This window comes from Pezoporus flaviventris, unplaced genomic scaffold (genome assembly GCF_033815535.1).
Source record: "Pezoporus flaviventris isolate CSIRO_AGI_PZ_B2104156 unplaced genomic scaffold, CSIRO_AGI_Pfla_v1 ptg000101l, whole genome shotgun sequence".
Taxonomy (NCBI): Eukaryota; Metazoa; Chordata; class Aves; order Psittaciformes; family Psittacidae; genus Pezoporus; species Pezoporus flaviventris.
The window spans coordinates 350709-422111 of record NW_026892649.1 but is presented as its reverse complement, the minus strand read 5'-3'; the positions used below and the strand labels follow the sequence as shown (position 1 = coordinate 422111).

General features: G+C 49.8%; 1 long non-coding RNA gene across 1 annotated transcript; it reads left to right on the top strand.

Moving 5' to 3' along the window:
* The first annotated feature begins 44985 nt into the window (after positions 1-44985).
* Positions 44986-45581, top strand: LOC133281578 (uncharacterized). Its single transcript, XR_009747548.1, has 3 exons — positions 44986-45051; positions 45166-45198; positions 45542-45581. It is a non-coding gene; the product is annotated as an uncharacterized LOC133281578 (long non-coding RNA).
* The last annotated feature ends 25822 nt before the right edge of the window (positions 45582-71403 follow it).

Below are 71403 nucleotides of genomic sequence, written 5' to 3'. Positions count from 1 at the left end.
AGGGCAAGTGCCCTGTGCCTCCATCGCCTCCCAACAGAAAAGCCTTGTCTGTATGGACCACTCCTCTTTGTATCCCCTAGCCATAACCTCTGCCTTCCTCAGAATCCTGTGCTGGTCAGAATGTCCAGGATGTCTGCATCCATGGCACCAGCTGGGCTCTGCAGAGCCAGGACTGCTGTGACTCTGTGCAAATCCACGTCATCCCCTGCATCCCAGTGGGATGTGTGGCGTGGCTGGTGCTTCCCTGACACCTTCAGTGGCTGCGTTTATGCTCTGAGAAGCCAAACCCCGGTGGTAACCACGCTCCTTACACCACCTCATGGTGCACAGGGCAGCGTGTACAGGAGACACAGCCGAGGGCGCATCATTGCAGCAAGGGTGGAAACCCTGGAGCTCCGTCCCTGACTGTTGCAGAGCTGAAGATTGATGTTTCAGTGCTTTTTGGATCCAGCCCTTGGGGAGCAGGATTGGCCTGCAGCTGCTGGGAGTCCTGGCCTAGGGGATTAACAATAAACCCCTAAGCCTGGCTCTGAAAGGTCGCCCGGCGTGTAACATTTAGAAGAACCTCAAAATGGTATTTCAAGGAGTATTTTTTATTTTTTTCTGCACGGGAAAAGCAAATATCTAAGCTGCCATAACAGAAAAGCCGCCTTCCTGACTCTCCCCTGTGCATGGGGATTCATGAACGGTGGGGATGCGGTGGGAGGAAGCACGGGAGCAGAATGGCAATGGCCATGGCACTGTCGCCTTTCATTCATTAATGTCCCAGAGCCAGGGAGGATGCCGGAGCCATCCAGCATCCTTCATCCAGCATGAAGGATGGAGGAAAATGCGCAGGGCTTGCAGTCGACTGTTCCATCGTCACTCAGATCAAGCACCTCTTATCTCAGAAGGGAGTTATGAGGGGTGACGGATGCAGGAGCCAGCCCTTGGCATGTGCATTTAACACTATTTTGGGAATCTTATTGCGACCCCTTGAGCTCACCTGCAGCCGCACACTCTGTGCCCCTTGGGTTGCTCCCAAGAGAGGAACTGTGAATCTAAGGAGACAGAATTCAGGGTTAACCGTCCTAAATGGAGAGGGTAATGCCACAGAAGGAGGTGTGAATCTCTTCTGTCAACAGCTCTCACCTTCATAAAGCATCCCAAGGTTATGTGCAGCTGCCCCACGTGTGGCTCCAGCATCCTCCCTGGCTCTGGGACATTAATGAATGAAAGGCGACAGTGCCATGGCCATTGCCATTCTGCTCCCGTGCTTCCTCCCACCGCATCCCCACCGTTCATGAATCCCCATGCACAGGGGAGAGTCAGGAAGGGGGCATTTCTGTCATAGTAGCTTAGATATTTGCTTTTCCCGTGGAGAAAAAAATAAAAATACTCCGTGAAATAACATTTTGAGGTTCTTCTAAATGTTACACGCCGCGTGACCTTTCAGAGCCAGGCCTAGGGGTTTATTGTTAATCCCCTAGGCCAGGACTCCCAGCAGCTGCAGGCCAATCCTGCTCCCCAAGGGCTGGATCCAAAAAGCACTGAAACATCAATCTTCAGCTCTGCAACAGTCAGGGACGGAGCTCCAGGTTTTCCACCCTTGCTGCAACGATGCAGGATTCTGAGGAAGGCAGAGGTTATGGCTAGGGGATACAAAGAGGAGTGGTCCATACAGACAAGGCTTTTCTGTTGGGAGGCGATGGAGGCACAGGGCATTTGCCCTGTTTCCCAGCTCTGCTCCCACTACAGATGGCTATGAGGAATAGGATTCCCAGTGTCAGGCAGTAGTTACAGTGGCAGCTATAAAGCCTGTGTGACGAGATTGCCTTTCCTTCCATGGCTCTGTCTATAATTAAGCTGGGAATGGGGTTTTCTAAATGCGGTGCCTCAACTAGGGAATTTCTGGAGTGATTGCCGGCTGGATTTGAGCAAGAATTCCATGACATTTCCACACTCCCTGGCATCCTTCCCCCAGCCAGCAGCAGCACACTTAGGAGCCTCTGTTTATGAATCCAGACCTATACTGGGCAATTACTAATTTTGTTAAAGCTATATTCCAATCCCTTTCAAAGGCAGGACAAGACGTTAATATCCATTGAAGGGGGAACACCGTGACACCCGCTCGGACACTCCAATGGTTTTTTTCCCTGATACAAAATACCTCCTGGAAAACATCCTGCCTTTGTGGCATGTCACTCCTGGGGTTTTTGCTGGAGTTCGGGAGACAGCGAAAGCAAATAACACAAGCAGAGGCTCCAAGGCAGTGCTGAGCAAGCTGGGAGGCCTGCACATACCTGGGGCTGGGCTGATGTTCGAGGTGGTTACTTCAGCCCTCTCACTACGGGCAAAATTTCACTCCACACTTCCCTCCACAAACCAACAATGGAAAAATGTCTGGTTCCAACTAGGCAGAATGTGCCATTCCAGCTCTCCATAGAGATGCACTGGTCACCACGGGAAGGGCAGGGGCTGAACCAGCAGCACTGGGGTTTTGCCTCTTTCCTTCACACCTGCTTCGCCTTTTCTTTCTCTTCCCAAGCAGGAATCACACAAAATCACAGGGCCAGGAACTGCTCCCCTCCAACCAATTCACCAAAGCTGGGTTTTTACAGTGCGATTTCTTTTTAAGGCTGATTCCCAGGTCTGGGGGGAGGGTGGGAAATGGGGAAAACTGGGGGGTTGTAATTGCACCGAGTCCTTCCCATGGGTTCCTAGGAGATTGGCTGCCTGTGCTGAGTGATGACAAACGCAGGACTGGCTCCGGTCCCCGGCCCTGCACCATCTCCCCCTGCAGGCCACCAAGGCCATGCTGCTGAGCCCTTGCCCTTGTCTCAGACAGCAGCTGAGCTTCGTAAGGAAAAATAAATGAATAAATAAACGATATGAGAATTTAAAATAAACAATGAAAATGAAAAGCTTTGTGGGCGCCAGGTGCCGTGCACCAGGTGAGAGACACCCTCCTCCCAGTGAAGGAAGGAAATGGGACATGGCATCTTCAGCTCTTCAGCTGTACCAATCCCACCATGGCCATCACACCCCGAGGAGAGGACTGTGGACATGGTTCACTAGGATGGGAAATTAAACCCCTTGCGCAGCCTGCAGCTGCGCTTTACAGGGCAGTGAGCATCCCGCCTTCCTCCGGACTCTGCTGCCCCCAAACCATCAGAAATGGTTCCAAGGGAAGGCCCTGTGTTGAAGCACCCTCAGGAAGGATGAAGTATGTGTGTGGGGGGGGGGGGTGTAGGGTAGGAGGATGCTTCATCCTCGGCTGGAAACTTGGACAGCAACGCCAGACGCTTTCTGGGATGTTCAAGTGTTTAATAAGAGCTAGAGGAAGGTTTGCGGGTGAAAAATGGAGCCCCCTGGTCGCGCAGGGTCAGTGAGTGGCCCTGCTGCTGGCCCGGCTCCTTCGGCCACTGCTGGTGTCGCCTTTGAGCATCACTGGCGGGCCAGCTTCTTGGCAGGTGCAGCGGAGTCTTGAGAGCTGCGGGTCTTCCTCTTGCAAGCGCGGTGGGGCCTGCGCTTGGAGCGGGCCCTGCCCCGGAAGGGAGCAGAGGCCCCGGGCACAGCCTGCCCCGGCTCCTGCTGCGCATCTTCCTGCTGCGCTGGGGTGGGAGCGGGGACGCAGGCAGGACCCCCCTGTACGGCAGCGGTCGAGGTGCTCGGGAGTGCATCTGCGTCCGCGCTGCTGGAGGGGGCTGCTCCGGGCACAGGGGTCCCCAGCGTGCAGGCAGCGGGGCTGGGCTCGGGCTCGGGGCTCTGCTCCCAGCCCACGGGGCGGTCAGAGCGGGTCACTCTGGTTGTCCTGATCCACTCGCCTCTGTGCTGGCTGCCAGAGGAGCTGGTTCTCACCACGAGCTGCCCTTGCATCGCTCCTGGCAGGCTGTCCAGCTGGTGCTGGCCACAGGGCCGCCCTCCTGCCACCAGCTGAACTCAGACCAGCAGTCGCTGGCCCCGTGCCCCTTCTCCCCGCGGATCATGCGTTTCATCGCTTCATCCACGCACTCCTGCTCTGTGGCCTCAAAGAGCCTTTGCACGAACCTGGACGTGTGGCTCCGCAGCTCGGGGCGCAGCACCGCAACCAGGATGCCTTCGTCCAGGCCGTAGACGGGCAGCACCTCCAGGATCATGCGTGTCAGCATGAACGCCTTAAAGCTCTGCACACCAAAGAACTGCTGCATCTCCCGAGACACCCAGGCCTTCAGCAAGAACAGCAGCTGAGGGTGCTTCTGGAAAATGGACGCCCAGGCAGAGGCCGGGAAGCCCCCCACATACTGTGGATCCATAGCACAGGGCTGGTGCACCCCGGGTGCTGCTGGCACTGGCAGTCCAGAAAGACCTTCCTCTCGGGGCTGAGTGATGCTGCTGCACGGGCTCCTCTGAGACCTCCTCGGAGTCGTCTCCCACAGCAAGTGCCCTGTGGAAGTCACTGGGTGGAATAGAAGCAGTGCCAGCAGCAACGTCACAGGGCGTGGCTGGGGGACGTCACAGGGCGTGGCTGGGGGACGTCACAGGGCGTGGCTGGGGACTGTCACCATGGGCTGTGCACCCTATTTGCCGCTGCTTCGTCCTCACCTGGAACTTGGACAACAACGCCAGAAGCTTCCTGGGATGTTCAAGTGTTTAATAAGATCTAGAGGAAGGTTTCTGGGTGATAAGTGGAGCCTTCTGATCCAGCAGGGTCAGCGAGTGGCCCTGCTGCTGGCCTGCCTCCTTTGGCCCACTGCTGGTGTCACCTTCGAGCATCACAGCCAGTGACGTTTTGCCGCTGATGGCCCAAAAAGCCACTTGGCGTCGGCGTGGTCCTCCTCCTTGGGGAAGAACAAAAACCAAACAGGACAGGTTTAGTCACATTTACATGCATCACAATTTAGGAGCAGGGAGCTGCTGTAAGAGCTCAGATAGAAAACCAAAGTGGTATTCCATTAAAGAGCATATTAATGTTTGTGGGGTTTCTGTAATTTAGACTCCACCAGACACACACACTCACACAGCTCAGTGAGTAAAGGAGCCAGCAGCAAAGCCCTCCTGCGGGTGGTGGGGACACTGCAGGCGGGGAGGGGCAGATCCCTGATGACCCCTGGCTCTGGCAGCCTCTGCCCCTCTCCCACTGAACGGCCCCAGGGGACACAGCAGCGCAGCTCCTGGGAGTTAGTAAACCCCAAATGGGTGGGGATGGACCAAAGATGGAAAACAATCTGGATTTGGGGAGGATCCCCATCCTCTCTGGACTCCCCAGCCGGCTCCAGAGCACCCAAACATGGGGAGGGGCACCAGCAGAGAGGGGAAGAGAAGGGAGCGGAGGGAGTGCCAGGGCTGGAACAAAGGTTTGAACCTTAGGAAAAACAGCAAAATAAAGCCAGGAAGGTGAGGCTGCAGAGATGCAGAGACGTCCATCCAGCCTTGGGGGTGGAACTCTTCCAGTAGGAAGAGTTTGGTTCACCCCATGCTACCCTGGGCGCTGCCACCCAGCACGGTTTCTTGCTGCCAGCAGAGAAGGGGCCTGACCCCATCACTCTGGTCCTGCCTCGGGCCTGCTCTGGACCAGAGCCCCGCAGGTGGGGGGCCAGCAGCACTGGCCGTTACTTATCATGGGAAAGATGGATGCGTGCCTTTAGCCGCTTGTGCGTTCCTTGGGTCCTGGATCTTGCCTGCGTTGAAGAGGCAGGGGTGGATGAACCTGGAAGCACAAAGTTTTGCTCAGGTATCTGCAGCCGCACTCTCAGCTGGCACCGGGGCTACCACAATCCCTATCCCAGGGGGAATGGAAGGTTTTATATCCCCAGAGCCAGGCAGCCACCACCCGAGCCGGCTGCTACAGCACAGCCTGGCCCTTCCGCCATCCCCCAGCCCAAGGGGACAACACGACAGCTCTTCGAGGCTGAAGCACCAACTCCCTCACTACCAACGCCTTCTCCAAGGCCTGAGGGGCGCTGGCCAAAGAAGGGTGCGGGAGTTCCTGGAAAGCAACACGCCACTGTAAGCCGGGCTCAGCAAAGGAGGAAGAGCCTGGCTTTAGGGAGCTGGAGGCACTCGCAGGAGCCGATGCATCCACTGCATCCAGAGGGGGCAAGGAGCAACATTTCAGATTCCCCTCCAACCCCAGGGGCTGGGGACTGGGGCAGCGAGTGAGGGAAGCAACTTGCCTTCGCATGGCAAGGCTCTGCACAGTCCCAGCACCAGCCCCTCAGGGCTGCCGAGCCCAGGCAGCACAGCCAGGTCTGGCAGGAAAGCAGCTGCCTAAATCTAACCCTGCCCTTCACCCCCGCAGAAGCCCCGTCCGCCCCGACTCACCTCCCAGCACGGGCGCGCTGCCACTTCTGGGCTGGCTGGTGTCAGTGAGACAGCTGGTGCTGGAATTGGCAGGCCCAGAAACCACCGATGTTGTGGTCGCAGACGCTGCCCATGTGCGGCTGGTGCCCGAGGAGCCCTGGGCGTTGGCTGTGCCCAGGGACATACCTTCCCCACTGGTGCTGGGGACCTCATCTGCTGGGAGGGAGCAGGAAATCAGGACCCACAACTTGCTGTATGGGACTACCCCTTAGCAGAGCCTCCCAACAGGAACAGCTCACAGATCTGGCCCTGGGGATCCTTGCCCATCACCCTGGCGACTGTGGGGCACGAGCTCTCCCACCAGAGTCTTCACCAGGCTCTAGGAGTTTCAGACCGGAGGACCAGGCAGCACTGGCCCAGGAAGTTCCTTAGCCTGCCCTGCACGGACACCCCACTGCCCTGCCAGCCCGCGCCATGGCCGTCTCCTCCTTGCCGTGCCTTCACATTCCCACTCTGCCCTTACCCGCCTTATGCAACCGCTGCTGCGCTGCCTTCCTCTTCGCCTCTTATGATCTCTGCCATGATGGGGTAGCCGGAATCAGGCCCAGGAGGCTGCCAAGAGAGCAGTAGCTTAGTTCCTTCTCAGGGAAGCCGGCAGAGCCACTCTGAAGGAGGTGTGAAAGCAGGCTGGTGCCAGAGCCGGGAAGCCGTACCTGCTCTGGCAGCGGGCAGCACAGTCACGCACAGCCCACCACACACTGGGGCAGGGGAGAGCATCACTTCCCACTCAGCCGAGGATGAGACCTCCTGCCCCAAGGCAGGCAGGTCAGCCTGCCCCCAGCCCTGCACAAATTGCACTGGGCACATTCCGTCCCCAGACGACGGCAAAAGAGGCTGCGAGACAGCGACGTACCAGCACCAGTGGTTCATTACCCCAGGGCACCAGCAGGCAGATGCTCCTCCTGTGTGGCCTTCCGTTTCCCTGCGATGGTGGTGGGCTCGGGGTCTGGTGCCGCTTCTCCTCAGCCCTCTCGACAGCTACAGGAGGAGACAAGTCAGGAGCAGCTCCCAGCAGGGGCGTTTGGCCTATACCAAGGGGGTTGTCCCTTCTCACTACTCTCTGGATCCCCTTCTTGGAGGGCAGAACCAGGGACACGGATTTCAGCCGCGGACAAGGCTGCGATGCCCTGGGGCAGCAGCTGGCCACCAGAGATCCACGGAGAAGCTGTCACAAGAGCCTGCTGGGGCTCCACGGGCCAGCGGCCCCATCCCACCTCCACAGACACTCCTTGCCCGCTGCCCACCCGAACCACAGACCACACAAACTGCCAGACGTGGCCACATCTTGCACTGTGCCACAGGACCCTAGCCACAATGGGCACACGGGAGAAAACGCCACTGCCTCAGCACCAGCACGTTCCTAGTTTCCAGGGACACCTCAAGCTCATCCCACCTGCAGACCTGAGCTACCTCGTGTCCCACAGCTGGCCGGCACCAGTGGCCCACCCAACCCTGGCACAGAGCTGGGCCCCACCTGCACTCATCTTCCTCCATCTGCACGGCCCTGGTCGCTGTCACTGGCTCACGGCTCCATCGTCGCACCTCCCGTTCCCTGTGCAAGCAGGAGAGAGCCAGTTAGGGTCGCTGCTCCTCACAGGGACCCACCCTGTCCTGCTGTTCCACAGCACCGCAGGGGAACAAGGCTGCACCCTGCGCTCTGGCCCAGGAACCAAACACGGGGAAGGCAGATGTGAACACAGACCGTTTATTTGACGCGGGGGACATAAAAAGTGGGAAGGTGAGCGAGGGAAGATTGCACCTTCGCAGCAAAGCGATACTAAAATGGTAGTAAAATCCCAAGATGACAACTGCAGTAGAAGAGAGCAGCGACAAGACAGCAACAACAGCCTAACAAGAAGAGAACAGCAGAACAACACTACCAAAACCAGAGCGTACCGAGGGCAGAGATGCACAACCATTCATCCAGCCTTGCCTGTGCAACTGTTCCAGGAGGAAGAATTGGATTCCCCCCGTTCCATCTCGGGCGCTGCCTCCCAGCAGGGTTTCTTGCCCCCATCAGTCCGGGCCCGCCTCCCACCGTCTCCCCGCACCTCGGGCCTTGCCTCGGCTCCACAACCGCTCCCACACGGCGCTGCCCCCGGCACAGCCACGTCTTCACACCGGATCCCCCACGGGCCTCCCAGCACAGACCGGAGCCGCACCCGGCCCTGACAGCGCCGGCTGTCACTCACTCAGTCACTCAGTCACTCAGTCACTCAGTCACTCAGTCACTCAGTCACTCAGTCACTCACTCACTCCCTCACTCCCTCACTCCCGCTGCGCCTCCCCAGGACTTGGCTGCGCCTTGGGAGCGGCGATCTCGAAGCGCTTCCCGCCGCGCCGCGCTCGCACCACAGCCCCCTCAGGGAGGGGGATCCCGGCCGTGCGGGCTAAAATGGCCGCGGTCGCGGCTGCCACACAAGTGGGCGGGTGGGCGGGCAGCTGCGCTCCGAGCCGCCCCGCGCTGTTTGTCCATTGGCCCGGAGCGCCGAGCGCTGTGCTGTCATTGGCTGACTCCTCCGTGTCCGTCCCTGCGCATTGCCCGCCTCCCGTTCGCTTGGCAAAGTCCCTCCGGAGGGAAAGAGCGCGCTGTGGCCGGGGCCGGCGTCCCCTGGGCCGAGCGAGGCGGGAGCTCTCCGGCGGTGCGGGCCGCGGGAGCGGGTGTTGCGCTGTGGCCGGAGCGGAGGGGGGCGGGTGTCGGGTGTCGGGTGTCGGGTGTCGGGTGTCGGGTGTCGGGTGTCGGGTGTCCGGTGTCCGGTGTCCGGTGTCCGTGCGAGGGAGCGGGGCCGTGTCCGTGCGGGACCGGCGGAGCCGGGGTTGGCCGTGCAGGAGCTCGGGCGTGTATGGAAGGTAAGTGCAGCGGGGAGGATGTCGTGGGGGGTGCTGGCCGGGTGCGGGGTCAGAGGCGTGAGGTGTTTTCGGGGCAAGGGGACGAGAGGTTTGTGTGAGGATGTGCCGTGGTTCCGTGGGTCGGGCGATCTCGGAGCAGGAGTCAATGGTGCGTGCGGAGGGGCAGGGGTAGGGCAGGCCCAGGGGTGAGGGGCGGGGGGGCGGCTGCATGGGCGGTGAGGCCCGGGGGAGGTGGGGGTGTTCCATGGGGAATTGCAGGGGTTGCCCGGGGAGGGGGGGCGGAGCGGGGTTCCCGGGGTGCTGCAGGTTCCCGGAGCGCCCCTGGAGGGGTTCGCTGGGGCTGCCGCAGAGCCGCAGCGCTCCCAGCTCTGCTCTTTGGGAGGTTCAGTGTTGCTGGTGAGGGGCTTCCCGTCAAGGTTGTGACCTGAATCGAGGTTTCGGTGTGGCCTTGAAACTGGATCAGAGCTCTCGTAAGCAGAGTGGCAGCTCATGCGTACGAGCAAGGGTTGTGCTCAGCAGCAAGCCCTTGGAGGTGATTTGGCCCTTGCCACGGAGCTTTGTAGCTCGAGAGATTTGCGCGTGTTGGATCTGTGCAAAAGTAAGGAACTTCTTCCTTCTGTCCAATCTCAACTTCCCCTGTTTAAGTTTTAAGCCGTTACCCCTTGTCCTATCACTCCAGTCACAGTATCACACAGTATCACAGTATGTTAGAGATTGGAAGGGACCTCGAAAGATCATCTAGTCCAATCCCCCTGCCGGATCAGGAACACCTAGATAATGTTACACAGGAATGCGTCCAGGCGGGTTTTGAATGTCTCCAGGGAAGGAGACTCCACAACCTCCCTGGGCAGCCTGTTCCAGTGTTCCGTCACCCTCATTGAGAAGAAGTTTCTTCTCAAGTTTAAGTGGAACCTCTTGTGTTCCAGTTTGTACCCATTACCCCTTGTCTTATAATTGTTTGCCACTGAGTAGAGCCTGGCTCCGTCCTCGTGACACTCCCCCTTTATATATTTATAGACACTGATAAGGTCACCCCTCAGTCTCCTCCAAACTATAGAGACCCAGCTCCCTCAGTCTTTCCTCATAAGGGAGATGTTCCACTCCCTTAATCATCTTTGTTGCCCTGCGCTGGACTCTCTCCAGCAGCTCCCTGTCCTTCTTGAACTGAGGGGCCCAGAACTGGACACAATACTCCAGATGCGGTCTCACCAGGGCAGAGTAGAGGGGAAGGAGGACCTCTCTCGACCTACTAACCACCGCCCTTCTAATACACCCCAGGATGCCATTGGCCTTCTTAGCCACAAGGGCACAGTGTTGGCTCATGGTCATCCTGTTGTCCACTAGGACCCCCAGGTCCCTCTCCCCTACACTGCTCTCTAACAGGTCGTTCCCCAACCTATACTGGAACCTGGGGTTGTTCCTGCCCAGATGCAGGACTCTACACTTTCCCTTGTTATATTTCATCAAGTTACTCCCTGCCCAACTCTCCAGCCTATCCAGGTCTCGCTGGATGGCAGCACAGCCTTCTGGCGTATCAGCCACTCCTCCCAGCTTAGTGTCATCAGCAAACTTGCTGATAGTACACTCAATTCCCTCATCTAAATCATTGATGAATATATTAAATAATACTGGTCCCAGTACTGACCCTTGAGGCACTCCACTAGTTACAGGCCTCCAACTAGACTCAGCCCCATAGACTACAACTCTCTGGCTTCTCTCCTTCAGCCAGTTCGCAGTCCACCTCACTACCTGATCATCCAGTCCACACTTCCTCATTTTAGCCGTGAGGATGCTGTGGGAGACTGTGTCAAATGCTTTGCTGAGGTCAAGGTAGACCACATCCACCGCTCTGCCATCATCCATCCACCGTGTTATTTCCTCATAAAAGGCTAAGAGATTGGTCAAACATGATTTCCCCCTGGTGAAGCCATGTTGACTGCCCCTCATAACCTTCTTATCCTTGATATGCCTTAAGATGGTACCAAGGATAAGGTGTTCCATCACTTTCCCAGGGATGGAGGTGAGGCTGACCGGTCTGTAGTTACCCGGGTCCTCCTTCTTGCCCTTTTTGAAGACTGGAGTGACATTTGCTTTCCTCCAGTCCTCAGGCACCTCTCCCGTTTCCCAAGACTTGGTAAAGATGATGGAGAGTGGTCTAGCAATGACTTCCGCCAGTTCCCTCAGCACCCGCGGGTGCATCCCATCTGGACCCATGGATTTATGGATGTCCAGATTGCTCAACTGGTCTCTAACCCATTCCTCATCGACTAAGGCAAACCGCTCCGTCGACCTGACTTCATCTAAGGTCTCAGGGGTACAGGGCTCTTCAGGACTGCCCGCAGCAGAGTCCCCCTCCAGCATCCTTGTAGGCCCCCTGGAGACTGGAGGCTCCCTTGTAGCCTGGAAAGACAGCTCAATCTAGACTTGTTTCCAGGGAATGAAATGGCTTTATTAACCTTTGTATTTCTAAACTGCAGGCATGAGTACTAGTGATGGTAATACCCTAGTTTTCTGTTGCTGGGCTGGGAAGCAACCAAATGGTCGTATTCTCTGGACATAGTTTTGAGATTAATGTTCTTGGTTTCCCAAAGGAAAATGTAATGATGCTGAGAGTCACATTTGCAATGTAAAGAAAAAGGGGGGGGTGTGTGTGAGAGAGACAGAGAGCAAGACTGAGATGGGGTTTACAGGAAACAATACATGGTCAAGAAGTTTGTTTCCTTCTGTGTGCTGTCATGGTTTAAACCCAGTCAGGTAACTTGTTCACTCACTCCCAGTGAGTGGTGCCGAGCTGACAACAATCAAGGTCCGTGTCCGTCTCCCCCCCCCCCCTGCACCGGGGCTCTCCCCTTCCCCGCTCCCGGAGGAACGGGGAGGAGGATCGAGAGAGTGCAACTCCTACGGGTTGAGACAAGAACAGTCCAGCAACAAATCACCACCGCTACTATCAGCTAAAACAATGATAAGGGAAAATAACAAGGGAAGAGAATGCGATACCACCGGCCAAGAAAACGAGTTCCACCCGGAAGCTCCTGTCCTTCCGGGTAACTCCCAGTTACCCCCCACCCCGGGCATGACGTGCTGTGGTATGGAATACCTCCCCGGCTAGCCCGGGTCAGGCGCCCCGTCTCTGCTTCCTCACAGCTTCCCCTCCTCCCTGGCAGAGCATGAGCCTCACAGAGTCCTTGGTCAGGGTAAACATCACTTAGCAACAACCGACAACATCGGCTTCACCAACGCTGTTCTCAAACTAGAAGTCAAAACACAGCACTGCACCAGTTAACACAAAGGAAAAAACATGACTGCTACTGCTGAACCCAGGACAGTGCATTTGCCAGGGGGGGATGTTTCCTCATCCCCTTTGGCACTCTCCCCTGAAAAGGCATTCAATGGCCCTGGGAGTGTCCATCACCTCCTTTGTGAGCCTGTGAGGGCTGTGGAAGACCAAACAATGCTGACACTGGGTGAAGAAACTTCTGGTGAAGTCCTATTTGAAATGAGGCAGTGAGTGTTAAGATACAAGGTGCTTAAGGTATAAGGCTTACAGAAAAAGGGTTGTCTGCAATTTTGAGTTGCAGGCAGAAACTTGTTGGAGTGCCCAAGAATTGTTAGCTGTATTTTAAGCTACCTGCATGAGGCTGGGGTACTTAACGGTCAGATTTAAAATCAACTAAAATTGATACAGGGGTTTAGAGCTCTCCAAAAACTTCCTGGAACTTTTTAAGGTGTGGAAGATTCCTATAGGAGCACTGTGCTTTCATCTGCAGCAGCTCATTTGGCTGGGCTGGGCTGGGCTTTGACCTCTGCTGCTGTGGTTCAGAAAAAAAACTTCCTTAAATGTGGATTTGTCAGAGGGACACTTGTCCCTTTCCTTCAAATCTTTCTTCTCTAAATCTTGTCCATTGAAAAGGATTATAATTCATAAATAACATTACAAGAGCTCTTGAGGCTTGCCTTTTCTGGGTAGGACTTGGGAGTCCCTGCTAAATAAGGGCGGAAGAAAGCAAAGTTCCTTTAAAGTTAAGCTCAGGCTGGACCTTGTGTTTGGCTGCAGTGGTGTTCTGTGAGACAAGCCCCGCAGGCTGGGCCTGCAGCTGCAGCAGCTCTCCAGGTTCTTGCTTGCAGTGGTCAGTGCAGTTTGGACTCACCTTGTCCAGTGTCCCCCTGCTCTGTGTGAAGAGCAGCTTTGGAGAGTGGGAGCTGCTTTTTCTTTCCTGTTACAAGGTGAGCCAGAGTTTTGCTTCCTTTGCTGATACTTGTGTTGCCAAAGCAGGCCCAGTCTTCACCTGTCCTTGTTTGTGTGTCAGAGGTGCTCTTCTGACATCCCTCTCTTGCTGTTGGGTTGCAGAGGCTTGGCATGAGATGGGGACTGCATTTTGGTAGGTGCTGTGGATGTGCAGGTGAGATGCAATCTTTCCAAAAAGCTCTCTCAACAGAAGAGAGTGGCACTAAGAGAACAGAAGTAGCATTCTCTCAGCTCTACAGAAAGAGCTGGATCCTATAAAATGTCATGAAACTGTTTCTGTTTTGCATGGAGTGCTAACATGTGTTCCAAACCATCTGGATTTTTTTTCAATGTAATTGTGAAAACCATTTTCTTGTAACAATGCAGTGAAGCTTTTGCACAAGGAAATGATGTTCCTCTTTGCCACTGGCAGAGCCTTTGCCAGTGTCTGGTGGCAGCCTGGGGCTGGATCTGTGCTCCCTGTGTAGGGCTCAGTTGGGCTGGTCCCTGTGAGCCATCAGCAGTGGCCAAACAAGGATGGGTTGGTAGGTTTTAAAGGAAGAGAACTGTTATGTCTCATCTGCTGTGAACAAACATGCAGGAGAAGCCTAGGTGTGAAGCACAAGGCTTTGCTGGCAAAGCAGTTGGTGTGGTTGTGTGCATGGAACTGGGCTGTGTCTCCCTTCAGAGGGTGAAGTGCCGAATTCCTCCATACTTTCTGGCCTGTGCTTTTGGCAAGTGGGTCTTTGGGTCGCTGCTTAAATCACATTTACCTGGATTTTAGTTGTGATTACCATAGCAGGGAAGAAAGCAGTAAAAGTGTGACTGTATGGCCCAATGTTCAACTGTAAGGGAGTGCCTTTTGGGCGGAGACAGGCGCATCCTTAGTTCTCTTTTCTTGCTGTTGGGGTGTTTGCTGGTTCACAGATGACTCAATCCAAGGTTCCAGTGTTTGTCTTTGTGCTCACTTGCAAATGCTCCAAGCCATTCTTCGTGTGACTGAGAGCAGTGAGAGTATCCTGTGCTGTGTAAGACTGGCAGGGCCTTTCATCTGCAGGCTGAGCAAACTGCAGCGCTGTCAGCATCTCTTCAGCTGGGTTGTGGCAGGCAGACTTTGTAGCTGGAGCAGGAAGATGCCCACGTGCACTAGCAGGCTTCTCCTCTTGCGTTGTGTTCAGGAGTAGCTGCGTGGAAGTCTGCTCCCTGTCCCGGTTTCTCCTGTATGTTTTAGTGCTGTAGAAAGCTGTTTTGCAAGGAGCCAAGTGCTGTTCCTGTGGGCAGCCTGATGTCTAATCCAGTTTTCTGAACAAGCCAGGTGGTTCTTGCCTGTGGTGCCAGTGACAGATGAGCCTGAAGTAAGGGCCAGGTTGTCAGCTTTTCTAGGTGTCCTCTTGCCCCTGCAGTACTGCTTCCAGAGCTCCGTGGGTGTGAACTTGAGCTCTTCATTCCTGTAATCCATGAACTTTAAGAGCTCCCCTGGGAATGTTGTAGCAGTGTTCCTTGCTGCCAGGCAGGCTTTCTGTCTGACAGCCTTGCCAAGGTTTTCCCTCAGCGCTGGTTCTGTTAGTCCTGGCTCCAGCCCTTGATTATTGTTTTCTTAAAGTGTGTGCCTTTCATTGCCTACAAGGCCCTGGAACTTTTTGCTGGATGGGGCCACGAGAAGGCGAGGATTTCCCTCCTGTTTGGTGTTCCTGCAGGCCGTTACCCAAGGCCCCTCTCCAGGTTTCCTGTAGCCCCTTTAGGCACTGGAGCTGCTCTAAGGTCTCCCCTTGAGTAGCCTTCTCTTGTGCAGGTGGAACCAGCCCAGCTCTCTCAGGCTGGCTCCAGAACAGAGCTGCTCCAGCCCTCGCATCATCTCCATTTCCTCCTCTGGACTCGCTCCAGCAGCTCCACGTCCCTCTTGTGCTGTTGCCCCAGAGCTGGATCAGGACTGCAGGGGGGTCTCCCCAGAACACAGCAGAGGGGGAGAATCCCCTCCCTGAGCTGCTGCTCATGCTCTGAGGTTGCAGCCCAGCACAGGGAGGGGATCTGGGCTCAAGCGCCCACTGAAGCAAGGTCATGGGGAGCTTCTCATAGACAACACCCCCAAGTGCTTCTTCTCAGGGCTACTTTCAATCTGTTCTCCCCCAGTCCAGAGGAGTCCATGGAGATGTTCTGGGGGTTGAAGCACCTGGTGGGAGCTGCCTCTGCCTGTGGGAGGGGCTTGGAGCTGCATGGGTTTTGAGGTCCCTTCAACCCAAACCACTCTGTGATTCCACGGTTAATATTTTACTGCTGAAGCATCTTGCTGATAAATCACGTCTCAAGAAACGAGCTTTTAAACCCAACAAATGACAGGTACTTTATAGCGCTGGTTTGTGCTCTGTGGAGAGATGAGGTTATTGTGCAGCCATGAAACTCTTGGACTTCAACCTTTGGGGTCCCACTCAACCTCACATGAGATTCAAACAGCTTGTTTCTTAACGTGCCCTGGAGAATGTTACTAAATCACAGAATCACGCAGTGCTTTGGGTTAGAAGGGACTTTAAAGCTCACCTAGTTCCACCCCACGTACCTTCCACTAGCCCAGGCTGCTTGAAGCCGGTTGCTGTGTTAGTAAAACAAATCCACCTGGTTCCTGGTGTGGTGTTTTATTTATTTATTTAAGTATATTTTCTGTCTTAAATCTAAAACTGAAAGGTCAGAGTCCGATGGGAAGAGGGGTAAAAAGCAGAATTACAGGAATGCAAGAATTAACGTGTGGACACTTGTGTGAGTTTTAAGCTCAGCAGGTAGGTGGCTGAACTGTGCCAATGGTTGTAATTCCTTGTCCTGAAACAGAGAGAATGTGAGGTCGAGGAAGGAGGTGTTGGAATGAGCTTGACTCAAGAGAGTGCTGGGAGGAAGGAGGAGGGTGGGAAGTGAGAGATGATAACCCCAGCTCTGAGAGAAGCACTCACAAATCAAGGTGAGGTTCTGCGAAGAGCAGATGGTGGCCCAGGCTTTGAAGTCTTAGTGGTGGCCTTTTAGCAAGCCAAGTGACAGACGGTGTTCTTTGTTAGAGGTACTGCTGCGGACCCTCAGTCATGGCAGGCTCTGAGCAGGGGCAGGACAGGGCTTAGGCCGGGGCTGTTGGTACCTGCTCATTTCAGGGAGGAACCTGCAGCTGGGTAATACACCTGAGTGTGATGCACTCTGAGTGTGGTGAGTGTATCAGAGTTCAAAGGGTTTAATGTAGCTGCTAAGCAGCTTGGGAGAGAAGATGATAGTCCCACATGCCTTTAGCTCCTTTAGGGTGTGTGTTCCTCTAAGACTACTTAAAGATCAGCTTTGCCCCTGCTTTTACTTCTGTTTCAGACTCTGATTTTGTTACTGAAACTTTATTTGCAGAGAAGAAGGTAGTTCAAATGAACTTTACGAATCCACTGCTGATCAGATGAGTGGCCTTCCAACAAGCTGTAGAGAACTCAATGGCCTTTTCAAACCAAAGGAGGGCAAGCTTGAGAAGAGCTGGACTGAGGGCCCTGCAGTTCAGAAGCCTCAGTTCTGAGTGGCAGAGCCAGGAGAAGGGTGATGGGAGTTTCTGTTCAGTTGGAGACAGAAGGCAGTTTAGTTTAATTTCTTTTATTTCTTAGGATGAGAATGTGTTGAATTTTTCTTGCTTGCTAAATCAATAGAATCTCTCCTGATACTGCTGAGACCACAGTTCTGCTATTGCGCTGGAGGCAGCTTGCTTCAGAGCTGGGCTCTGATTTTCTAACTATGTCCTGTGTGAGTCTAGCAGCTGTGGGATCCCAACACCTTTGCTCCTCAAGATTGGTCTGAGCTTTTGTCAGTGACTGGTGATGTGTTTGCCCACAGTCATTGGGTTTTTTTGCACTGGCATTAGTACAGCTATAAAATAAAGAGCCATTCATTACATTCGTAGTGCGAAGGAGCAAAGTGAAGGCTTGGCAAGGAGTGGCAGTGACTTTCGTCTCCTCTTTGTGTGCATCATGGTGCTCTTGGGACCAGTGGAGAGGTTATAGGGGGCTTGTTCAAAACATCTTTTCAGTTTCAACTCTGAAGGCTGCAATGTGGCAGGGACCCTGCAGCGTGCTGCAGAGCAGCCGCAGCACTGTTACAACCTTAGATTTCTTGTTTATTCATTTATTTAGTTACTAGTGTCTGTGTTTGATCCAGAAGTCTCATTGTTTTGCCTGCCTGCAGGCAGTTGAGGGGACTGGTGGTTCTGGCAGGCGTGGAGTAGGCTGCTGGAGACAGGGCTGTCTAGAAGTGGGCAGTGGGGAGGGAAGCGTTCTTGTCTGCAGCAAGTCCCCTGCTGCTTAGGTTGGAGGGGCTGCTGCCCCTATGGAAGGGTGCACCAAGTCCCCCCAGGCAGCTCAGGTGTTGCTTTGCCACAGAGGGGCCTGAGGTGGGCTGGTGAGGCTGCCCTGGCTGTTCTGTGGTGCAGGGTCTGTGCTGGCTCTGCGTTGTGCCATGGCAGTCACAGGGGTGTTTCACACTGGTTCACTTTCTGACCGCATCTGTATTGGTTTGGTTTTGGGCGGTGAATGAAACTGTGCTTTTCTTATGGTCTTATTACTTATGGTAATAATTACTTATGGTTTATTACTTTTTCGAGTTCCCTTAGCTGTTTTCATCAGCAAATGTCATCTTTTGTCATGTGGACGCCAGATGTAATTGCTGAAAGGCCAAGTCTCCATTGTGCTTGTATTATTTAGTATTTTCCTTGCGTTAATCTGATGATACATTCTGAAATTGAGTTTCCCCTTTTCCCTCCCCCCCCCCCCCCCCGCAATATTTATCATCCTCTCTGTGTAGTAAGTAATATTTGGGTTAGTTGGCTTTAACTCAGGAGTAAGAAGGAGGCAGGGTTGGAATTGTTTTGAAAGCTATAGATGAGTTTTTGTCTGCCCTATAGAAGGGCATCACCTGCTTAGTGCTGTAGTGCAGTACTGGTTAATTTCAATCAATGGAGCTACAGCATTTTGCAAAGTGATGGGTACAGGTATTTTCAAGTCCTCATTCCAGGAGGCCACTTAGTTTTATGAAAGTCATTTGGACATATTCATAGATGTGAGGTTTTCTCTACTTCACCAATTCAGAATGAAATTAATTGTGCTGAAACACTGGACTGAATTTAAATTTTAGAGTAATTCCTGTGCCTCTTCCTTCATTGATGCATCTGTTAAAACTGTATGGTTTTGTTCTCTTGAATTTGTTTGGGGTTCTGTGTTGGGTTTTTTTCCCTCCCAGAAAGAGGCATAAGGTCACGGTTACTCACTATTTCATTAGAATTAGGTTTTTTTGAGGGACTGTGACCTTACCTTGTTGAAGCCACTTTGGCAGCTTTTTACCCGTACGGAAAACAACTTGTGTCATGACATGGCCAAGCCTGGGATTTTTCTTCCTCTTCGTCGTGCACTTGCAGAACTCTTCCTTGTTACAGAAAACAGAGTTAGTTCCTGTACTTGCACCCCTCCTCTCCCCAGTGCCCAGAATGATATGTAATTCAGTGTTAAATTAAAAGCAGTTTTCCTTTCCCTTGGCAAAGTTCATCAGAGCTTTAGAACCATTAAATGCTTCAGAAACATTACAAACTTTCTCTTGCGGAGTCTGGCAGCAAATTCTACTAGAGGGGCCATGCTGTTGCCATATCCATTGTGGAGCCTTATATAATAGTCATGACTCCTCCTTACGCACTTCAGGCAGCAAGCCCTAAAGCCACTCTTTATTCTGAGAGGAATGCTGCTTTAATAATTAATTTAAAGGTATTTAAATGTGCTTTTCCTTGAGTTGGTTTTGCACACTACGTAGGAACAGTCTGTAAGGAACTGATTTCTGTGTTCACAAACTGTGTTCTAGTCAGGGAGAGTCTTCTGTGTAGTTCAGATACCTTTGGTTCATGGGGACTACTGTAATGATCAGCATTTTAATGATAATTAGTTGGATGATATCTTTACTTGAAGTGCTGGTGTTCACTGAAGGCTTTGTTGCAGGAGCTTGGATCTCTACAAGAGTATTTGCTTGCCTTAAATACTGAAGATCAACTTCATCGCTGCACAGCACAGGTCATAAGATTGCTCAACCTCAGTGATGTGTGGTTTTGCAATATCTTTCTGACAGGCAGAGATAATGAATGGTTTCTGAGTGCCCAGTGGAGTTGTATAAAGTAGAGATAAATGTACTTTGACTTCCCAGTACCCTGAAAGGCTTCCAAAATACGTGAATGAACTACACGCAAATGTTCTCCTTTGATAGTCAGCTGATGTGCCCCAAAGTGGCTGTTGGGTGTCATCTGGTTTACCAAAGTGACCTCTCAAGTGCCAAAAGGTGGGAATGGGGATGGGGGCTGGTCTTTCAGTAGCTGGAAATGCAGTTGCCTTGCTGGAACTGCCTGGGTACATGACAATTGTTGCACTACTAACTTCTTAGGTTGGAGGGGCTGCTGCCCCTATGGAAGGGTGCACCAAGTCCCCCCAGGCAGCTCAGGTGTTGCTTTGCCTGGGAATCGAAGGAGCTGGGAATCGAATTTTCTGTTGTTTTTTCCTGTTATTCTGCTGTCTGCTAAAATAACTCCTGCCTCCTGAGGTACACAGCAGGAGCAGAACACCACACAGAGGAGTGGGAAGGTTTCATCAGCACTGTGAGATCCCTGAAAGAAAGATACTGCAGTCTGTCATTCCAGTGGAATGGGCAGACGAGGGCATTTGAACGTGTTGTTGTGGGACTGTGAGCACAGTCTAGTGGGGATGGGATGGAGCAGCCCTGAGGAGAAGGACTTGGGGTTTTGGGTGACGAGAATCTCCCCGTGACCTGGCTTGAGTGTGCGCTTGAGCCCAGAACCCCCCTGTGTGCTGGGCTGCATCCCCCCCCCCAGGGCGTGAGGAGCAGGTCAAGGGAGATCTCAGGCACAAGTTCTTCCCTGTGAGGGTGGTAAGGCCTTCAGCGTTGGTGTTCAATAAACTGTGGCAATCAGCACCTCGTGAAAATGCCAGCACATCGCTAATTTTTGTGGTGTGGCAGGGATGAGTTCCTTGTCTCTTGGCTTTGCTGCATGATTAACTTTGGTTTTGAACAGTTCTGTGAAGGGCAATCCCCAAAGAGAGTGGCTGCAGCGAGGCTTTCCTAGTGAAATGCTTGGCGTCAAGGAACTGGTTCATCATGAGCAGTTTCGTGAGCCCACTGCTGTGTTGTTCTGAATATTTGTGGGACATCCTGAGCCCACTGATGATTCTGCGGGTTACTCGTACAAATACTTCTCTCTTCTATCGTTTTTTAGCATCAGAGAAGGCCGTGAGATGTCTAAAGAAAATCTTGTCACGTTTCATCAGTGCTGTGACTAGGAGAGAAAAGCAGAGAACCCATTTTTATTAAAGAACAGGAATTTGATGCAGCACTGTAAAGCAATTTCATGAAGTAAATAGGAGCTCTGTGTGCTTAGATAGGAGCCTACTATGTTTAGCTAAAGCAGGAATTGAATGTAAAGTGCTCTAGACACTGACATTGGTTACAGGCAGTGGCTTTGACTCAGATTCACACCAATATGTGAGTATCTTCAGGAGATTTGTTTGAGGTTTGTATCGGGTGCAAGCAGGACCAGGGCTGGAAGCATTAGTTTTGAGTTTCATAGTGATAGCTCAGATTAAAAAGGTTGTGTTCTGTCATATTCTGGGAAGCAGCCTAAAAGCTGCAAATTTTAGGAAAAGTGTTGATTTGCCTGTCTTACGAAATCCAGAATATCATAGAATCATAGAGTGGTTTGGGTTGGAAGGGACCTTAAGGCTCATCCAGCTGCAACCCCCTGCTATGGGCAGGGATACCTTCCAGTAGAGCAGGCTGCTCCGAGCCCTGTCCAACCTGCCCTTGGTCTCCTCGAATTTGTGAATCTCCTGAAGTCTCTGTTGTTTGAGGAATGGGTGGAATAACCAGCATTTCCCATTTTAATTTTCCAGCTGTATAGCAAGGCTGTGCATATGTCGGGGGTCACCTGCGTGTTCTTTCCCCACTGCTCAGTGGAAACTTCCTTTTGGATGGCCAGGACGCCTCAGGTGGAGGAGGAAGGTAGATTGAAAGGTACCATTGTCACATGGTGGCAGGGGGTTTGAACTGGATGAGCTTTAGGGTCCCTTTCAACCCAAAGCAGTCTGTGATTCCATGATCTGTGTGCTGTGGATTTCTTACATCAGATGTCCCTGGGGAGCAGATTTAAACCTCTGCACTCAGCTTAATGTTCTTGGAATTTGTTTGTGTCTTTCTCTGCTGTTAGTTGATGCTCTGAGGCTGAGGAGGCTGCTACAGGCACACAGTTTATGGAATTGAGAGCCATTGCTGCATGGAGGCCACAGCGAGCCTGGCCTGTGCCAGCAAATGTGTCTTTTGCTGGAGGTCAACTCTGATGCAGTTCTACTGTGGGACAGGGGCTCTGTTCCACTCTGTCCCTGTGCTGTTCCTGAAGCCTGGGGCAGTGTTACTTGTGTGCCCCTTTAATTTGCAAGTCGGTGGAGGATGGGTTTGAAAGGGAGCAGGTTGCTCCCCCTTCCTGCCTGGACTCCTCCTCTTCCAAGAGCTGCTGGAGCCCATGGGTGTGGGATGGTCGGATGTGAGCTGGGTGGGTGGGCTCCACATCTGGGAGACTGAGGAGGTGCCACCTTCCCTAGAGCTGAGTCCTGTGTCAGACTGGCTGGGAAGCAGTGGAAGGAGGAACTGGGGAGGCAGGAGACACACACCTCTCTGTGTACTGCTCTGCAATTCCCACTTGGTAGAGGTTTGGTTCCCCCTGTAGATCACTGTCTGAGGTTGCGTGTGGCTCCTGGTGCTCTAGAGAACGTGGGCTGGCCCATCTTGTGCAAAGCCACCAAGGTGCAAAGCCAAATGAGTATCTTTGGTTTGAAATTGGACTGTTTTTCTTACTCCAGGTACCTTCATCGCCACCAATTCAGTTGCAATCTCAGTGAGTGAAAGTGATGACTTGGTAACTGTTGCCTTCCTAAAGCAGTCTCTAATAGATGACTTTCCATTCTAGTCAATAAAGTGACCCCTCTTCTTAGGGGGACAACTTTGTTAGTTCTCTAAAGGCAATGAGCTCTGCCTGGATGGGAGTGGTGAGCGGCTCCAGCGGTGCTTACTCACTGGGCTGCCAAGGGAGGGTTTTGCCAGGCTGGGAGAGCGCAGGATGGGGTTGGTGAGAGACACTCAGCAAAACCAAAAGCAGCGACGTGAAAGTGCGCTGTGAGTGGGAGAACGTGGAGGTTATTCTTTGAGCTCTTTTGTCTTGCCAGCTAATTCATACGATGGGGCTTGCGCTTCCTCTCGTATTCACGCCTTCCCCAGGGACCTGGTTGCCAGAAATACCCCTTCCATCCCGAAGCCTGAGTGTGCATGCAAATCCAGCCAAATTCCTCCTTGTCCTGGGTTCAGCAGTAGCAGTCATGTTTCTTCTTCTTGGTAGCTGGTGCAGTGCAGTGTTTTGACTTTTGGCCTGGGAACAGAGCTGATAGCGATGTTTTGGTTTGGCCAAGGACTTTGTGAGCCTCATGCTCTGCCAGGGAGGAAGGGAAGCCAGGAGGAAGCAGAGACAGGACACCTGACCCAAACTGACCAAAGAGGTATTCCATAGGGTTAGGGTTAGGGTTTTTCTTGTAAGTTCACAAAGTATGGGTCTATGATTTCAGTGTATTGTTATGTGAAGGTAATAAATTATATCTGCAGTCATGAACACTACAAGATTGTTGATGCAGGAGTCACGGACAACGCAGAGACGATCAATGTGATCAAGCAATTGCCAAATTTATTACAAAGCCTTAACTCCTTATATACTATTTCTTGCAGGCACTTACAGTGATTTGGCATATTATGATATGATACCTGTCTTGAAGACCTTTAGTGACTAACATATAATTGGTTAAGCACAGGTGTGAGAACTCGACCTCGAAAGCTTGCCAGCAGTCCACAGTTCTCAGTAACTCAGTGAATTCCAGCTTCTTATCTTGCTTGCTTAATCTTCTTCGGGCCTCTCATGGCCTTGCTGTATCTTTCAGGATTATTCAGAGTTTATGTACGAATTATGCATTCTCCTGTGAGAACACTGCCTCCACATCTCCCCCTTTTTGTTTTATATATATTTTGGGTGACCCTACTTGAGCAGGGGATTTGGGCTAGATCATATCTCCAATATATGCTGACTACAGGCTGCTGGGCATGCCCCTTTTTTCTGCTGTATGGCTCTCTGATAACAGGGGAGGCCATCCTTCACATCAAGGTCTGGCATGGCATATGTCCCCACCGCTCCATGCCTGCCAGGTTGCAGCCGACAGCGGAGCTAAAGGTTCTTCTTGGTGGCAAACACAGAGGCCATCCCAGTCTTGCTCTTGACTGTGGTAGCAGGCATTTGGTCAGGCTCAGTCCTTGCACCTTGTTGTCAATGCAGAGTTTCACCTCCTTCATCCAGTACCAAGTCGCTACTACAGCAAGGCACACACAAATTTACATTAGCAGAGTAACAGAGTGCAGCAGCAGTTGAAGATGCTGATGGCAGCGAGGGACTAGCCAAAGAAATTTCTTACCAGTGGAATTCCCCCACCCTCTTAATTTATTCCATCACCTGCTTTATAACACTACCAGTGTGTTAGAATCTTTCTAGCTTTTGCCTTAGCATTTTCTAGCAGCTACTGCAAATTTGCATACTTTAACATCTCTTTTACAAGTGACAAATCTATATAATACAAGGTGTGGTTTCTTATTAGAGACTGGCTAGTAAATACAGGTGGTTTTATACACAAAATCACAGCCTCTAATAATAGCTACTCTATAAGCACACACACATATTCAAGCAGTTACTTTTCAGTAGCCCCCAAATGATGTTTTGCAATCATTAGATTTTCTCTTCCTCTATCTCATTCTGCTTGGGGTATTCATGGTCAGCTCCTGTAGCTGAGGCATCAGGTTTTTCCATTTGTCTGTCCAGCTCATGGCAAGGCTTGACAAACTTTGCAGGCAGTCGTCATGGACCTGTAGGCAGGAGGACACAAATATACCCCCTCCCCCAGGTTTTCCGTTCTTGAGAAGCAGACAGGTTAGACTGCACGTTGTTAACCGGCGAGGAGTTTGCTGCATCATTGCCTTTGGTTTTGTTTTTGTTTTTTTGATCCAAAGTCGCTCACCCTACAAACGCCGACCTGCTTGGCAGCAGTTACAGCTGCCTGCCTGCTTCAGCAGCAACCATAAATACCTGCTGGCAACCGCGCTTTTGCATTAACCCTTTCATGCCCGAAATGTTAAACTGCTCCCCGTTAAAAACTTTTACATGAACCAAACACCAAAAAAACCACACAGAACACGGTCTGCCCTTAACATACGCACACACACACTTGTGGGATCCCACAAGCACGCTCCACACAACTACAATATTTGAAGCACAAAATCCAGCCAATCATTACTCCCACTACAGTCCCACGTGCAGAACGTGGCACAAGGACCCTGTGGAGACTAACAGCAAACCAGCTCCGAGAAGCATCATTGCAGTGCGAGGTGGCAGGCTCAACCTTAGCGGGCGTCCCTGCAGAGGCTCTGCGTCCCCCACATCGCATGAGGCTTGGGCTTTTATACTGACCAAAATGCACACTCATTCCGATACAGGTGGCCAGCCTGTGCTGGAAGAAGTGGCCAGCAGTATCTACAAAGGTCTCCAAGGGTCGATAGAAACCTGGACATACTTATATTTACCAACTTCTAGTGCATGAGTTTCACAGAGAGAGTGTATTAAATGAGTCACAGTATGCCCAATACCCCTGATAAGAACATATGAAAGACCTTCCCACCACCAAAAACGCATACAATATACCTGTATCCCGTGTTTGTCTCGCTGTAGGTTCGGTGGGGGGGGTGGTGGTGGTGGTGGTGGTGGTGGATGGTGGTTGTTTTTGTTTGGTTTTTTTTGTTTGTTTGTTCGTTTGTTTTGGTTTTGTTTTTTCTTCTTTAACGTAAAAAAGATTGCTCTCTTCACTTTAATAAGGGCTGAAACATCCATAAAACGGAAGTCCTAAGCTGAAATTTCAATTCATTCAATCACTGACAAGGGGGGTGTCCTGGGGCGGTGCTGACTCTTTCCAGGCTCTCACCCATCGAGCTGGGACCCACCGCAAACTGTAATCTATAATTATACACATATAACCTCAACCAGTTAGTTTTACTTCTGTGTTGCAGAATGGCTCCAAGAGCAAGGCCATGGATCCTTAGAGGCCTTGTGCGAGCAAAGCAAGGTGTAGACCTCACAGGTAACCGGATACCGGATGTGGGAGGATGTCGTGGTTTAAACCCAGTCAGGTAACTTGTTCACTCACTCCCAGTGAGTGGTGCCGAGCTGACAACAATCAAGGTCCGTGTCCGTCTCCCCCCCCCCCCCCTGCACCGGGGCTCTCCCCTTCCCCGCTCCCGGAGGAACGGGGAGGAGGATCGAGAGAGTGCAACTCCTACGGGTTGAGACAAGAGCAGTCCAGCAACAAATCACCACCGCTACTATCAGCTAAAACAATGATAAGGGAAAATAACAAGGGAAGAGAATACGATACCACCGGCCAAGAAAACGAGTTCCACCCGGAAGCTCCTGTCCTTCCGGGTAACTCCCAGTTACCCCCCACCCCGGGCATGACGTGCTGTGGTATGGAATACCTCCCCGGCTAGCCCGGGTCAGGCGCCCCGTCTCTGCCTCCTCACAGCTTCCCCTCCTCCCTGGCAGAGCATGAGCCTCACAGAGTCCTTGGTCAGGGTAAACATCACTTAGCAACAACCGACAACATCGGCTTCACCAACGCTGCTCTCAAACTAGAAGTCAAAACACAGCACTGCACCAGTTAACACAAAGGAAAAAACATGACTGCTACTGCTGAACCCAGGACATTATCCACCCCTTATTCCATACCATTCACGTCGTGCTCAGATCCCACATTTTCAATACACCATCGCTCCCACATATATACATCCATATACATACAGACCAAGAGGAAAAAAATCATTTTCTTAGTGCATGGACCAATCCCTATAATGCTGCCGAGTCCATTCGGTCCATGATGTTCCAAGTTCATTCTCTGTTGGGATGATGGCTGGAGGGAAGTCAGGGCCAGTCGCTGGTGACCTGGAGACATCTAGTTGATGGGCTATAAAAGCATTACACAGCAGGCAACAGTATACAATTGAGTTCACTGGCTGTTTTCCCCTAAAATCAAATCCCCTTGAGGTATACATCGGACTTCCCCATCTTCCCGCATTACCCACCAAGTATATCCAGGTCCCTGAGCAAAAGCAATCCCACGAGTGGGTTTGCCTTTACCTGAAGCAGGAATAACCCAGACTGTCTTCCCCAGCAAATTCTTCATATGCACCACGGGAACTTTGTCCCCCTCTACAATATGTAAAAGTTCTGACTGGGCTGGGCCAGCCCTGTTGGCAGATCCTCTGGTGTTGACCAACCAGGTGGCCTTTGGTAAATGTGTATCCCAATGCTTGAAAGTTCCCCCACCCATCGCTCTCAGTGTAGTTTTTAACAGCCCATTGTACCGTTCGATTTTCCCAGAGGCTGGTGCATGGTAGGGGATGTGATATACCCACTCAATGCCATGCTCTTTGGCCCAAATATCTATAAGGTTATTCCGGAAATGAGTCCCATTGTCTGATTCAATTCTCTCTGGGGTGCCGTGTCGCCACAAAATCTGTTTCTCAAGGCCCAGGATAGTGTTCCGGGCAGTGGCATGGGGCACAGCGTATGTTTCCAGCCACCCGGTGGTTGCTTCCACCATGGTAAGCACATGGCGCTTGCCTTGGCGGGTAGGTGGCAGTGTGATATAGTCAATCTGCCAGGCCTCCCCATATTTATACTTCAACCATCGTCCTCCATACCAAAGAGGCTTTAACCGCTTGGCTTGTTTAATTGCAGCACATGTTTCACACTCATGAATAACCTGGGCAATAGTGTCCATTGTTAAGTCCACCCCTCGGTCACGGGCCCATCTGTATGTTGCATCTCTGCCCTGATGGCCTGAAGTGTCATGGGCCCACCGGGCCAGAAATAATTCACCTTTATGTTGCCAATCTAAGTCCATCTGAGCCACTTCAATCTTAGCCGCTTTATCCACTTGTTGGTTGTTCTGGTGTTCCTCAGTGGCCCGACTCTTGGGTACATGGGCATCTACATGACGTACCTTCACCACCAGGTTCTGCACCCGGGCAGCAATATCTTTCCACAGTGCAGCAGCCCAGATGGGTTTACCTCTGCGTTGCCAGTTGTTCTGCTTCCATTGCTTCAACCACCCCCACAGGGCATTTGCCACCATCCATGAGTCAGTATAGAGATAAAGTACTGGCCACTTTTCTCGTTCAGCAATGTCCAGGGCCAGCTGGATGGCTTTCACCTCGGCAAATTGACTCGATTCACCCTCTCCTTCAGCAGTTTCTGCAACTTGTCGTCCAGGACTCCATACAGCTGCCTTCCATCTCCGATGCTTTCCCACAATACGGCAAGAGCCATCAGTAAACAAGGCATACTGCTTTTCACTTTCTGACAGTTTATTATATGGTGGGGCCTCTTCAGCACGCACCACCTCCTCCTCTGGTGACATTCCGAAATCTTTGCCCTCTGGCCAGTCCATGATGACTTCTAGAATGCCTGGACGACTGGGATTTCCTATTCGAGTTCGTTGTGTAATTAGTGCAGCCCATTTACTCCATGTAGCATCAGTTGCATGATGTGTAGAGGAGACCCTGCCTTTGAACATCCAGCCCAGCACGGGCAGCCGGGGTGCCAGGAGGAGCTGTGCTTCAGTGCCAATCACTTCCGAAGCAGCTCGAACCCCTTCATACGCTGCCAGTATCTCTTTCTCAGTTGGGGTATAGCTGGCCTCAGATCCTTTGTATCCCCGACTCCAAAAGCCGAGGGGTCGACCTCGAGTCTCCCCTGGAGCTTTCTGACAGAGGCTCCAGGTAGGACCGTTCTCCCCAGCTGCAGTGTACAGCACATTTTTTACATCTGGCCCGGTCCGGACTGGTCCAAGGGCTACTGCATGAACTATCTCGCGTTTAATTTGCTCAAAGGCTTGTTGCTGCTCAGGGCCCCATTTAAAATCATTCTTCTTCCGGGTCACATGATAGAGAGGGCTTACAATCGAACTGTAATTTGGGATGTGCATTCTCCAGAACCCCACTGCACCCAAGAAAGCTTGCGTTTCTTTCTTATTAGTTGGTGGAGACATTGCTGTTATCTTGTTGATCACATCTGTGGGGATCTGTCTACGTCCATCTTGCCATTTTATTCCCAAAAACTGAATCTCCTGTGCAGGTCCCTTGACCTTACTCCGTTTTATGGCAAAACCGGCTTTCAGCAGGATTTGGATTATTTTCCTCCCTTTCTCAAAGACTTCTTCCGCTGTATCGCCCCACACAATAATGTCATCAATGTATTGCAGGTGTTCTGGAGCTTGCCCCTGTTCCAGTGCAGTCTGGATCAGTCCATGGCAAATGGTAGGGCTGTGTTTCCACCCCTGGGGCAGTCGGTTCCAAGTGAACTGGACACCCCTCCAAGTAAAAGCAAACTGTGGCCTGCACTCTGCTGCCAAAGGAATGGAGAAAAATGCATTGGCAATATCAATCGTGGCATACCACTTGGCTGCCTTTGACTCTAGTTCATACTGAAGTTCTAGCATGTCCGGTACGGCAGCACTCAATGGTGGTGTGACTTCATTCAGGCCACGATAGTCTACTGTTAGTCTCCATTCTCCATTAGACTTTCGCACTGGCCATATGGGGCTATTGAAGGGTGAGCGGGTCCTGCTGATCACCCCCTGACTCTCCAGTCTACGGATCAGCTGATGGATGGGAATCAGGGAGTCTCGGTTGGTGCGATATTGCCGCCGGTGCACTGTTGTGGTCGCAATTGGCACTTGTTGTTCTTCAACTTTCAGCAACCCCACAGCAGAGGGATCTTCTGAGAGACCAGGCAAGGTGGACAGCTGCTCAATTTCCTCAGTCTCCAAAGCAGCAATACCAAAAGCCCACCGGTACCCTTTTGGGTCTTTGAAGTACCCTCTCTTGAGGTAGTCTATGCCGAGGATGCATGGAGCCTCTGGACCAGTCACAATAGGGTGCTTTTGCCACTCCCTCCCAGTCAGGCTGATTTCAGCCTCCAGCACAGTCAACTCTTGGGATCCTCCTGTTACTCCAGAAATATAGATGGGTTCCACCCCTTGACAGCTTGATGGCATCAGGGTACACTGTGCACCGGTATCTACTAGAGCCTTATACTTCTGTGGGACTGATGTGCCAGGCCATCTGATCCACACAGTCCAGTAAATCCGATTGTCCCCTACCTCCACCTGGCTGGAGGCAGGGCCCCTCTAATGGTCGTCACAGCATTGGACACTTAAGTCGTGTTGAAAGGGATTATTCTTCGTTATCACAGGAGCTGGAGTAAAATCAGCTCTTCCACTCCATCTGGGAAACTGCTCACCAGAGACTGAAGCCGTAGCTCTCATGGGACGATCAGTCTTGGCCCTTGCTCCCCTCTTCAGTTCACTCACCCGTTCCTCCAAAGCTGAAGTAGGTTTTCCATCCCACTTTGTCATGTCTTCTCCGTGATCCAGCAGGTAAAACCATAGGGTACCCCGTGGCGTATACCTTCTGTATCTCCTCTCTTGAATAATAGGACGTCTTTTGTTAATAGCTGAGACGTGTGTTGGTACACGTGAGGAGCTGGATAAATCAGATACATCGTCCCTCAATTTGTCGAGGTCCTGGGACAGTTTTTTCACAGCTGAGATGATGGAAGGAGTGAGATTGTCTTCGAACTCTCGGAGTTTATGAACCATTTCATCCACTGTTAGTGGTACTATGTCATTCCAGGTCACTGTTGCCAATGAATGGGCATATGATGACGGTGCATTCCGTGTAAGTTTTCGCCACATGGGTCGTGTACATTCAACTTCATCTGGATCTATAGGTGTATCCCCGTTATTCGGCTTGATGTGATAGATCATCTCTACGATGGCCGATTCCCTCAGAGACTAGATGCCTTTGTCTATAGTAGTCCACTTGGCCGAACGACTCGTAACATCGTCCTTGTACGGAAACCTTTCTTTCACAGCTGCCAAGAGCCGCCTCCAAAGGCTGAGGGACTTTTTCTCTCTTGCAATTGCTTTGTCAATTCCCCCTTCTCTAGCAAGTGATCCCAGCTGCTTGGCTTCTGTACCTTCTAGTTCGTGACCATCGGCCCCATTGTCCCAGCATCGGAGTAACCAGGTGATGATGTGCTCCCCTGGTTGACGGGTAAAATCTTTTCGCATATTCCGCAGCTCGGTTGAGGTTCGAGGTCGAGAAGTTACCTCTTCTTCTTCTTCTTCGTCATGTGATGATGACTCCTGATCAGATTCTGGACCGGGTGGTGAATTCATTGGTTCTTCATCTCGCTTCACCCTTTTTGCCTCCTTTTTGCTTGTTCTCTTGCGTACAGGGGCAACTGATATTGGTACGAATTGGTCCTCTGGTTTGGCTGCAGTGATTATCACTGTGGTTTGAGTAGCGACTGTACTTGTTGCTGGGGGTGGTGTAGCTACCGTGCTTGGAGCTGGGGTAACCGCGCTGTCTGTTGCAGTTGAAGTTTGAGCAGCTGCTGTACTTGCCACTGGGGTAGCTGCGCAGTTCATTGCAGCCAAAGTTTGAGTAGCGACTGTCGCTTTGCCCTCAAATCCGCCGATATTCTTTTCCTTTTGAAGGTGCTGGATAGTGTTGAACAAGGCCCTGTAAGCATAGGCCAAGCCCCAGCACGTTGCCGTGATTTGTCCATCTCTGGTATGGCCAGAATGACCACACACCTCATTTAAGTGTTTTACTAATTCTTCTGGATTTTGCAGTTGTTCGGTAGTGAAATTCCAAAATACTGGAGGGGCCCACTGACCTAGATACTTGCTCATACTATCCCACACACCCTGCCACTCATGGCTGTCCAGCCTCTGGGAAAATCTCTCGGTCCTCCTACATCGTCTTTTGACCCCAGACAAGACCCAAACCTGAATCTGCTTAACTCTGGAAATCAGTAGTGGGCAAAACACACTCTGTATGCGTGTTAGCATGGTGATTCCCATCACCATCAGTAAACAAGTCTCAACAGCATTAAAAGGCCATTTAAAAAATTCAAAACTCTCAAATGTAAATGGTCTGGGGGGACGACTAGGAGGGTAAAAGGATGTCTCCTTCACAGGTTGAGCACCTGAGAAGGAGAAAAAAGATGTGTAATTGCTAAGCACCTCCATCATATACCTCCCAAAGTATAAAGGTGGTGACCACACTGGGAACATAAACCAGATCAGTTTCATGATCAATGATTCTATTGTATTACAAGTCATTACCATAAAGTACAATGGGATAAAAACCTTAGCCCAAGCCCCACACTTGAAAAACACTAATACAGCCAATACCGGATGGACGTAAGATATGGTATACTGAAACTGTGAGATCAAGAGGAAAAACCTTGAGAGCCAATAAATCAGCATTGTGACGAGTGACTATCAATCCAGTCAGATCTGTTCTTATCTCAACCCCTCGTGCCCCACGTTGGGCGCCAAAAAGAACTGTCGTGGTTTAAACCCAGTCAGGTAACTTGTTCACTCACTCCCAGTGAGTGGTGCCGAGCTGACAACAATCAAGGTCCGTGTCCGTCTCCCCCCCCCCCCCCCTGCACCGGGGCTCTCCCCTTCCCCGCTCCCGGAGGAACGGGGAGGAGGATCGAGAGAGTGCAACTCCTACGGGTTGAGACAAGAGCAGTCCAGCAACAAATCACCACCGCTACTATCAGCTAAAACAATGATAAGGGAAAATAACAAGGGAAGAGAATACGATACCACCGGCCAAGAAAACGAGTTCCACCCGGAAGCTCCTGTCCTTCCGGGTAACTCCCAGTTACCCCCCACCCCGGGCATGACGTGCTGTGGTATGGAATACCTCCCCGGCTAGCCCGGGTCAGGCGCCCCGTCTCTGCCTCCTCACAGCTTCCCCTCCTCCCTGGCAGAGCATGAGCCTCACAGAGTCCTTGGTCAGGGTAAACATCACTTAGCAACAACCGAAAACATCGGCTTCACCAACGCTGCTCTCAAACTAGAAGTCAAAACACAGCAGTGCACCAGTTAACACAAAGGAAAAAAAATGACTGCTACTGCTGAACCCAGGACAGAGGAGAATGTGAAGGAAGCTGTGTAGAACTAACCAATACTGTTCTGACTCGTAGGCGTGGCTACACACCACGCGGATATAAGCGAAGTGCGCCACAAATAAAGTAGAAGTTTGCTTATCACCCATATTGGGTTGGCGTGTCTTGCTTCTCCTCACCGCTTACAAATGGTGCCCAAACAGGGACCATGGACTACAGGGCCCCGGCTACCGGGGACCCGGATTACAGGGCCCCGGTTAACGGGGACCCGGAATACAGGACCCCGGTTAGCGGGGACCTGGAATACAGGGCTCCGGTTAACAGGGATCCGGAATACAGGGCCCCGGTTAGCGAGGACCCGGAATACAGGGCCCCGGTTAGCGAGGACCCGGAATACAGGGCCCCGGTTAGTGGGGACCCGGAATACAAGGCCCCGAGTATCAAGGACCTGGAATGGTGAGTGTGCGGTGCTGGCGGCAGCGGCCGGGGAGCACGGGCAATGCTGTTGCGGTGGCGTGACGGACCCGGGTGCTTGGACTAACCGAAAGGAGTCCACCGCTGGGGTGAACCATACACTGCTGCGTCGGGAGGCCAATCCAGAGACCGAGGTTACAGGACGATCATTACTGGTGAATTTTCTGCAATGGGCATCTCTGCATATCCGGTGTTTACTACACAGCAGGGGGCTAAAGAGTGGGAAGCTCTTGATCTCAAAATAGTTAAGGAGGCCTGACAAGCAGTGACCACGTATGGGTTAAAATCCTCTTATACTCAAGCTGTATATGTTATGATTTTTCTTGCAATTGACAGGGGGAGCCCATACAGTTTCTCTGTGATAGTCATGTACTAGAAGTTGGTAAATATGTCCAGGTTTCTATCAACCCTTGGAGACCTTTGTAGATACTGCTGGCCACTTCTTCCAGCACAGGCTGGCCACCTGTTTCGGAATGAGTGTGCATTTTGGTCAGTATAAAAGCCCAAGCCTCATACGATGTGGGGGAGGCAGAGCCTCTGCGGGGACGCCCACCAAGGTTGAGCCTGCCACCTCGCACTGCAATGATGCTTCTCGGAGCTGGTTTGCTGTTAGTCTCCACAGGGTTCTTGTGCCACGTTCTGTACGTGGAACTGTAGTGGGAGTAATGATTGTCTGGATTTTGTGCTTCAAATATTGTAGTTGTGTGGCGTGTGCTTGTGGGATCCCATAAGCGTGTGTGTGTGCGCGTTTGTTGAGGGCAGACGGTGTTCTGTGTATTTTTCTTGTTGTTGGGTTCATGTAAAAGCTTTCAACGGGTAGCTGTTTAACATTTCGGGCATGAAAGGGTTAATGCAAAAGTGCGGTTACTGGTGGGTATTTATGGTTGCTGCTGAAGCAGGCAGGCCGCTATAGTTGCTGCCCAGCAGGACGGCTTTCGCAAAAAAAAAAAAAAGGGGGGGGGGGGCAGAGAGTAATGATGCTGCATTTAACCTGTCTAACCTGTCTACTTCTGAAGAACTGATAACCTGGGGGAGGGGGTATATTTGTGTCCTCCTGCCTGCAAAGTTTGTCAAGCCTTGCCATGAGCTGGACAGACAAATGGAAAAACCTGATGCCTCAGCTACAGGAGCTGACCGTGAATACCCCAAGCAGAATGAGATAGAGGAAGAGAAAGAACGAATAACTGCAAAACATCACTTGGGGGCAACTGAAAAGTAACATCCTGACTATGTGTGCTTGTAAAGTAGCTATTATTAGAGGTTGTGATTTTGTGTATAAAACCACCTGTATTTACTAGCCAGTCGCTAATAAGAAACTGCATTTTGTATTGTATAGATTTGTCACTTGTAAAAGAGATGTTAGAGTATGCAAATTTGCAGTAGCTGCTAGAAAAATGCTAAGGCAAAAGCTAGAAAGATTCTAATACAATGGTACTGTTATAAAGCAGGTAATGGAACAAATTAAGAGGGTGGGAGATTTCCAGTGGTAAGAAATTTCTTTGGCTAGTCCCTCGCTACCATCAGCATCTTCCAACATGCTGCTGCACCCTGTAATAGTTACTCTGCTAATGTAAATGTGTGTGTGCCTTGCTGTAGTGGCAACTTGTTACTGGATAAAACAAAAGTGGGGAGATGTGGAGGCAGTGTTCTCACGGGGGAATGCATAATTGGTACATAAACTCTGAATAATCCTGAAAGATACAGCAAGGCCATGAGAGGCCAGAAGAAGCTTAAGCAAGCAAGATAAGAGGCGGGAATTCACCAAGTTAATGAGAACTGTGGACTGTTGGCAAGCTTTCAAGTTTGAGTTCTCACACCTGTGTTTAACCAATTACATGCTAGTCACTAAGGGTGTTCAAGGCACGTATCCAGTCATAATATGCCAAATCACTGTAAGTGCTTCAGCCGGGGCCTTGGCTCAGCTAAACAGACTGAATTGCTGAGTTGCTAAGCAGACAAATACTACATCGAAGGCAATTCCTGATTTGTTGTTTAATGTTGACTCTCTAAGACATGCAACACTACAGAACCTTTTGTTGTTGGAACAGGGACATGGATGTGAAGAGTTTGATGGAATGTGTTGTATGAATCTTTCTGGTCATTCTAATTCGATACATGCACAGCTGAAAACCCTGGCTCAGCTTATCCAGCAACTGCAAGTGAGCAATGACTTAGGGATAACTAAATGGTTGTCCTCATGGGGCATTACAGGTTGGCTTAAAACACTGCTATTTGAAGGACTGCGCTTATGTATCATTGCTATTTTAATCACTGTAGTTGTTAGACTTGCTTATAGTTGCGTGATGAAACAGGTGAACAGAACAACCCACACTGTTTTGCTTGCACAAAGAAAAAGTGGGGAATTGTTGCAGAATGGCTGCAAGAGCAAGGCCATGGATCCTTAGAGGCTTTGTGTGAGCAAGGCAAGGTGTAGGCCTCACAGGTAAGCGGATACCGGATGTGGGAGGAGAATGTGAAGGAAGCTGTGTAGAACTAACGAATACTGTTCTGACTAGTAGGCGTGGCTAAACACCATGTGGATATAAGCGAAGTGCGCCACAAATAAAGTAGAAGTTTGCTTATCACCCATATTGGGTTGGCGTGTCTTGCTTCTCCTCGCCGCTTACACTTCTGCAGGACCTTTCCAAATGCCGGTTTCCAAATCCTTATACTGGACCAGAACACCCAGAGTTTTAGTCATATAACCTGAACCTAATGCCTGACCATGTATTATGGCCGGGGGATCATTAAAGTCTCCTGTCAATCGCAAAAAATTCATAACATATACAGCTTTCTATATCCTTGCTACCGGTGTAAGTCCTTCCCCCGTTTTTTGTTATTCCAACAGTTGTTTCAAAGTTTGATGTGTTCGTTCAATAATAGCTTGTCCTGTAGGAGAATAGTGTCAATAGTAACATGGGCATATTTCAATTTCCCGAAAGAGGGTACATGAGTCACATCCATTTGCCAAAGCTGAAGAGGCTGGAGGCCTCGAGGGTTGACTCCAAGGCCTATACCTGCTGCTTGGCCTTGGCAATCGGGACAAGATTAGTGATTTTTGTCATGATGTGATCTAAGGCCTCATACTGAGCTTTTGATAGAACTCTTTTGTTCTGCCTTTGACTCACCCTTTAAAAGGGGCATGAGATCAGTCAGATCATCATTTGAGATTTGAGCTATTTTCAAATTTTCAGGGATGTTGACCGGAGGAGCATGCGTTTGCACCATGATCCCAATATTTCCAGTATAGTCAGCATCAATTACACTGGGTAATACAAAGATTCCTTTCCTTGATGTTGATGATTGTCCCAGTAGCAAAGCACATAACCCATGACCAAGGGGCCCATTTAATTTAGATGGAATACAATGAACAGAAGTATCAGTTATGGTAAAATCTATTGCTGTTGCCACGTCCACTCCGGCACTCCCTGTGGTGGCGGAGGGGATGCAGTCCAGACACCCTGATTTTGTGTTGTCGTGCGGGGTGGCATCGCACTCACATTCAAGTTTCCCAACAGGGTTCTGTCTTTTTTAAACTTTGAACAACATTTAATTGTCTTGTGGCCAAATTTGTCACATTTAATACATTTGTCTGCAAGACCAGTAACACCACCCTGAGGGGGTCGGGTTGCTGAACTAATTTTCTTTACAGTACACTGCTTTTTAAAATGTCCCATCCGTCCACAACTGTAACATCTCGTACCTTTAGGATCCCCACGATAACCCTGACCTTGTTGTAGAAGGGGTTTAACAGCAGCGGTGAAGGCAGTAGCCATGTATCCAGCCTTTTCCTCTGCTGTGCCCACTTCAGAACATGCCTCCATCATTTCTTGAAGACCAGCAGATTTTGGCAAAACCTGCAAAATATGCTTACAAGCTGGGTTAGCATTTTCCATAGCCAGAGACATAAGCATCGATTCTTTAGCATTAGATGCCAGATCAATATTCTTTTCAATAGCCTCTGTCAATCTGTCAATAAATTGCATATGGGGCTCAGGAGGTCCCTGCTTTACTGATGTATATGAAGGATTAGGCTTTCCTGCTTCCGGCACAGCTTTCAGAGCAGCTAAAGCCAATTGCTGTGCTTGCTGTAAAACTTCAATTTTCATACAAGCTTGTACTCCATCAGGGTGAAATTGTCCCTTTCCCAATAACATTTCAGATGAAACACTGTGCAAAGGGCGATGAGGATTACACTCTGAATTCTCATCTGCAGCCCTTGCAGCAAGCTCCTCAAACCCACTTTTAAAATGCAGGAGCTGTGAAGGAGTTAATAAAATTGCAGCCACTCTGAGACAATCATTTGGAGTTAGAACATTACTAGAAAAGAAAGCAGACATCATTTGCTGGGTATATGAGGAAGACAACCCATACTAATTGCTCCCTTAATTTCTTTCACAGCTTTCCAGTCCATAGGAGTCCAGACAGACTGTCCCTGAGGATTTATAATAACAGGGAATGCAGTGGGAACATCTATCGGTAAAATAGTACCGTCTATAATTGCATCCTGAATGCAGCCTCGCCATCTCATGGCACTCGGATTGGCTTTATTAGATGTAGGAGTCGGTGGTAACGGCACATCACACGGACTGATTTTATCTGGGTTTTCCGGTTTTTCTGTTTTTTCCGTTTTTTTCTGGGGCTTGCTCCCTCTCCTCCCCCAACTTGTCCAGACGATCCCGCAAGTCCTGCAATTGCTTATCTAAGGATTTCGTCCATTGTCGCCAGTTCCACTCATTTTGCAGCTCCAGTGGGAGCGATGCAAGCGGTGGTTTATGTGGTGGAGGTGGGTATTTATTCGGAGTTACACTCTCCTCCTTAGGAGACTCCCACCCCAGCAAAAATTCTTGGGGACTAAGTTCAGGGGCAGTAGCGGCACGAAAAGGGTTAACATCAGTTTGTTTCATTTCCTCACTAGCCACTACAGGCTCCCGAGTATCAACTGGAGCTACCGCCGATAAAGGCGTTGTCGACACAGGATAGGGGAAAGGCGCAGGGTCCTCAAACATTCGTACCTTACTGCGTGCTGGTTTTTGACCAGAATGTTTTATGCCCTAAACAGACGACACTACCATGGCTGTAGCACCGGGTGCTGAATCTAATGTAGGTGCCGAGCCCTGCTGTTGTGAAGGCGAGTCAGAGAGAGCTGTAAAAACAGATTTTGCCGCCTGTTTGCGGCTAGAGTCCCTTTTAGTAGTAACCAGGGGGCAGCAAGAGACTTCGCCTCCTTAAACCCACAAGTAACTTGATCCCACAGGCATGCCCCAATTGTTTTCCTTACTTTTTTCTTTACTTAATTGATTCCCCATCCTAACCCTCTTCCAGACCCCGTCGGCTCTTACCTTATTTGCACTGCGCAGTGTCTTCTGGGCTCACTAGGCTCTGTTCCGAGGCGTCTACCTCCCGATCCTGGTCCTGCCGGATCGAACCCAGCCGACGTCCCTGCGGCTCCGCGTTTTCCACTTTCTTCGGTGCCACGCACTTTAATTCTTTCAGCTTCAATATGAAAAATATGGGGAGTCCCTGTTTGGGCGCCAATTGCCGCAGAATATACATGGACTCAGTCAGAGATCAATATGATCAGACAAAAAGTCGTTTATTACAAAGCCTTAACCCCTTAAATACTATTTCTACTTGCACTCACAGTGATTTGGCATACTATGATTGGATACATGTCTTGAAGACCCTTTGCAACTACCATATAATTGGTTAAGCACAGGTGTGGGAACTTGACCTCGAAAGCTTGCCAACAGTGCACAGTTCTCATTACATCAGTGAGTTCCAGCTTCTTCTTATCTTGCTTGCTTAAGCTTCCTTGGGCCTCTCACGGCCTTGCTGTATCTTTCAGGATTATTCAGTTTATGTACCAATTATCCATTCTCCCGTGACAACACTGTCTCCGCAGGGAGCCAGCGTGGGCCTGAATCTGTAATGACGCAAGCACATCTTCGTTCCCAAGTTAGCAGTGGTACTGGACCTTCCCAATTTCCTTCCCAAGCTTTTACCATAACCTTAATTTAACCTTCATATTCGAGTATTCCGGTTGACATGGTTTGCATGTGTTTCACAATGGGAGGAATCACACTGTCACCAGGCAAGCACAAAAAAATTCATGACATTTTGGACCTTTACCAATTTACTTACTGGCTGTTCTGAGTCCCCATTTTCTTTATTTTTGCAAATATGTCTTGATAGTCGGATGGGTGCGCTCGACAACGGCTTGTCCTGTGGGTGAGTGGGGAATGCCAGTGACATGTTGGATTGCCCAAGTTTGCAAAAAAAATTCAGTCGATTGTGAAACATATGCTGGACCATTGTCCGTTTTTATTTGTCCTGGGACTCCTAAAGTAGCAAAGGCATGATGAAAATGAGTTTGCACATGTCTAGAAGTTTTTCCTCCCAAAGCGGTCATACAAACTGCCAGAGAAAAGATGTCCATAGAAACATGAACGTATTTTAGTTTGCCAAATTCAGGGATATGTGTGACATCTGTTTGCCATATTTGAAGTGATTGAATACTTCTGGGGTTAACCGACAATGTAGGACACTTAGTGAGTTGTTGACAATCAGGACAGGCTTGTATGCTAGCTTTTGCCTCTGCCATCGACAAGTGAAACCACCGTTTTAGGACCTTTGCTGATTGGTGGAAAAATTCACGAGAAATTCGAGCTTGTTGCCATACGTTGGGCACAGGTGACACACTGACAGGTTGAGTTAAATGGTCTGCTCTATCATTTCCTTCTGCATAGAATCCTGGCAAGTTTGTCTGACTGCGATGGTGACATATATAGTGCACTTCTGTTCTTTGTTTTAACAACAACCATAACTGTTTCATATTGCTAAACAAGGTTTCAACTGCAACCTGTTTCAAATAAGCTTTTTCTAATGGTTGCGCAACTCCTACTACATACGCTGAGTCTGAAATCATATTGATTGGACATATGTTCCATCGTTTAAACACCTCAGTCACTGCCTTCAGTTCTACAATCTGGGGTGATCCCTCAGAAAAAACTATATGTGATTTCCACTGGCCCTGTTCCTGCCATATAGTAGCTGCTTTGCCTGATTTTCCACTCCCATCTGTAAAGACTGTGATACCATTCACAGCTTTGAGATTGTACTTGGGTTTTTCCTCTATACATTCCTGCTGAATAAAAGTCAATATTCGATGGCTAGGATGACGGACCTTGATTGCTCCATCAAATCTTGCTAGAGCTATCTGCAGTGCTACACTATTCTGCATACACCATTGCAAATACTGTTCTGTCATAGGAATAATTATGGTTTGGCGTTCTTTACCAGATAGGTCTATGATACGATCCCTTCGTTTCATATTTAACTTACTTAGCAAATGTTTCAGCTCTGGTCACGATGTTTTTTGATGGTTGATGTGACAAAAATTGGCACTGAAGAATTTTCAGTTTCTCCTTATCAGATTCAACCCATTGCTTGGTTAATCCTACTGGCTGGAAATCATTACTGACAATCAAAAATTCAGTAGGAACTCCATTCATCACACGATGTGCCTGTCTCTCAATGCGGCTTCTGCCATCACTATTGCTTGTTTTGGTGCTGGTGTTAATTGTCTGGGTGCATTGAAGTCTGTGTCACCCTTCAACAATTCAAACAATGGTTCTAAACTTTTATTGTCAATTCCCAATACTGCTCGAATCCAATTGATATTCCCTAACAAGACTTGCACATCGTTAAGTGTATGGATATTGACCTTGATGGCTAATTTCCTGAGGTTCAGTGGTGTGATCTAAGATTTTCCAACCCAAATATTTCCATGGTGTGGTATCCTGAACCTTTTCAGGGGCAATTTGCAATTTATGTTGTTGCAACACTGAACACAATTCTTGTTTAGCAGCTTCTAGGTTACTTTCCCAGCCACCAGTATATCATCCATATAACGATACACTAATAATTGGGGGTGTCTTTCCCAAAATGGACGCAATGCTACATCAGCATAACCTTGACATATTGTTGGTGAATTTTTCATGCCTTGTGGCAATACCACCCATTGATATCTCTGCATGGGTCCTTGTTTGTTTGTTACAACATGCTTCCAACTCTTTGAATACCAAAGACGAATGAGAGAATTTCTTCAGACGTATTGACACAAACTGAAGACACGTGGCTGACTTTAAACTTCATCACTGATTGTGAATTATCTACATAATTTTAAACTTTCCTTATTTGACAGACTTTAAAAGTAGGAAGGTATATTCTTATTTTGAGTCATAAAAAATCAAGCGTGGTTTTCACTGTAGGTCAATTTTTTATTTCTTTCATTTTGAAAATTCTGGCAGTAGCTGTTCAGAAACATTCCAAACCACAATGAGCAGTGCTGGAGGTCAGGACTGCGGTGCGTTTGCAGAGCTGTGTGTGAAGAGGAGCATCCTGACTGTGCTGTTCGTGGCCATGCGCACCGAACAGGCTGGCTACCGTGAGCCGCAGTACCCGGCATGCTCTCTGCTGGCACTGGGCACTTGGGTAAGTTCATTTGGGAAACTGTTACCAGGGCATCTGCACTGTAATGCCGATGTTTCGGGATCTTACTTCCTAGCTTTGATTACCCATACCAGTACCACCTAGTTCTCTGGGTGTTCTTCAGAAGCAGAGAAGAGAAGGCTGTGTGGAGACCTCATAGCAGCCTTCTAGTATCTGAAGGGAGCCTACAGGGATGCTGAAGAGGGACTCTTCATTAGGGACTGTAGTGACAGGACAAGGGGTAATGGGTTAAAACTGAAACAGGGGAAGTTTAGATTGGATCTAAGGAGGAAATTTTTTCCTGTTAGGGTGGTGAGGCACTGGAATGGGTTGCCCAGGGAGGTTGTGAATGCTCCATCCCTGACAGTGTTCAAGACCAGGTTGGATGAGGCCTTGGGTGCCATGGTTTAGTGTGAGGTGTGAGGTGTGAGGTGTGAGGTGTCCTTTCCAACCCTAACTATTCTATGATTCTATAATTATTGCCTCATAGAACCCCATTATAGCTCCATAGAACCCCATTATAGCATCATATAGCCCATTATAGCCCCATAGAACCCCATTATTGCCTCATAGAGCCCAATTATTGACTCGTAAACCCCATTATAGCCTCATAGAGCCCCATTATTGCCTCATAATGCCACATTATAGCCCCATAGAACCCCATTATACTGCCATAGAATCCCATTATTGCATCATAGAGCCCCATTATAACCCAATAGAACCCTTTTACTGCCTAATAGACCTCATTATTGCATCATAGACCCCATTATTGCCTCATAGAGCCCCATTATTGCATCATAGAGCCCCATTATTACCTTACAGAGCCCCATTATTGCCTCATAGAGCCCCATTATTGCCTTATAGAGCCCCATTACTGCCTCATAGAACCCCATTCTTGCATCATAGAGCCCCATTATTACCTTATAGAGCCCCATTATTGCCTCACAGAGCCCCATTATTGCATCATACTGCCCCATTATAACCCCATAGAGCCCCATTATTGTGTCATAGAGCCTCATTATATCCTCATAGAACCCCATTATTGTGTCATAGAGCCCCATTATTGCCTCATACAGCCCCATTATTGAGTCATAGAGCCCCCACTATAACCCCATAGAGCCGCATTATTGCACCATAGTGCCCCATTATAGCCCCATAGAGCCCCATTATTGCCTCATAGAGCCCCATTATTGCATCATAGAGCCCCACTATTGCCCCATAGAGCCCCATTATTGCCTCATAGTGCCCCATGATTGCGTCTTAGAGCCCCATTATTGCCTCATAGAGCCCCATTATAGCCTCATAGAGATCCATTATTGCCTCATAGACCCCATTATTGCCTATAGACCCCATTATTGGCCACTGGGGTTGATTGAAGATTGGGGTTAATTGAAAGATGGAGTTGATTAAGGGATGGGGTTGATTAAAGGTGGAGTTGATTGAAGGATGGGTTTGATTGAAGGACGGTGTTGATTTGTGACTGGGGTTGATTGATGTATGGGGTTGTAAATGATTAACTTCAAGGACGTTAGGCTTTGTTAGCAACTATTACGATGATGGCTTGACTTGATTTGGGAGGGGCTTTACCCACACTTACTACAAGCGTGCTGATGACTAAAAAGGCCAAGGAGCAGTGGGATTTTAGGTGAGGCACAGCATGCGCAGAACTGGCCCCGTCCTTTACGCCTGATGTTTGTCTGCCAGGGCCTAGCGAGCTTGGACGGTGACAGCAAAGTCCTCCGGTCGCAGGTTTGGTTAGAGTGTCCTTTTCTGAGATGGATGGCCTTACAGGGCCCAATGAGCTCTGTCTGCCAGGGTTTGAAGTTAGAGCTGTCCTTCTCCTAGGGTGGTTGCCCAAGGCTGGTGAGCCCATCCTGCCCATGGACACACTTTGTCTGCCCCTTCAGTTGAGACCAGTCTGGAATGGGAGACCCTACGGGAGGCATGAGCCACCACCAGCGTAGCTCCCAACCTCACTGGGGCATGCAGGCTCTTCCCCCATGACAGGGGGGTGTCCGTGAAAGAGATAACCCCATTATACCCCATTATAACTGCATTATAATCCATTATAACCCCATTATCCCCCAATATACCCTATTATACCCCATAATAACCCCATTATAACCCATTATACCCCATTATAACACATTATACCCAATTATAACCTTATTGCAACACATTATAATCTATTATACTTTATTATACCACCATTATACCCCATTGTCCTGGGTTCAGCAGTAGCAGTCATGTTTTTTCCTTTGTGGTAGCTGGTGCAGTGCTGTGTTTTGACTTCCAGCCTGGGAACAGTGTTGGTGAAGCCGATGTTTTCAGTTGTTGCTAGGTGATGTTTACCCTGACCAAGGACTTTGTGAGGCTCATGCTCTGCCAGGGAGGAGGGGAAGCTGTGAGGAAGCAGAGATGGGGCGCCTGACCCAGGCTAGCCAGGGAGGTATTCCATACCACAGCACGTCATGGCTGGGGTGGGGGGTAACTGGGAGTTACCTGGAAGGACACGGGCTTCCGGGTGGAACTCGTTTCTTGGCCGGTGGTATCGTATTCTCTTCCCTTGTTATTTTCCCTTATCATTTTTGTAGTTGATAGTAGCGGTGGTGATTTGTGTTGTACATTGGTTGCTGGACTGTTCTTGTCTCAACCCATAGGAGTTGCACTCTTTCGATCCTCCTCCCCGTTCCTCCAGGAGCGGGGAAGGGGAGAGCCCCGGTGGGGCGGACACACGGCCCTCGATTGTTGTCAGCTCGGCACCACTCACTGGGAGTGAGTGAACAAGTTACCTGACTGGGTTTAAACCACGACACCCATTATACCCTATTATAACCCCATTATACCCCATTATAGCCCATTTTACCCCATTGTAACCCCATTATAACATTATACCCAGTTATAACCCCATTACAACCCATTATACCCTATTATACCGCCATTATACCCCATTATAACCCAGTAAATGACCCTAAAAGTGCTGTTTTCACCCCAAAATGATGTTGACGCAAAGGAGCCTTTTATGGGGGGAGCTCTCAGCCCGTGCCCACAGCAGCCCCAAGGCGCCAGGGAGGGGCAGCAGCTGCGGAGCTGGGATGGGTCCGGATGGAGGGCGAGGAGCCCGCGGGGGTGGAGCAGGAGGCGGTGCTGGGTGATGACCACGTGACGGGGGGCGGGGGGAGGGGGCTACGGGGGGGCGCAGGGGCCAGGATCGGGCCCGGGCCCCGCCCCCCTCCTCCCCCCCCCCTTCCCTCCTTCCCCCCTCCCCCACCGCGCTCGCCCCAGTTTGGTCCCGTCCAGTTCCCGCCAATTTCGCCCATCATGGCGGAGCTGGAGCTCCCCTCCGATCCCGAGCTGCGCAGGTTGGAGCCCGCGGGACCCCCCAGTTGGGGCTTTTGGGGTCCTGGGGGGGTTGGGGTGCTCCTGACCCCCTCTCTTTGTCTCCCCCCACCTCCAGGCTGTGCACGGGGCCCTGTGCCCCCATCCGGGAGTACATCATGGGCCACGTGCGGCACCCGCGGTGAGGGGGGCACCCCAACATCTGGGGGGAGGAGCTGCAACATCTGGAGGGACCCCAAACCTCGGATCGGTCCCTAAAATACATGGCGGGGGGAGGAGGGGGGTGTTCCTATAGGAATGTGAAGAAGATCAAAGGGAACCTGCTGTGGTATCCGCTGCACCCCAAAGTGGGGGGGGACACCCAAGCTCATTGGGGAGCCTCCAAAACCCCTCAGGACCCCATCAAACCCCTTTGCCTGTTAGGACCCCCCAAAGTTCCATTAGGATCCCAGCAACCCCCCAGCACCCCCCAGTTCCCCCTTGTGACCCCCCCCCCAACCCCTTTTCTTCTCCCAGATCCATGCACAGGAGCCCAAATTCCTTTAGGACCCCTCCAAATCCCATTGGGATCCCCAGGAACCCCCAGTTCCCTCCCATGATCCTCCCCGATCCCCCCAACTCCTCCTTTAACTCCCACAGCCCCCAGGTTTCTTCCTTAACTCGGGGTTCAGGTACCAGCACCTCAAGGAGATTCAGGTTTGGGGGGCGGGGTGGGGAGCGTTAGAGGGTTTTGGGGGGGCTCTATGGGGTTTTGGGGGGTCCCACAGGGACCAAAACACCCCTCTGCACTCCAAAACCATCCCCCCTGCACCTCAAAACAACCCCCTGCATCCCAGAACGCCCCCCCTGCACTCCAAAACCATGCCCCCTGCACACCAAAACACAAACCCTGCACCCTAAAACCACCCCCATGCATCCCAGAAGCCCCATGGCACCCCAAAATCACCCCCCTGCACCCCAAAACACACCTCTGCACCCCAAATCTACCCCTACTGCAGCCCAAAACAACCCCCCGCACCCCAAAAGCACCCACTGTGCACCCCAAAACACCCCCCCGTGCACCCCAAAACACCCCCTCTGCTCCCCAAAAACACCCTATGGATTCCCCCATGCACCCAAAACCCTCTGAAGGACCCCCCCGAATACATCCTGCAGCCCGGTTTCCCCCCCTGCAACCCAAAACTGCCCCTGGGCCCTCCCCCATGATCTTTTCCTCCCCACTCCTGAACCCCAGAAACCTTTAGGGACCCCCTCTATACTTCAAACCCCTCTGGGTTTCCTTCTGAAGTGGGTGCTGAGCTCATAGGAGTCCTTAAAGCCCCCCCAGATTCTCCCGAAACCCAGTGCTGAGACCTTTTGGGGTGCCCCCAACCCCTCCATGGTCCCTGCAGCCCTTTTGGGGTCCCCAAAATGGGATCTGGACCCCTTTGGGCCCCCCAGACTCCCCTCAACGTTTGGCTTTGGGCCCCCCCTTGCTACCAGGTTGATGCTGGAGGCCACGGGGCTCTCAGGGGCTCGGGGGGCCCAGATCCAGCAGGGCCCAGAGCTACGGGGCAGCCCCATGGACTCCCCAGAAACTGCCCTGGGGCCACTGAGGAGGCAGCTGCAGGAGGGGAAGCAGCGGCTGGTGGGTGCCAACGGGGGAATATGGGGATTTGGGGGGGTCCTGATGGGCTTGGGGGGGGGGGGGTCTGGGAAGTGGAATTTGATGGTTATGGGGAGGGGTTGAGGTCCCTAAAGGGTCCCAGCGCCGCTTTTGGGGAGGGATGAGGGATATTTGAGGGTCCTGGAGGGGGATTTTGGGTCTATAGGGGATGACATGGGGGAGTTTGGGGCTTTAGGGGGAATTTTGGGGGTGCTGGAAGGGGGATCTGGGGGTTATGAATGGGTTTGGTGTTAAGGGAGAGGTTTGGGGGGGAAATATGGGGCGGTATTTAAGGTGTTTGGGGGTCTTGGGGGGTATTTGGGTCCCTCCCATGGCTTTGGGGTCCCTCATTTCCTTGTGTCCCCCCCCTCCATCCCTTCCAGTCCCGTCGCTGGATCCAGCTCCGGGCTCTGGGCGCATCCAAAGGGAAGCTCCAGGCGCAGCTGCGCCCCCTGCAGGCCCAGGTGAGCAAAGAGGGGGAGGGAGGGGGCGGGGCTTAAGGGAGAGAGGGCGGAAACTGGGTATGCGGTGGGGGAGGGGAAGAGGGGACAAATGGGGGGCAGGGGTGAGGAAAGGCCCCATATTCAGCCCCATGGGGGGCAGCTGGGACGGGGTTAAACGGGGACACGAGTTGGGGAGAGCTCAGAGCTGATTGGCTGTTGCCTGGGCAACGGTCGCCAGAACGAGGCCGTGAGCGGGGCGCCGGGGGGGGGGGGGTGGAAGGTGGCCTGGCAACGCGCGGGAAGCGGTACGGGGAGACCCCGTTGCTAGGCAACGGCGGCAACAAACCCGGAAGTGCGGAGAGCATCGCGGAACGGGGATGGGGAAAGGCCGAAACACGGGGGGGGGGAGAGGGGGCCTCGATTTCCTGTGAAATCTTTATTTGTTGGTTAAGTTTCCTTTTCATACATTCTTAAGGTGACCCCTCTCCCCTCCCCCCCCCCCCTTCCCCGCGCTATTTACATCGGTGTCAGTGAGGCTTCGGATATAGACCGCCCCCCCATCCCCCCCTTTATCCTCCCCTCTGCCATCCCGGGTATAAAGAGGGGGGGAGGTGCCACCCCCCGACACCCCCGGGTGGGGGATGGGAGGTTCTGTCCCTTGGGCACCCTCCCCCACATCCACCCCCCCCCGTTTTGGGGTGCTGGGGGGGAGGTGAGGTCCATCCTCCCCCTTCCCCACAGACAGTTCATCAACAGGCACTTAATGACCCCCCCCCCCCCCCACCTTCCCCGCCCACCCCACCCCCGTTTTTGGTTACATGAAGCCGTTTCTACAGGGAACCCCCCAAAACCCACGCACGCACCCACAATGTGTTTGAGGCCAACACTAAAACAGGATTGCAAAGTCAAAGAACACGGACCTGGATGCGCAGGGCAGCCCCGGGAGATGCAGCCTCCCGAGGGAGGGGAGGGCTCTCCTCTGCACTGGTTACTGCAGGGCTCTCCCTCCTTAAAGAGCCCACGCTCACCGTGGGGGCCCCCTCACAATGGGCAAATCCACAGCGACCGCCACGGCTTTGGGATGGCGGCAGCATCGTGCCCATGGCCACTGGGCAGCCAGGGGTGCTCCGGGAGTCGCTGCGGGGGGACCAGCCTCTGCCCAGCCGGCTCGGGGAGGTCCCTCACGGGCTGCTCTTCCTCAGTGCCTTTGGTCCGGAGGTGGAGCATGCGAGGGGTCACAGCTCAACCTGGGCCATGGAACAGGGCGTCACGGCCACCTACGAGGAGTGGAGAGGGACCGACATTGGCACAGCAGAGAATCATGGAATCCCCTTAAAGCTCACCCAGCTCCAACCCCCAAAGGCATGGGCAGGGACACCTTCCACTAGGGCAGCTTGCTCCACGGCCCTGTGTCTCTGTGCACTCCCAGGGCATCCTGGGGATACCCCTAGAGAATCCCTGGGGATACCCCTAGAGAATCCCAGAGAATGCCTGCAGCACCTCCAGAGCACCCCATGGACCCAGTCAGAGCTCCTGAATCACAATGACCTTGGGGACATGGAGACCACAGGGGTGGCTGATTCTGGAACTCCCCGTGTTCAGGTGTGTGAGGTCACAGAACCCCACGGAACCCTCCAGCAGAGGCACCGGCAGACGACAGCTGCCCCACGGAACACAAGCTACCGGTGGAGGAGGCAAGAGCAGCTCCTCTGGTGGTTCCCATCTTGGTGTCTCGGAGCCAGTGCTGCCTGTGGACGCAGGAGCGTGGAAGGAGGTGGGTGGCGATGGCGATCTTGGGGTGCTGTAGGAGTTGCCAGAACACCTCAAGAGACTTCCCCAGAATGGCTGCTTTGGACTTGGTGTGTGAGTTGGGCTGGCTGAGCCGGCAGCGGAGCGCTGCGGCTGCCGAGGGATGATCCTGGGATCTGCCCTCATTTCTTGTGGGGAGAGCAAGGGCCTGTGGGGATGGGCCAAGGGGGAACGATTTTAACGTGACCGAGAGGGGAGACTGAGATGAGATCTTAGAAGTTGTTCCCTGTGAGGGTGGTGGGACAGTGGCACAGGGTGCCCGGAGAAGCTGTGGCTGCCCCATGGCTGGCAGTGTTCAAGACAGAGCTGAAAATACCCTGACCCTTTCCTTGGTCCATGGTTGAGTTGCTTTGGAGATAAATCTGACTTTACAGCTCTAACACCAAAAGGAACTTTTCCCCTTCACGTGCATCAGACACACAGATCTCTTCTGTGTCATGTGCACTTGAAAGTCACTGAAGAAACTAGCTATGGGTGGGAAAGGAAAGAGCACAGGAGGGAATTTTTAGTTCATTTTTGCTCTTCCTTGTAAAACCTGTAGGGCTCTAGCATCTTCTTCCGTATTTTCCATGGTAACTTGAATGTATTTGTGTTATTAAAGATAATATTTCATTCCCTCCTCACCTGTGTTCTGGGAGAAACAGCAGCAAGGGTCCCCCTCAATCCGTCCTTCTCACAGAGTGGTGTGGTCACCCCTCGCCTCTGTGCCTCGAAACAGAGTAGTAGTGTTGAGTTCCAGTTATAAACTGAGGGAAAAGTTGGGTTGGTTTACTCAGTGGTTAAGAGTTTGTTCCAGGTGTTTAAGTCCCATGATCTGTGCCAAGAGGTTTCTGCAGTACCGTAACTTGTCCAGCTGATTTCCATGCTCTACCATAGAGCCGAATGTTTAACAACAAACAGAATAGAATGGAAATGAGTGAAATTACGGTAAGCTGTAAAATTGGACTTAAAGTTGCTGTCGGTGACCATCCAGACAGGGTATCCCACAGAGATGTTGATATTGTCAGGTTGTTAGGGACAGGTTAATGGCTGGACTCGATGTTGTCAAGTGTCTTTTCAAATGAAATGATTCTGTGATGCTGAGAAAAGTTGATTTTTTGCCTTAACTCTGTCTCTCATCAGAGAAATGACACTGCAGGAAGGCAGTGTGTCTGCCAGCTGAGGGAGGGAACATCAGGGTTTGCTTCGGGCTGTTTCACTTTTGGGTTGCTTTTTCCTCCCCCTCCTCAGGAGAGCGATCCCCTGGGATGGCATCTTTGTTGGTTTTGGGCTGGTTTGGGTGTATTTGGGCTAGTTTGGTCTGTTTTTGGGGTGCTGACGTGCCACCCCCCAGTGCAAAGGGCCGTGTCCCTGTTCTCCCTCACGGAGTCGGTGCTGAGTCCCGACCCCCCCCCTACCCCCGGAGAGGCTGCAGGCTGGCGCCCCCCCATCAGGTCCCGGGACCCCCCCTATATGGAGACCCCCCACATTTGGGTCTGGTACCCCCCCCAGTATGGGGACACCCCAGTGCCCCCCCCCCCCCCCCCCCCCTTGCCCTTTGCCCCCCCCCCCCTCTCCCCTCCCCAGCCTTGGACCTACCCCAGAAGCTGTCACAGCTCGAGGCCAGGCTAAAGCAGCTCCACAGCGACCTCCAGAAGGTACCATTTTGGGGGGGGTTGGGGTGATTTGGGGCTGTTTTGGGTTCTCACTGGGTGCCACCCATAGGAGAAACAGGACAAGGTGGTTTGGGGTGTTTTGGGGGTGCTTTTGGGTGTTTTGGGGTGTTTTTGTTCTGTTTTAGGGCTCCTACCCTGTATCTCATACGAGAAGCAGGATAAGGTGTTTTTGGGGTGGTTTTGTCCTGTTTTGGTTTTTTTTTGGGGCTCTGACCCTGTATCCCATAGGAGAAGCAGCACAAGGTGGTTTTGGGTTGTTTTGGGGGTGTTTTGGTTCTGGTTTTGGGGTATTTTGGGTTGTTTTTTTTTTTTTTGCCTGTTTTGAGGCTCTTTTGGGGCTCTGACCCTGTATCCCAGAGGAGAAGCAGGACAAGGTGGTTTTGGGTTGGTTTTGTCCTGTTTTGGGGGTGTTTTGATGCTGTTTTTGGGTGGTTTTATCCTGTTTTTGTCCTGTTTTTGGGGGTGTTTTGGGGCTCTGACCCTGTATCATATAAGAGAAGCAGGACAAGATGATTTTTGGGTGCTTTTAACCTGTTTTGGGGGTTGGTTTGTGTCTTTTGGCCTAGTTTTGGCCTGGTTTTGGCCTGTTTTGGGGCTGTTTTGGGGCTCTGAGCCTGCATCCCAGAGGAGAAGGAGGACAAGCTGGTTTTGGGGTGGTTTTGGGCTGTTTTTGTCATGTTTTTTGGCTCTGACCCTGTATCCCATAGCAGAAGCAGGACAAGGTGGTTTGGGGCTGGTTTTGGGGGTGGTTTTGTTTTTTTTTTCATGTTTTGGGTCTGTTTTGGGGCTCTGACCCTTTATGAAAGAGAAGTAGGACAAGGTGGTTTTGGGGTAATTTTCACCTGTTTTTGGGGTGTTTTTGGGGTGTTTTGGGGCTATGACCCCGTATCCTATAGGAGAAGCAGGACAAGGGGGGTTGGGGCATGTTTTGTGGCTGGTTTTGGGTGTTTTGGTGTGTTTTTTGTCCTGTCCTGGTCTGTTTTGGGACTCTGACCCTATATCCCACAGGAGAAGCAGGACAAGGTGGTCTTGGGGTGGTTTTGGGGTTGTTTGGGGGGTGGTTTTGGATGTTTTGTTGTTCTTTTCTCCTGTTTTGGGTCTGTTTTGGGGCTCTGATGCTGTATCCCATAGGAGAAGTAGGACAAGGTAGTTTTGGGCTGTTTTTGTTCTGTTTTGGGGCTCTGACCCTGTATCCCCTAGGAGAAGCAGGACAGGGTGGTTTTGGGGTCATTCTGGGGTGTTTTGGGGGTGTTTTTGTCCTATTTTTGGGTTGTTTTGGGGCTGGTTTTGGTCTCTGACCTGTGTCCCATAGGAGAAGCAAGACAAGGTGATTTTGGGGTGGTTTTGGCCTGTTTTGGAGGTTGTTTGGGGTGTTTTGGCCTGGTTTTGTCTTGTTTTGGGGCTGTTTTGGGGCTCTGACCCTGTGTCCCATAGGAGAAGCAGGACAAGGTGGTTTTGGTGTGGTTTCTGGGGTGTTTTTGTCCTGTTTTGGGTCTGTGTTGATGCTCTGACCCTGTATCCCACAGGAGAAGCGGGTCAAGGTGGTTTTGGAGTGGTTTTGGGTGTTCTTTTGTCCTTTTTTGGGGCTCTGATGCTGTATCCCATAGGAGAAGCAGGACAAGGTGGTTTTGGGGTGGTTTTGAGTTGTTTTGGGTGTTTCGAGTTGGTTTTTCATTGTTTTTGGCCTGTTTTGGGGCCTGACCCTGTATCCCATAGAAGAAGCAGGGCTAGGTGGTTTTGTGCTGTTTTTTGGGGTTTTTTGGGTTGGGTTTGTTCTGAGTCTGTTTCGGGGCTTGGACCCTGTATCTCACGGGAGAAGCAGGAGAAGGTGATTTTGGGGTGGTTTTGGCATGTTTTGGACCTGGTTTTGGTCTGTTTTGGGGCTCTGACCCTGTATCCCATAGCAGAAGCTGGACAAGGTGGCCTTGGGGTGGTTTTTGGTGTGTATTGAGGCTGATTTTGTTTTGTTTTGGGGCTCTGACCCTGTATCCTATAGCAGAAGCAGGACAAGGTGGTTTGGGGCTGGGTTTTAGGGTGATTTTGATTGGTTTTGGCCTGTTTTAGGTCTGTTTTGGGGCTCTGACCCTGTATCCCGCAGGAGAAGGTGATTTTTGTGTGGTTTTAGGGTGGTTTGGGGGTGGTTTTGAATGGTTTTGGGTTTTTTTGGTCCTGTTTTAGGGCTGTTTTGAGGTTCTGACAATGTGTCCCGTAGGAGAAGCAGGAAAATGTGACAAGGTAGTTTTGGGGGTCTTTTGGCCTTTTTTTGTCCTATTTTGGGGCTGTTTTGGGGCTCTGACCCTGTATCCTATAGGAGAAGGAGGACAAGGTGATTTTTGGGGTGGTTTTGGCCTGTTTTGGAGTTTGCTTTGTGTGTTTTGGGCTGGTTTTCGCCTGTTTTTGGCCTTTTTAGGGGCTGTTTTGTGTGTGTTTGGGGGCTCTGACCCTGTATCTCATAGGAGAAGCAGGACAAGGTAGTTTTGGGCTGTGTTTTGGGGTGTTTTGGGTTGTTTTTGGCCTATTTTGTGTGTGTTTTGGGGCTCTGACCCTGTATCTCACAGGAGAAGCAGCAGCAGATGATTTTGGGTTGTGTTTTGGTTTTTTTTTTGGTTTGTTTTGGCCTGTTTTGGGTCTTTTTTGTAGCTCTGACCCTGTGTCCCTTAGGAGAAGCAGGACAAGGTGGTTTTGGGGTGTTTTGGGTTGGTTTTGGCCTTTTTGGGGTCTGTTTTGGGGCTCTGACCCTGTATCCTGCAGGAGAAGGGTATTTTGGTGTGGTTTTAGGGTGGTTTAGGGGTAGTTTTGAATGGTTTTGTTTTTTTGTTTGTCCTGTGTTAGGGCTGTTTTGGGGTTCTGACCCTGTGTCCCATAGGTGAAGCAGGAAAATGTGATCTTAGGGTAGTTTTGGGGGTGTTTTGGGTTGTTTTTGGCCTGTTTTGGGTCTGTTTCAGGGCTCTGACCCTGTATCTCACAGGAGAAGTAGAAGAAGGTGATTTTGGGGTGGTTTTGGGGTTTGCTTTGTGTGTTTTGGCCTGGTTTTCTCCAGTTTTTGGCCTTTTGGGGGGCTGTTTTGGGTCTGTTTTGGGGCTCTGAACCTGTATCTCAAAGGAGAAGCAGGACAAGGTGGTTTTGGGGTGGTTTTGTCCTGTTTCTGGGTCTGTTCTGGGGCTCTGACCCTGTATCCTATAGGAGAAGCAGGACAAGGTGGTTTGGCACTGGGTTTTGGGGTGTTTTGGGTTGGTTTTGGCCTGTTTTGCGTCTGTTTTGGGGGATTGACCCTGTATCTCAGAGGAGAAGCAGGACAAGGTGATTTTGGGCTGGTTTTTGGGGTGTTTTGGGTTGTTTTTGGCCTTTTTTTGGGTCTTTTTGGGGGCTCTGACCCTGTATCCCATAGGAGAAGCAGGACAAGGTGGTTTGGGCTGGGTTTTGGTGTGGTTTGTTTTGTTTTTTTTTTTCTGTTTTGGGCCTATTTTGGGGCTCTGACGCTTTATCCCACAGGAGAAGCAGGAGAAGGTGATTTTGGGGTGGTTTTAGGGCGGTTTAGGGGTGGTTTTGAATGGTTTGGGTTTTTTTTTGTCCTGTTTTAGGGTGGTTTTGGGGTTCTGACCCTGTGTCCCACAGGAGAGGCAAGAAAATGTGACCTTAGTGTTAGCATGGGAACAAACACATAACCACCGGAATGGTTATATGAGGTGATTTATTGCAGCGCTGGGAAACCAGGGGTACGCACCCAAATCTGGTTCCAACCTCGTCGCATCGCGTTCACAATTTATACACGTTTAACACGGATTACAACATTAGCTAATGCATATGCATTAAGGACTGCCACATCAGGAATGTGTGGACGCTAGCATTTTCTTATCAGCTTCTGCTATGCTCTTCTGGCTACCTTATGCATAGGTTCTACTTGGGTATAGTCTCCAGTACATGCCTTTCTAATCCACCCATACGCATAGGTTCTACTTGGGTATAGTCTCCAGTACATGCGTTTCTAATGCACCCATACACATAGGTTTTTGCTACTAAGATTATCGTTGCAACACTGGTTACAGAACAGCCGTGACACAAAATCGCAAAGTTACAACATTTTCTAATATACAAAACCCCAATTTACAAAACCCCAATACAAAACCCCACTATTGATTTATAAATTTCTCAAACATAATCATTTCTACTATTTTATATGATTGTTTTATCATAAAGGCTTTGCCCTTTTCCAACATTTCCCCCCATTGAAAATACTTCACTTAAGTAAGTAGTTTCATTCTCTTAGGTAGCTGTTTCCTGATAATTAGGAGGAGGTGTCAGATATTTTGAGTGGTCTCTGGTCACTGCTCCTGTAATTCGATGAGTCCATGCACTGTTTCGGGCTATTTCTTTTCGGATGCAAAGATACATTAGAGAGATCATCAGAAACACAATCAGCATCATGATTACATTCTGCACGAGGGAACGGACCCACCCGGTGAGGTGAAGGCCCGAATCATCATAGAGCGCCCCGATCCAATTTTGTTCAATATATTCTTTTTCCTTTTCTGCTTCTTGTTCAATTTTGGTCAATTGAGAAATACTGTATTCTACGTCTGCAGTTACATTAGGAATATGAATACAACAGTGGTCTATTCTGTCTTTTAAATATTCACAAACACCATGTTCTTTAATCAGTAACATGTCCAATACCATTCTGTTCTGCAAGGTCATTTTAAGTTGCTGCTTGCAGTTGCAAATTTATATCTCTGAATCCCTTCCTTGTTATTCTGGCTAATCTTTCTGTTTGACCAATCAGCTCATGTCCTCTGTTATGCTTTGTTTTCCGGTCCATCTTAAACACCAAGGTATCCCTCCTCCATATTGAAATTTTTGCAGGATACCTACTGACCAAATTGTATCCCAAGTTTCCTGTGAGTTATTTTTCTCTTGGCACTCCCATGTCTTTTCTCTTGTTTGTTGAATTATTTTAATTTCTTTATCATAAATGCATTTTCTAATTCCTTCTTCATAGGTAGTGAATTGGGTGTTTAATTTCTCTTTGCACAATGATTCTGTTATAGAGGCACCTAGAACTCCTTCCTTTTGATATTCTGTCACTGTCACATTCTTTATTGTTTCTTTTTCCTGACAGGCCACTGTTTTATTGGTTTCTGGAAGTGGAAGTGTTATTATTTCCCATTCAATTGGTTCTCCTGCTGCTTTGGGTATCGGCAAACATGCTGTTATTCTGCTCGTGTTTTTCATTTTTGAGAAATATGATTGGATTATCTGTGCTGAATTCACTGATCTTTTAGTCCTTTTTCCCATAACTTCAATTTTGCTGTGGCCAATTGCAGATTCAGTCCTATAAGACCATTTACCTTTTCCCAAACTACCTTTATTAGTGTTGGTCTTATCAGAATGGTTTCTGTGAACTTGCAGGTCAGAATGGCATCTTGTTTTAAGTTTTGTCAAAACATTTTTCTGAGGAATTCCTAGGATAAGAATAGATACCAGCTGTGTTAGTGACCAAATGACAATCAAAGTTTTGTAACAGAACCCAGACATCTTATTTACATTTCAGCTTTAGTCTCGTAGGGCCTAATATCTGTGTTTCCCAAACCTTTGGAACTTTCTTTACTCGTGTATAATGTATCCAAGAATCCACCCCTTCTACCTTTACTGCTGTAAACATAGTTAGCAGTACTTGGTACGGTCCGTCCCACCGTTCTTTTAATGGTTCTTCGTTCCAGTTCCGGACGTATGCTTGGTCTCCTGGTTGGATGTCATGTGCTGGATTTTACAGGGACAGTGGCCTATTCCACACCAGAGTGCTCCGCAGTCGAGTTGAGGTTCTACCGAGAGACAGCACGTAATTATAAACATCCTGATTCCCTTTAATAGGGGTATTAGGGTTGGGTTCCGGCGCTTCATACGGCTTTCCATAGAGGATCTCATAGAGGCTTACTGACATTTTGCTTCTGGGTTTTACTCTGATTCTTAGCAGAGCTATAGGTAATGCTTGTGGCCATTTTATTTTAGCCTCCTGACATATTTTACTGATCTGTCTCTTTATTGTCTGATTCATCTTTTCTACCTGTCCACTAGATTGGGGCCTCCAAGGAGTGTGTAAGTTCCATGATATTCCTAACAGTTTACTAACTTCTTGTACTGTGGTTGCAATAAAATGTGGACCCCTATCTGATGATATCCCTAAAGGGACTCCAAATCGTGGAATGATTTCTTTAAGCAACCACTTCACCACTTCTTTTGCTTGATAGGTGCGACGGGGAAAGGCCTCCGGCCATCCAGAAAAAGTGTCAACCCCTACTAACAGATATTTGTATCCTTGTACCTTCGGTAGTTCCGCAAAATCACCCTGCCAATAATCTCCTGGTTCCATTCCTACTCTAATTCTTCCCATTTCAACTTGTCTTTTTACGACTGGATTGTTTTTCAAACAAATTTCACATTTCGATCCCACTGCTTTTGCCATAGTTAACATCTGTGTGGAAATTATTCCTCGTTTTAAATAAGTTACCAATGCTTCTGCACCCCAATGACATTTCTGATGTTCAGTTTGTAGAATTTTCCGCATTATTGTCGGTGGCGCTATTACTTGTCCTGTTGTTGTTACATACCACCCTTCAGAGTTCTTTTGGGCTTTTAAGAGTCCTGCTAACTTTTCATCTTCTTTTGAATAGTTTGGACTTTATGGAAGATAGGTGTGGAGCGGGCTTACCTTCAGAGGTATCAAAGCCATCATGTTCCATACCCTCCAGGCTATTTGTCGGGCCGTTTGATCTGCCAGTGTATTTCCTTCAGATATCTTTGAAGTTCCTCCTTGATGCGCCTTGCAATGCATGATGGCTACCTGTTTAGGTCTTTGCACAGCAATTATTAATTCTAAAATTTCCTTTTGATACTTTATGTTAGTCCCTTGTGAGGATAAAAGTCCCCGTTCTTTCCATAATGCTCCATGAATGTGTACCACACCAAATGCATATTTTGAGGCTGTCCATACATTTACCTTTTTGCCATTGCTCAGTTCCAACGCTCTTGTGAGAGCTATTAATTCTGCCCATTGGGCCGATGTTCCAGGAGGCAGTGCTTTGGCTCCGACTACCTCTTGTTGCGTTGTCACAGCATACCCTGCGTATCGTGTCCCGTTCTCCACAAAACTGCTTCCATCTGTGAAGAGTTCCCAGTCTGGTCGTTCAAGAGGTACATCCTTTAAGTCCGTTCTGGTTGCATATGTATGTTTGATGACTTCTATGCAGTCATGTTCAAGAGTTCCTTCTTCTAGGTCAGTTCCTAGAAAAGCTGCTGGGTTTAGCAGATTAGTAGTTCTCAAGTTTATATCATCCTGTTCCATTAGGATTGCCTGATATTTCATCATCCGGCTAGGGGACAACCAATGCCCCCCTTTTTGTTCTAGAACAGTGGTTATCATATGTGGCACAAACACATCGATATGTTTTCCCAAAGTTAATTTCCTAGCTTCTTGGATCAAAATGACAGCTGCTGCTACTGCCCTCAAGCATGAGGGCCATCCTGTACTCACCGGATCCAGTTGTTTTGAGAAATATCCCACCGGTCTTTTCCAGCTTCCGAGTTTCTGAGTTAATACTCCCATTGCCAACCTCTGTCTTTCGTGGACAAACAATTGAAAACCTTTTGTCAAATCTGGGAGTCCCAATGCCGGTGATTTTGTTAACTCCTCCTTCAGATTTTTGAAGGCCACTTTCTGTGGTTTGTCCCAAACAAAGTCATGTGATTTTTGGGCTTCATACAGGGGTTTGGCAATAAGTCCATAGTCCATTATCCATAATCTGCACCACCCTGTCATGCCCCAAAATATTCTTAGTTCATGCAAGTTTCGTGGTTCTGGGATGGCACAGATTGCCTCTATGCGATTTATTCCCAGTTTTCGCTGCCCTTGTGAATTCTCACATCCCAGATACAGCACAGTCATGCATGTAATTTGTGCCTTTTGAGACTTTATAACCATTCAAGCCTAGCTGATTCAGAATTTCAATTGTCACCTTTATGCACTGGGACCTTTGTTCTGTTGCAATAAAAATGTCATCTACATATTGTAACAAAAGGTATTGTGATCTTGGTACCTGTATTTCTCCTTGGGTGGTCCATGCTTCCAATTCCTTGGCCAATTGGTTTCCAAATAGGGTCGGACTGTTCTTGAATCCTTGTGGAAGTCTGGTCCATGTCAATTGTGTTTTCCGTCCATTCTGTGGATTTTCCCATTCAAATGCAAACAGTTTCCTGCTATTTTTATCAAGAGGAATGCAGAAGAAGACATCCTTTAAATCAATTACTGTAAACCATTTATGTTTCTCCTTCACAGATGTTAGCAATGTATAAGGGTTTGCCACCACCGGGTGGATGTCTTTTGTTATTTCATTTATTGCCCTCAAGTCTTGTACTTATCTATACTCACAGTTTGGTTTCTTTACCGGGGAAATTGGTGTGTTATATTCTGATTCACATTCTTCTAAAATTTGGTATTTTAAAAATTTCTCAATTGTTTTTATAATTCCATATCTTGCTTCTAGTTTTAATGGATATTGTTTAATCCTTACTGGTTTATCTCCGTCTTTTAATTCTACTACTATTGGCTGAGCTGCTTTTGATTTTCCCGGGATTTTGGTTTCCCAAACTGTCGGTATTACAGCCTGTTCCACTTCTTTTGGAATTTGTGGAATAGATTTGTCTTTGAGAACTAGAATCTGTCCTGCTTTGGATTCAGGGATTTGCATTATCAATTCGCTGTTTTCAAAAGCAATTGTAGCATCCAATTTACTTAATAAGTCCCGTCCCAATAGAGGAATGGGACATTCAGGCACATATAAAAATTCATGTGTCAATTGTTTTCCTCTAAATCGTAAGTCTAGGGGTTGCAGGGGTTCTTTCCCTGTGGCTCCCACAATTGTCATTGTTTTCTTTCCTATTCTTCCGTGCAAATCATTTAAAACTGAATAAGTGGCCCCTGTGTCTATTAAAAATTTTACTTCTTACTCTCCTAATTGGATTTTTACAAGGGGCTCCTTATTTTCTACTTGGCCTAGTCAGCTCTGATTATCAAATTCCCCCAACACCATTGTTTTAGCTATGTCGGATCCTGCAAAAGGATTTCTTGGAGACATGAACTGCCCCCCCCGGATGGACATTCATTTTTCCAATGTCCTTCTTGCTTGCAAAGTGCACATTGATTATATCCTATTCTTTCTGTGCTCATTCCCATCCTTGGATTATAAAATCCTCTGCCTCGTCCCCGTCCTCGCATATTTCCTCGTCCTCTTCCCCTAGGGTTAGGGAAACCTTGTTCTGTTCCCTGTATCACTGCCAGTAAACTCTGTTGTTGTCTCCAGGAGCTCTCTTTTTCCCCGATTATTATACACCTTCCAAGCCACCTCTAACAGTCTGTCCAGGTTATCTGCCCCTTCTAGTTTTTGCAGTTTCTTTCTGATATCATCTTGAGACTGCCCCAGGAAAATCAAGGCTAATTGTGCTTTAGCCTGTTCCGTTTCCACATCTAAATCTCTATATTTCTTTGCTGTCTCTTTAAGTCTCTCTAGAAAGGCAGATGGTGATTCTGCCTTCTCTTGTCTAACATTATACAATTTTGACCAAATTATCATTTTGGGCATAGCATGTTGTACTCCGAAAACTACCCAGTCTTGAAATCTCCGTAAATTTCTCATTCCTCCTTGTGTGTTATAATCCCACATGGGGTCTTCCATCAGGAAGTTTTCATCTATATTTCCCGTAACTAATCCCTGTCCTATATCTTCCCAGACCCTCTCCCAAGCACTTTGCAGCACCATCTCTTTTTCTGTCGAGTCCATAAGGGTATCTAAAAGCACTTGTATATCATCCCAGTCCAGGTTTTGAGTTTTCATAACCATTTTCATTACTCGAGCTACTTTATCAGGATTTTCTCTATATGTTCCTGCTGATTGTTTCCATATAACCAAATCCCTGGGAGAGAAAGGTACTTTAACGTACACTGGTCCCCCAGTTCCGACTCCTTGCCTTAAAGGAGCAAGCACCGCACTAGCTGCTTGAGGCTGTGCTTTTCCTTCTCGCCCTCCCCTCTGGCGAGTTCTGTGTGAGACTGGGGTGACAGGGGGATTTATTTCTTGACCTCCCCTATTTTCACACCCTTCCTCACTCTCAAGATCACTATCACTTTCCTCCTGCTCCCCCCTTTCTTCATTTGTCAATAGCGGAGCTACTAACAAACCGAAATCTTCCTCATCCTTTTGATGTCGACTATTCCCTAAGGCAAGGCATTTCACACATTCCTTTTCTCCAGCACAACCCTTACACTCTCCAGCATTGCTTGCCTTAACAACCATTATTCTGCAAGATTTCTGCCACTTATCATTGTTTCTTAAGGTAAAGAAAAGATCCACATATGGTACTTCATCCCATTTTCCTTCCCTTTTACAATACAACATCAACTGCAAGATAGTATTATACTGTAAAGTTCCATTCTCAGGCCATTTTTCCTGATCTTCTAGTTCATATTGCATCCACCAGACATTACAATAATCAGTTTACTTTTCCGCATACTTTGCCCGAATCCACCCTCCTTCCAATGGTTTAAGATACAACCTAATGTAGACGACTTAGGAATCGACGGCATTTTGTAAATACAGAGATCTCTAAAACAAGTTTCTCTCACAACACGCACACACCCCCCAGTGTTACACAATTTATACAGACAGATGCTGATCCTGCAGCACAAATACCAATACCAATACCAAACCACGTCTGCCGAACCTGCAGAGCTTTCGCTACTGTCTAACGGACGGCGCCTAGGCTTTTACCCTGAGAGCTCTCTAGCCCCAACCAAGCGCAGCTTTCGCCGTGTCTAACAGGCAGGCTTTACTACTAGCCCAGCCAAACGCAGCTTTTTCGCTGCATATAACAGGCAGGCTTTTACCAGACCTTTACCAAAGGTCAATACCATACATTTACTAGAAATCGGTACCATAACCCAAATCAAAAGCACCTTTCTTACCGTGTCAGAGGTCCGTCGAGAGCAGCGGAGGTCGGTTGCGGTTGATGGCTCCCCGAGAATCTCTCGGTGCCGGCTGGAGCAGGATCGAGACGCGATCCACCTCAGCAATGCCCGCGAGGTCCCATCTGGGTCACCAAAATGTTAGTGTGGGAACAAACACATAACCACCGGAATGGTTATATGAGGTGATTTATTGCAGTGCTGGGAAACCAGGGGTACGCACCCAAATCTCGTTTCAACCTCATCACATCGCGTTCGCAATTTATACACGTTTAACACGGATTACAACATTAGCTAATGCATATGCATTAAGGACTGCCACATCAGGATTGTTACGACATCAGCCTCTTCTACGCTTGCACAGTTGCCTGGTGGTCGTTCCGATGAAGGAGTCTTCCTCAGATGAAGTAAGAAGTCTTCCTCAGGTTGTCCTCTTTTACCTTTTCCTTACTTGGATATATCCCAACCCTTGTGTGGACGCTAGCATTTTCTTACAGCTTCTGGTATGCTCTTCTGGCTACCTTATGCATAGGTTCTACTTGGGTATAGTCTCCAGTACATGCGTTTCTAATGCACCCATACACATAGGTTCTACTTGGGTATAGTCTCCAGTACATGCCTTTCTAAATCCACCCATAGACATAGGTTTTTGCTACTAAGACTATCATTGCAACACTGGTTACAGAACAGCCGTGACACAAAATTGCAAAGTTACAACATTTTCTAATATACAAAACCCCCCTATTGATTTATAAATTTCTCAAACATAATCATTTCTACTATTCTATATTATTGTTTTATCATAAAGGCTTTGCCCTTTTCCTACATTAGGGTTTTGCAGTGTTTTGGGCCTGTTTTGGGGGGTTTTGACTGTTTTTGTCCTGTTTTGGGGCTGTCTGGGGGCTCTGACCCTGTATCCCATAGCAAAGGCAGGACAAGGTTGTTTTGGGCTGGGCGTTGGGGTGTTTTGGGTTCTTTTACCCCTGTTTTGGGGCTCTGACTCTGTATCCCGTAGGAGAAGCAGGACAAGGTGGTTTTGGGCCAGGTTTTGGGGCTGTTTTGGTGGGTTTTGACTGGGTTTAGCCTGTTTTGGGGCTTTTTGGGGGCTCTGACCCTGTATCCCATAGGACAAGCAGGACAAGGTGATTTTGGTCTGGGTTTTTGGGATGTTTTGGGTTGGTTTTGGCCTGTTTTGGGTCTGTTTGGAGGCTCTGGCCCTGTATCCCATAGCAGAAGCAGGACAAGGTGGTTTTGGGGTGTTTTGAGGCTTTTTTGGTGGGTTTTGACTGGTTTTAGCCTATTTTGGGTCTGTTTTGGGGCTCTGACCCTGTATCCCATAGGAGAAGCAGGACAAGGTGGTTTTGGGCTGGGTTTTGGGGTGTTTTGTCTTTTTTTTCTCCTGTTTTGGGTCTGCTTTTTGGGCTCTGACGCTGTATCCCACAGGAGAAGCAGGACAAGGTAGTTTTGGGCTGGGTTTTGGGGTGTTTTGGGTTGGTTTTGGCCTGTTTTTCCTCTTTTGGGGGGCTCCGACCCTGTATCCCATAGCAGAAGCAGGACAAGGTGGTTTTGGGGTTTTGGGGGGCTGTTTTGGTGGGTTTTGACTGGTTTTGGGGCTGTTTGGGGGCTCTGAGCTTGTATCCCATAGGAGAAGCAGAACAAGGTGGTTTTGGGATGGGTTTTGGGGTGTTTTGGGTTGTTTTTGCTCTGTTTTGGGGCTGTGACCCTGTACCCCACAGGAGAAGCAGATCAATGTGATCTTGGGGTGGTTTTGGGGGTGTTTTGCTTTGTTTTTGTTTTGTTTTGGGTCTGTTTTGGTGCTCTGACCCTGTATCCCATAGCAGAAGCATGACAAGGTGATTTATGTGTGATTTTGGCTGGTTTTGGGGGTTGGTTTGTATCTTTTGTCCTGGTTTTCGCTTGGTTTTGGCCTGTTTTGCGGCTCTGTATCCCACAGGAGAAGCTGGACAAGGTGGTTTTGGGCTGGGTTTTGGCGTGCTTTGGGTTGGTTTTGGCCTGTTTTGCCTCTTTTTGGGGGCTCTGACCCTGTATCCCACAGGAGAAGCAGGACAAGGTGGTTTTCAGGTGTTTTGGGAGTGTTTTGGGGCTGGTTTTGGGTGGTTTTGTCCTGTTTTTGTCCTGTTTTGGGTCCGGTTTGGGGCTCTTACTCTGTATCGTATAGGAGAAGCAGGAGAAGGTGATTTTGGGGTGGTTTGGGCCGGTTTTGGGGGTTGGTTTGTGTCTTTTGCCCTGGTTTTGTCCTGTTTTTTGCCTGTTTTGTGTCTGTTTTGGGGCTCTGACCCTGTATCCCATAGGAGAAGCAGGACAAGGTGGTTTTGGGGTGGGTTTGGGCTGTTTTTGTCCTGTTTTGGGTCTGGTTTGGGTCTCTGTTTCTGTATCCCACAGGAGAAGCAGGACAAGTTGGTTTTGGGGCAATTTTGTCCTGTTTTTGGCCTGTTTTCTGGCTGTGATCCTGTATCCCCTCGGAGAAGCAGGACAAGTTAGTTTTGGGGTGTTTTGGGGCTTGTTTAAGAATCATAGAATAGTTAGGGTTGGAAAGGACCTTAAGATCATCTCTTTCCAACCCCCCTGCCTTGGGCAGGGACACCTTACACTAAACCCTATCACCCAAGGCCTCATTCAACCTGGTCTTGAACACCGCCAGGGATGGAGCATTCACAACCCCCCTGGGCAACCCATTCCAGTGCCTCAGCACCCTAACAGGAAAGAATTTTCTCCTTATATCCAATCTAAACTTCCCCTGTTTCAGTTTTAACCCGTTACCCCTTGTCCTATCACTACAGTCCCTAATGAAGAGTCCCTCTTCAGCATCCCTGTAGGCTCCCTTCAGATACTGGAAGGCTGCTATGAGGTCTCCACGCAGCCTTCTCTTCTCTGCTTCTGCAGAAAACCCAGAGAACTAGGTGGTACTGGTATGGGTAATCAAAGCTAGGAAGTAAGATCCCGAAACATCGGCATTACAGTGCAGATGCCCTGGTAACAGTTTCCCAAATGAACTTACCCAAGTGCCCAGTGCCAGCAGAGAGCATGCCAGGTACTGCGGCTCACGGTAGCCGGCCTGTTTGGTGCTGTCGTGGTTTAAACCCAGTCAGGTAACTTGTTCACTCACTCCCAGTGAGTGGTGCCAAGCTGACAACAATCAAGGTCCGTGTTCGTCTCCCCCCCCCTCCCTGCACCGGGGCTCTCCCCTTCCCCGCTCCCGGAGGAACGGGGAGGAGGATCGAGAGAGTGCAACTCCTACGGGTTGAGACAAGAACAGTCCAGCAACAAATCACCACCGCTACTATCAGCTAAAACAATGATAAGGGAAAATAACAAGGGAAGAGAATACGATACCACCGGCCAAGAAAACGAGTTCCACCCGGAAGCTCCTGTCCTTCCGGGTAACTCCCAGTTACCCCCCACCCCGGGCATGACGTGCTGTGGTATGGAATACCTCCCCGGCTAGCCCGGGTCAGGCGCCCCGTCTCTGCTTCCTCACAGCTTCCCCTCCTCCCTGGCAGAGCATGAGCCTCACAAAGTCCTTGGTCAGGGTAAACATCACTTAGCAACAACCGAAAACATCGGCTTCACCAACGCTGTTCTCAAAACTAGAAGTCAAAACACAGCACTGCACCAGCTAACACAAAGGAAAAAACATGACTGCTACTGCTGAACCCAGGACATTATCCACCCCTTATTCCATACCATTCACGTCGTGCTCAGATCCCACATTTTCAATACACCATCGCTCTCCCACATATATACATCCATATACATACAGACCAAGAGGAAAAAAAATCATTTTCTTAGTGCATGGACCAATCCCTATAATGCTGCCGAGTCCATTCGGTCCATGATGTTCCAAGTTCATTCTCTGTTGGGATGATGGCTGGAGGGAAGTCAGGGCCAGTCGCTGGTGACCTGGAGACATCTAGTTGATGGGCTATAAAAGCATTACACAGCAGGCAACAGCATACAATTGAGTTCACTGGCTGTTTTCCCCTAAAATCAAATCCCCTTGAGGTATACATCGGACTTCCCCATCTTCCCGCATTACCCACCAAGTATATCCAGGTCCCTGAGCAAAAGCAATCCCACGAGTGGGTTTGCCTTTACCTGAAGCAGGAATAACCCAGACTGTCTTCCCCAGCAAATTCTTCATATGCACCACGGGAACTTTGTCCCCCTCTACAATATGTAAAAGTTCTGACTGGGCTGGGCCGGCCCTGTTGGCAGATCCTCTGGTGTTGACCAACCAGGTGGCCTTTGGTAAATGTGTATCCCAATGCTTGAAAGTTCCCCCACCCATCGCTCTCAGTGTAGTTTTTAACAGCCCATTGTACCGTTCGATTTTCCCAGAGGCTGGTGCATGGTAGGGGATGTGATATACCCACTCAATGCCATGCTCTTTGGCCCAAATATCTATAAGGTTATTCCGGAAATGAGTCCCATTGTCTGACTCAATTCTCTCTGGGGTGCCGTGTCGCCACAAAATCTGTTTCTCAAGGCCCAGGATGGTGTTCCGGGCAGTGGCATGGGGCACAGCGTATGTTTCCAGCCACCCGGTGGTTGCTTCCACCATGGTAAGCACATGGCGCTTGCCTTGGCGGGTTGGTGGCAGTGTGATATAGTCAATCTGCCAGGCCTCCCCATATTTATACTTCAACCATCGTCCTCCATACCAAAGAGGCTTTAACCGCTTGGCTTGTTTAATTGCAGCACATGTTTCACACTCATGAATAACCTGGGCAATAGTGTCCATTGTTAAGTCCACCCCTCGGTCACGGGCCCATCTATATGTTGCATCTCTGCCCTGATGGCCTGAAGTGTCATGGGCCCACCGGGCCAAAAATAATTCACCTTTATGTTGCCAATCTAAGTCCATCTGAGCCACTTCAATCTTAGCCGCTTTATCCACTTGTTGGTTGTTCTGGTGTTCCTCAGTGGCCCGACTCTTGGGTACATGGGCATCTACATGACGTACCTTCACCACCAGATTCTGCACCCGGGCAGCAATATCTTTCCACAGTGCAGCAGCCCAGATGGGTTTACCTCTGCGTTGCCAGTTGCTCTGCTTCCATTGCTTCAACCACCCCCACAGGGCATTTGCCACCATCCATGAGTCAGTATAGAGATAAAGTACTGGCCACTTTTCTCGTTCAGCAATGTCCAGGGCCAGCTGGATGGCTTTCACCTCGGCAAATTGACTCGATTCACCCTCTCCTTCAGCAGTTTCTGCAACTTGTCGTCCAGGACTCCATACAGCTGCCTTCCATCTCCGATGCTTTCCCACAATACGGCAAGAGCCATCAGTAAACAAGGCATACTGCTTTTCACTTTCTGACAGTTTATTATATGGTGGGGCCTCTTCAGCACGCACCACCTCCTCCTCTGGTGACATTCCGAAATCTTTGCCCTCTGGCCAGTCCATGATGACTTCTAGAATGCCTGGACGACTGGGATTTCCTATTCGAGTTCGTTGTGTAATTAGTGCAGCCCATTTACTCCATGTAGCATCAGTTGCATGATGTGTAGAGGAGACCCTGCCTTTGAACATCCAGCCCAGCACGGGCAGCCGGGGTGCCAGGAGGAGCTGTGCTTCAGTGCCAATCACTTCCGAAGCAGCTCGAACCCCTTCATAGGCTGCCAGTATCTCTTTCTCAGTTGGGGTATAGCTGGCCTCAGATCCTTTGTATCCCCGACTCCAAAAGCCGAGGGGTCGACCTCGAGTCTCCCCTGGAGCTTTCTGCCAGAGGCTCCAGGTAGGACCGTTCTCCCCAGCTGCAGTGTACAGCACATTTTTTACATCTGGTCCGGTTCGGACTGGTCCAAGGGCTACTGCATGAACTATCTCGCGTTTAATTTGCTCAAAGGCTTGTTGCTGCTCAGGGCCCCATTTAAAATCATTCTTCTTCCGGGTCACATGATAGAGAGGGCTTACAATCGAACTGTAATTTGGGATGTGCATTCTCCAGAACCCCACTGCACCCAAGAAAGCTTGCGTTTCTTTCTTATTAGTTGGTGGAGACATTGCTGTTATCTTGTTGATCACATCTGTGGGGATCTGTCTACGTCCATCTTGCCATTTTATTCCCAAAAATTGTATCTCCTGTGCAGGTCCCTTGACCTTACTCCGTTTTATGGCAAAACCGGCTTTCAGCAGGATTTGGATTATTTTCCTCCCTTTCTCAAAGACTTCTTCCGCTGTATCGCCCCACACAATAATGTCATCAATGTATTGCAGGTGTTCTGGAGCTTGCCCCTGTTCCAGTGCAGTCTGGATCAGTCCATGGCAAATGGTAGGGCTGTGTTTCCACCCCTGGGGCAGTCGGTTCCAAGTGAACTGGACACCCCTCCAAGTAAAAGCAAACTGTGGCCTGCACTCTGCTGCCAAAGGAATGGAGAAAAATGCATTGGCAATATCAATCGTGGCATACCACTTGGCTGCTTTTGACTCTAGTTCATACTGAAGTTCTAGCATGTCCGGTACGGCAGCACTCAATGGTGGTGTGACTTCATTCAGGCCACGATAGTCTACTGTTAGTCTCCATTCTCCATTAGACTTTCGCACTGGCCATATGGGGCTATTGAAGGGTGAGCGGGTCCTGCTGATCACCCCCTGACTCTCCAGTCTACGGATCAGCTGATGGATGGGAATCAGGGAGTCTCGGTTGGTGCGATATTGCCGCCGGTGCACTGTTGTGGTCGCAATTGGCACTTGTTGTTCTTCAACTTTCAGCAACCCCACAGCAGAGGGATCTTCTGAGAGACCAGGCAAGGTGGACAGCTGCTCAATTTCCTCAGTCTCCAAAGCAGCAATACCAAAAGCCCACCGGTACCCTTTTGGGTCTTTGAAGTACCCTCTCTTGAGGTAGTCTATGCCGAGGATGCATGGAGCCTCTGGACCAGTCACAATAGGGTGCTTTTGCCACTCCCTCCCAGTCAGGCTGATTTCAGCCTCCAGCACAGTCAACTCTTGGGATCCTCCTGTTACTCCAGAAATATAGATGGGTTCCACCCCTTGACAGCTTGATGGCATCAGGGTACACTGTGCACCGGTATCTACTAGAGCCTTATACTTCTGTGGGACTGATGTGCCAGGCCATCTGATCCACACAGTCCAGTAAATCCGATTGTCCCCTACCTCCACCTGGCTGGAGGCAGGGCCCCTCTAATGGTCGTCACAGCATTGGACACTTAAGTCGTGTTGAAAGGGATTATTCTTCGTTATCACAGGAGCTGGAGTAAAATCAGCTCTTCCACTCCATCTGGGAAACTGCTCACCAGAAACTGAAGCCGTAGCTCTCATGGGACGATCAGTCTTGGCCCTTGCTCCCCTCTTCAGTTCACTCACCCGTTCCTCCAAAGCTGAAGTAGGTTTTCCATCCCACTTTGTCATGTCTTCTCCGTGATCCAGCAGGTAAAACCATAGGGTACCCCGTGGCGTATACCTTCTGTATCTCCTCTCTTGAACAATAGGACGTCTTTTGTTAATAGCTGAGACGCGTGTTGGTACACGTGAGGAGCTGGATAAATCAGATACATCGTCCCTCAATTTGTCGAGGTCCTGGGACAGTTTTTTCACAGCTGAGATGATGGAAGGAGTGAGATTGTCTTCGAACTCTCGGAGTTTATGAACCATTTCATCCACTGTTAGTGGTACTATGTCATTCCAGGTCACTGTTGCCAATGAATGGGCATATGATGACGGTGCATTCCGTGTGAGTTTTCGCCACATGGGTCGTGTACATTCAACTTCATCTGGATCTATAGGTGTATCCCCGTTATTCGGCTTGATGTGATAGATCATCTCTACGATGGCCGATTCCCTCAGAGACTGGATGCCTTTGTCTATAGTAGTCCACTTGGCCGAACGACTCGTAACATCGTCCTTGTACGGAAACCTTTCTTTCACAGCTGCCAAGAGCCTCCTCCAAAGGCTGAGGGACTTTTTCTCTCTTGCAATTGCTTTGTCAATTCCCCCTTCTCTAGCAAGTGATCCCAGCTGCTTGGCTTCTGTACCTTCTAGTTCGTGACCATCGGCCCCATTGTCCCAGCATCGGAGTAACCAGGTGATGATGTGCTCCCCTGGTTGACGGGTAAAATCTTTTCGCATATTCCGCAGCTCGGTTGAGGTCCGAGGTCGAGAAGTTACCTCTTCTTCTTCTTCTTCGTCATGTGAGGATGACTCCTGATCAGATTCTGGACCGGGTGGTGAATTCATTGGTTCTTCATCTCGCTTCACCCTTTTTGCCTCCTTTTTGCTTGTTCTCTTGCGTACAGGGGCAACCGATATTGGTACGAATTGGTCCTCTGGTTTGGCTGCAGTGATTATCACTGTGGTTTGAGTAGCGACTGTACTTGTTGCTGGGGGTGGTGTAGCTACCGTGCTTGGAGCTGGGGTAACCGCGCTGTCTGTTGCAGTTGAAGTTTGAGCAGCTGCTGTACTTGCCACTGGGGTAGCTGCGCAGTTCATTGCAGCCAAAGTTTGAGTAGCGACTGTCGCTTTGCCCTCAAATCCGCCGACATTCTTTTCCTTTTGAAGGTGCTGGATAGTGTTGAACAAGGCCCTGTAAGCATAGGCCAAGCCCCAGCACGTTGCCGTGATTTGTCCATCTCTGGTATGGCCAGAATGACCACACACCTCATTTAAGTGTTTTACTAATTCTTCTGGATTTTGCAGTTGTTCGGTAGTGAAATTCCAAAATACTGGGGGGGCCCACTGACCTAGATACTTGCCCATACTATCCCACACACCCTGCCACTCATGGCTGTCCAGCCTCTGGGAAAATCTCTCGGTCCTCCTACATCGTCGTTTGACCCCAGACAAGACCCAAACCTGAATCTGCTTAACTCTTGAAATCAGTAGTGGGCAAAACACACTCTGTATGCGTGTTAGCATGGTGATTCCCATCACCATCAGCAAACAAGTCTCAAGAGCATTAAAAGGCCATTTAAAAAATTCGAAACTCTCAAATGTAAATGGTCTGGGGGGACGACTAGGAGGGTAAAAGGATGTCTCCTTCACAGGTTGAGCACCTGAGAAGGAGAAAAAAGATGTGTAATTGCTAAGCACCTCCATCATATACCTCCCAAAGTATAAAGGTGGTGACCACACTGGGAACATAAGCCAGATCAGTTTCATGATCAATGATTCTATTGTATTACAAGTCATTACCATAAAGTACAATGGGATAAAAACCTTAGCCCAAGCCCCACACTTGAAAAACACTAATACAGCCAATACCGGATGGACGTAAGATATGGTATACTGAAACTGTGAGATCAAGAGGAAAAACCTTGAGAGCCAATAAATCAGCATTGTGACGAGTGACTATCAATCCAGTCAGATCTGTTCTTATCTCAACCCCTCGTGCCCCACGTTGGGCGCCAAAAAAGAACTGTCGTGGTTTAAACCCAGTCAGGTAACTTGTTCACTCACTCCCAGTGAGTGGTGCCAAGCTGACAACAATCAAGGTCCGTGTTCGTCTCCCCCCCCCTCCCTGCACCGGGGCTCTCCCCTTCCCCGCTCCCGGAGGAACGGGGAGGAGGATCGAGAGAGTGCAACTCCTACGGGTTGAGACAAGAACAGTCCAGCAACAAATCACCACCGCTACTATCAGCTAAAACAATGATAAGGGAAAATAACAAGGGAAGAGAATACGATACCACCGGCCAAGAAAACGAGTTCCACCCGGAAGCTCCTGTCCTTCCGGGTAACTCCCAGTTACCCCCCACCCCGGGCATGACGTGCTGTGGTATGGAATACCTCCCCGGCTAGCCCGGGTCAGGCGCCCCGTCTCTGCTTCCTCACAGCTTCCCCTCCTCCCTGGCAGAGCATGAGCCTCACAAAGTCCTTGGTCAGGGTAAACATCACTTAGCAACAACCGAAAACATCGGCTTCACCAACGCTGTTCTCAAAACTAGAAGTCAAAACACAGCACTGCACCAGCTAACACAAAGGAAAAAA